The 72,089-nt window shown below is 37.7% G+C and overlaps 2 protein-coding genes and 2 long non-coding RNA genes across 9 annotated transcripts; 2 read left to right on the top strand and 2 right to left on the bottom strand.

Annotated features, from left to right (window-relative positions):
* Window positions 1-17,270: 17,270 nt before the first annotated feature.
* LOC124185543 lies at window positions 17,271-17,867 on the bottom strand. The gene has a single exon (XM_046576418.1). The coding sequence runs from the start codon at window positions 17,865-17,867 to the stop codon at window positions 17,271-17,273; it is 597 nt and encodes a 198-aa protein (XP_046432374.1).
* An 11,320-nt stretch (window positions 17,868-29,187) lies between these two features.
* On the bottom strand, window positions 29,188-37,241 carry LOC124184529. Its single transcript, XR_006871211.1, has 3 exons — window positions 37,231-37,241; window positions 36,039-36,045; window positions 29,188-29,438 (listed from the first exon to the last, which is right to left on the bottom strand). It is a non-coding gene; the product is annotated as an uncharacterized LOC124184529 (long non-coding RNA).
* On the top strand, window positions 33,165-64,945 carry LOC124184526 (mitochondrial genome maintenance exonuclease 1-like). Of its 6 annotated transcripts, none has more exons than XM_046574322.1 (5): window positions 33,165-33,256; window positions 33,526-34,261; window positions 38,132-38,339; window positions 64,196-64,328; window positions 64,418-64,945. In XM_046574322.1, the coding sequence occupies exons 2-5, from the start codon at window positions 33,547-33,549 to the stop codon at window positions 64,592-64,594; spliced, it is 1,233 nt and encodes a 410-aa protein (XP_046430278.1). In that variant the 5' UTR covers window positions 33,165-33,256; window positions 33,526-33,546; the 3' UTR covers window positions 64,595-64,945. The 6 variants fall into 6 exon arrangements, with proteins under 6 accessions (XP_046430278.1, XP_046430277.1, XP_046430276.1 ...); XM_046574321.1 differs by having other exon boundaries at window positions 33,228-33,360; XM_046574320.1 differs by lacking the exon at window positions 33,165-33,256 and adding an exon at window positions 33,263-33,450.
* LOC124184527 lies at window positions 45,937-50,413 on the top strand. Its single transcript, XR_006871210.1, has 2 exons — window positions 45,937-45,994; window positions 46,224-50,413. It is a non-coding gene; the product is annotated as an uncharacterized LOC124184527 (long non-coding RNA).
* Window positions 64,946-72,089: the final 7,144 nt, after the last annotated feature.

The raw sequence follows: 72,089 nt of genomic DNA, 5'->3' as shown, positions 1-72,089 counted from the left end.
ACAACCACGTCTGATCTGATCGTTTGGAAATTTGAGAACACGTTAATCGAGACAGATTTCGAATCCATGCAAAATGATGTGTTACATTCTTTTCAATATTTTCCATACTATCATCGTCATCGTCAGTGATTTCAGTTTCGATCGCCAAAAGATGAATCATAGGTTTGTCAGACTCATTCTGACTCAAGTGAATCGGTACTATTTCACTTTTTTTCCGATCACCTTGGTCTATACCGTAAACGTTAATTGAAAGACCGTTAAGCTTCTCAAATTTTGAAATGGTGTTTTTGTCTAGAGACATAGGAAACGTTATACCATCATACCGTAGCACTGAGCTGAAATGTGGATACGAAGTAATTTTGCTGGGATTGTTGTTGTCGGCTGGGAACAGAGCTGCGGTGACCGACCAGAGGAAGCAATACGAGTCGCTGTTACGGATGTTGACGACAGCCTTCTTATCACTGATATGCTTAGGTAACGGGGTGTATGTGAAGACACCGCCTCGTAGTGGCACGTACTGGTTGATATTCACAGTCAAATTGATTATTTCGGTCAGCGACCAGCCTGAATCCTTTTCCTGGAAATCTTCCACCTTTTTCAACAAACGCTTCGTCGCGTTTTCGATGAACCATTCGCTGATATCCGTTGTCTGGAGGATGATTTCATTTCTCGTATTAAAAAATTTGATCTCTTCCGCCGTGCGATCAACTTTTCTAAGTTCAAATTTACAAGCCAGGATATCGTTGGCTTTCAAGCTCCTGTCTTTCTTCAGAGCGTTTTTCAGCCTCGTCGCAGCTAGTACCTTTGCGTCTTCTAGAAATCTCTCCACATCTTTATGCTTCAAATTGACGATGGATCCAGTTCGAATTCTACTCTCGAAAGCTGATCCCAAATCTTCATACCGTACTCGATTGCTTCTTCGTCGGCTTCGTAATCCGTCACCCACTTTCTGCAATTGTTGAAATTTGACTGTCAACGATTTCAGAATTCCAATTGTAGTCAAAATTCTTGTCTTCTCCCCGATCGTTGAGGCGTTGTTGCGTAAGATTTTATTCAAAAGCCTGATATTTTGGGTTCCGAGTCGAATCCATTTTGCAATCTCTGCCGGTGACGATTTTTCCGATTCCATAACATCGATCAATCTCAAACACTTCGCGGATTTCATCTTGAGCTTTTTCCTCACGTATACTTGACAGCTTGTGACGTAATGATCGTTTGCTGTGATAAGCGTCCTTTATATAGGGCAGCTGTACGGATGCGCGCGCACCTTTTGGCATTCCAAGAGCGATAGTAACCCGACACCGCAGATCCATGGCTTTGAATTACCGCGACTATCGGTCGACCTTGGATATCAAACCGACATCCGAGTAAGTGAAAAACAATTCTCGAAACCATTAATTTTGGAATGTCACGTGGTTGATAACGTGGGAAAGGAATGTGAGGTGGTTGATGTTACACGTCAGCAGTCCTACCGTGGGAAAGGAATTCGGAGTGGTTCATGTTACACATCAGCAGTCCTATCGTGGGAGAAGAATGCGGGACGGTAAAAAAGTTCTCGCCCCCGCTGCGCCCTCTACCGTTGGCAGGCGAGCACTACAGACCTTTGGTCGGTAAGATTGTCGGTAAGACAGCACGATTTTGACCCTCGATCGATACAACTGTCGGTAAGGTTGCACGGTTTTGACCTTCGATACGGCAGACTGTGACGTCATCGCGAAAAAGGGTTTGAGTCTGGGCTGCGCGGAGCGGAAAAGGGTTTGAGTCTGGGGAGAATGTATAGGCGGACTGGTCGGCTTGGTCGGTAAGTGTCGGTAACAGGAATCTGCGTGTAGAACCCCCCTTGTATTGCTACTTTCATTTTGTGTATTCATTTTCTACTCCTTCACCCTTGGTCGTAGCTGCATTAGTTGCAACACCTTAAGACGGGAAAAGAGTCGCTGCAGGAAACAGTGAAGGATGTCTTTAACCTTTATGTGCGCACCCGGGTACTCACCTCGTCACATCCTTGCTTGTAGATTTGAAAATTTTTTTTTCGATCTGAGCCTCCGGATCTATGAAATTTAACTCTTTACGAAGAGATTCCCATAGCTATATTTCAAGAAAAAAATTTTTTGCAATAAAAAAATTAACTTGAAGTATGGTTAGTCCTAGGGGGCACCCAGGGTACCCGAGTACCCACTAGAGAAAAATTTTATATGTGATTTGATATATTCATCTGTAAATCAATGTTAATGTTAATAAATGTTCCTAACTGAGCAAATGCGTCACTGCTGGGCCCTTGTATACTTGAAAAGGGATCTAACTATCTAACTGCTACTTCCACAAATATTTGGAATATCTGCTGCTCGATAAAGCCAATAGTTGACTGTGGAGCACTCGAGATTCTGAAGTAAACATTTTCAAGAGGACTGGCTCAGCCAGATAACCATGCGGGATCGGTTATCGGATGTTTACGCTACGGAATAACTCGACTCGAGAGCCCCGAGGACTGCTCTCGGAGGAAGGCGGTCCTGGAGACATTCGACTGTTAGCCAGGACAGAAAGCGCATCAGGCCGAAACCGAATTATTCTCTATTATTTCAAATCTGTCAAAGTTCCTGTTCCTGTTGAAAATAAAATACCTTCTACAATTCCCCCCTCCAATCTCTCTTTGTGGCAACTGCACGCTACTTTTAAATGTAAATATAGCTTAATTACTTTTTGATTATGTTTACTCAATTAAGTAAATCGATTTATAATGATTCTGCTCACATCTGAACTTAAACAGTAATTGAAACTGGAGGTGGGTACCCGGGTACCCCGGGTGCGCACATAAGGGTTAAACCTGTGGTAATCCCGCTGCAGGAATTAGTCAATGTTTCTCGAGGCTCGAAACCTATCAAGGAAGAGACAAAGGAAGAAATCAAAACTGAAACGAAGGATGAGCCGATGAATGAAATGGAATCCGAGCGCGAGAGGATTCTTTTGCAACTGCAGAGGAAGAGGATCAAACTATTAGAGTCGTCGGTGAGATGAGAAAATGAATATCTTGAGATGCTCAACGATAAACAAAGACAGCACGAGTTGGATACCGTGTACAGGGTACGGAGCCTTTCTACTGCCGGGCTGATGGTTGGTGACTCACAGATAAGCTTCGAGCGCGGTTTTATTCGCATCTAGGCCGTACGTTCTATCTGAAAACTCAGGGACTACTGGAGTTGCTGTTTAAAAAAATCCCAACAGCGCTCACGTTACCCGCAACGACAAGGAGAATTATAGAAATATCCTTCTGGCAACAAATGCTCACAGAAAATACTATAGCCAGCGAGCCTATCCGAAACGCTCAGAACGCCAAATTCAAGCATCTAATTGCAGAGCTGCTCAATATTCCTACATCAGGCAAAGGCGTCAGGTTTCAAATAACAGCGGACGGGCATTACGATATACAGAACAAAAGACTGTGCAATGTCGCAGATCCCGTAGAGCAAAACAATGTAACTTTAAAAATCTTAAGACGAAATTCAACTTGCTGCAGAAACAAATCGACAACCTCTGTACCGATTAAGAGCAAGTCCGGGGATGATGTCACAAAAGCGATGGAATCTGAGCTAGGTCAAGGACGTGTATCGAAAAAATTATACGTGGGCAGAGGAGCGGTATTTTACATCTCAAAATCTGAATCTCTTATGACACGCTACGCTCAAGCTTTACTCCACGTACAGTAATTTGAGGGCTTCGATCTGTGAACGCTTTAATCGTACGCTGAAAAGTAAAATGTGGAAACGATTCAGTACGCTAGGAAGCTTCAAGTGGCTCGATATTTTATCTGATTTGGCATCGGCTTATAACAACACCAAAATCCGAACCATACGAATGAAACCGTTGTATGTCACCGTTGCAGACGAAAATGCAAATATTATATTACGTCAAGCGTACGGAGAACTTCGAGCGATACTTACCAAACCGGTGAAGTTCAAAACTGGTGACAAAGTTCGAATCAGCAAATTCGAGAACGTCTTCGAGAAAGTTTACACTCTATTCACGATAAGCTAAGTAGATAATACCCATCCTATGATGTATAAGCTCAGACTATCGAAATCAACCCGTCGCTGGCGGTTTCTACGAACAGGAGCTCCTTAACCCTTTCGGCCCGATCGGTGACTATGATCACCCATCGCCCGACGCTCGCTCTGTCCGATTGGTGACTATAGTCACCCAACGCCCGACGCTCGCTCTGTCCGATTGGTGACTATAGTCACCCAACGCCCGACGCTCGCTCTGTCCGAGCGGTGACTATAGTCACCCAACGCCCGACGCTCGCTCTGTCCGATTGGTGACTATAGTCACCCAACGCCCGACGCTCGCTCTGTCCGAGCGGTGACTATAGTCACCCAACGCCTGACGCTCGCTCTGTACGAGCGGTCACCATGGTAACCCAACATTTGACGCTCGTTATGTACGAACGGTGACCATGGTAACCCAACATTATGTTATAATTTTTTAAGCATTTTTTTTACGAGCGACTGCACTCGCTCTGCGTAAGATAGCGTGGTATTGTGCGTCTGACAAGCGCTTGCAGTTGTTCCGCAAGTACGGACGCCTGCCGCGACTGCTCGGTCAGCGGGGACGGCGCGACGTAGAATGCATCCGTAGCGAAAGGGTTAATGTTGAACATCCGGACATCTATCTTGTGAAGAAGGTTATCAAAAAGCGTTGCAAAGAATTATACGTAAAATGGTTAGGTTTTGACATTACACACAACAGTTGGATAAATGAATCTGACGTGTAACATTATAAATTGAATAAATGATATTATTTTTTTGTAATAAGTATATTTTTATTTTACACCCTATATATATTAAATACGCGTCCTTGTTACCGCTCTATATACATACATATTATATACATCACTGTACAATTTCAAATCATACCCTATACGCTACGATGCAGTAATTACAACGCTAAAGCATATCTCATAACTTGAGGTCCAGTTTAATTACATGGCCTATAGCGGCCTATAGCCCCACGGAAGCGTGTCGGTCGTGTCGTCGAATACGATCCGCTTGTCGTCATTCCAGCTCAGTGTTAGCTTCTACTGTTCCACAGTATAAACTTTATGCTTTTGACTCAATAGTAAATATAGATTTATTATTACATTTTTATGATATGAAGCACATTTCATATAATCGTTAAAAGTTATTGTTTTCGTGCTGATCCTTTTACATCCTTGGCCCGTTTTTGATCTTTCTTATCTCCGAACACTCGAGATGAATATAATTTAGCTCTTAATCCAGCAAATTCAAACATTATCTTTCCATTATTGTCGTCTTTCATTAAGCCGAGGACTTTTTTATTTGCTGAAGGCGTTCTATAGACGTTATCGTGTGGGTAATCAGACGTGTCGAATTTGTGCAGGTCCTCTTTTATACACTCGTACGTGTCAGGGACAGTAAATTGATAAATTAAACTATCTGTATCAGTGTACATTAATTTTGAATGGTTTCCAAATTTCGTTTTAACATAATTATAGTGGAAATCCTAAATGTAGGTTTTCGAAAGATCTAGAATGGAGAAACCTGCATACAATTGCTTATTTAATTTGACTGTCGTTTTACTTGATTCAACTATTATCATATCTTTATCAAAAATCGTGCAGCTATGGAAATTTGGTTTTGCAATAGCAGCTCTAGCCCCGTATCTTCCATCTCATTTCGTAATCAAGCTAACATCTCTGAATTTCCTAATATTTTCCATTGTTTTACCGAAACCTGCGTTATTCATTAGATTATAGAAGTTTTTTCCGAATTCGTTGTTCGATTTTTTCCGTAAATTGGCATTTAAATCTATGTAATTTTTTAGCCACGGTGTTTGCCGGAATTTAAGAACCATGTGAATTTTAACTAACTTTAAACCTAATCCCAAATACTGTTTTAAACGCAGTAACGATTAACGTAGTTTTGTTTGGAAAGTAGCGTGGTCGTCAATTTCGGTTGCTTACGCTTTGAGATCGGAGGTACGTAATCCTCCGGACTCAGTGGTAAATCCGTATGCAATTCGTGCAATTCCTCAGAATATTCTAAATCTACTTCTAATATGTAACCGAACTCTGCTTCGTCCGAGATGGTAAGAACGTCGCATTGTCTGAAATCTGATATCCATTCAAAGGAACTGCATGGCACAGCAAAGCTCATAACAGCACCGTATAAATTGTTCACATCGAAGTACATGAGGTAAGTTTCTTAAATTTCTGGATCGAATACCTCTCCCATGTGTCTGTTGTTAGCCTTTACATATCGGTTAGAGCATTGGGACACACCACCACGAATACCGTTTTCGATTAACATGAACATGTCTATATCGGTGAAAAGCTCGCATTCGATGCCGGTACATTTTAACATTGCGTCAAACGAGAGACTAAGCGCTGTGTAATAATGTGACGGGTCCAGTGTATACGTCGTTTAACAATTCTGTCGAAATTTAGAAAAACGTCAGCTAGTAAAAAAACGTGTCCAGCCAAATTACGGCTGAAAATGGGTTGAATAAACATAAAATACCCTAGTTTGGGGATTATGAAGGATCGATAGGGGGGTGTATTCTGAGCATAAATTCCAATGTGAGGGGTTCTCCGAAGGTCAGCTCAAGGTCATTTCGATGAAAACGCGTTTAATTCGATATCTCGAGAACGGTTAGTGTTAGGCAAAAAATTGTAGAAACCTTTTCTCTTCTAAATTAAATTTACTAACTTTCATGAATAAATGTGTGAAACAGTTTCAATTATTTATTTACTTCTTTTTCTAATCCTTATTCACATTATTATCCCATTGAATGGAATAAAATATACCCAAATTGAAGAAGTACAATATTTAAATGATATTTGAATGATTACAATATTTAATATTTAAATGAAGTACAATTTTTAAATAGTTTACCTTTTGATACAGGTAAGTTGGCTAATAAATGATCATGAAATACTTTAATATTTTTTTCAAGTACTGAATACCCACTGATGTCGATGATATTGCGACATTGGCGCGGATTTCGCTCGGTAAAGTAAGGTATAACTCCGAAGATATTGGTATTGAAAAAAAACGTTATACGAAAAAGTTGTTCATAATTAAAAGATCTACAACTTTGATAATTAGTAAAATTTTATAAAATGCAACGGTTGGGGAGAAAATGGCGAAAAATGAAGAATAGGGAGAAAAAAAAGTAAAATTTTTGCCTTTCGGAAGTAATAAATTGAAAAGTATTGATGATAAAAAAAAAGTTTCAGATAAAAAAGTTTGTAAATTTAATTTAGAAGAGAAAAGGTCTCTACAATTTTTCGCCTAACACTAACCGTTCTCGAGATATCGAATTAAACGCGTTTTCATCGAAATGACCTTGAGCTGACCTTCGGAGAACCCCTCAAATTGGAATTTATGTTCAGAATACACTCCCCTATCGAGCCTTCATAATCCCCGAACTAGGGTATTTTATGTTTATTTATTTCGTAATTTGACTGGACTGTTCTTTGGTTGGTAGTCGTCTGTCCTCGAGCTTCTCCCAGGTATCCATGTACTCGTAAGGGAAAACTACTTTTATGGTTAATAATTGCAATTCATTCAAAGTACTGCAAAATTCGCGTATAATTGTTTTTGGATTATCACCCAAATACGATGTTAATTTCTCAAGGCTGCTGGGCATACAACGGAACTAATTAACGAATCTAAATTTTACATCCGGTCCCTCAACATATTTGGTAAACAAAGTGTATTTCTCTTTAGTAACCGATAAAAGCTGAATCGTACCCTCGAAAGATGTCGACAATGCTTTAATGCTTTAAGGCAATGCTTTAAGAAAATGCAAATCGTAACCTGATAGATTGTTGAATATCACTGGGATAACTTGTAAATTTTGTTAATTTAGATTACAGCCTGGATGAGCAGCACCACGATACTTTCCTGTGAAATGACAGTGATCACGATGTTTCACGTTTACGAGCGTGAAAGATTTTTCACAACCGTGACATATTTTAAAAGATTGAAATTTATAAATTTGATCACGCGTCAGAGGTTCCATAGGTACAGCAGATTTTAAATATAATTCTAACGAATGTTCCAATTCTACTAACTCACTCATAAACCATTGAATGCAAGTCTCTCCACGATTAATTTTGAATTTCGAAATTGAGCCGTTAAACGCACAATGCAGTTAATAAGTTACAGTATACGAAACATGCTTTTGATCAATAGTTCGTTTTTCCCCGATACTTTTCAGAGTAGGTTGCAGAAAACATTTGAGATCCACATAAATGCAGAACGGAACGGTTTCTTTATATTTAAAATTTTTGAATCTCAGAATCTTGTCCTCTTCTATTGGTAAAATAACTTTTGTTTCGTTCAAACTAATGCAATCAACTCTGTGCTCTGACAAACATCTTTCATATTTAAAGTGAGTTAGACATCTATTGTCAAATAACCAAGTACAATGTGCATATTTTGAAACTTGAGAACTTATTAATCGCGATAAATTTCAAATCCATGCAAAATGATGTGTTACATACTTTTCGTAATTTTCCATATCATCGTCATCATCATCATCAAGAATTTCACTCTTTAATGCTAAAAGATGAATTACAGGTTCCACAGAATTGTTTGGGCTTAAAGAAACGGGTACAATTTCACTGCGCTTTTGTATTTCGGTACTATCTATACCGTAAACGTTAATGAAAGTTCATTAAGTTTTTCAAATTTTGGAATTTGGTCTAAAGACATTGGAAAATTCAGACCATCATACCGTAGCACTGAGCTGAAATGCAGATACGAAATGATTACGCTGGGATTGTTGTTGGCTGGAAAGAGGGCTCCGGTGATCGACCAAACAAAGCAATAGAAGTCGCTGTTATGGATGTTGAGAACAGCCTTCTTATCTTGAATATCCTTGGGTAGTGGTGTATACGTGAACATATTGCTTCGTAGTGCCACGTACTTGTTAATAGTTAGTTAGTTAGTTTATTGTATTATTCTTTTGGAAATTTTACGATATATTTATACAACAGAGTTTCAATTTATTTTTTATACTAAAATTCGCTTATTGGCTATAGTACACTGAATAATGAGCAAGCGCAAAACATATAAGAGCATAAAACTTTCTCAATATTTTACCATCTATTGGGAGAGAGAAAATCATATGTATATCAAGCGGTCCGTTTTCTAAGAGAGGTAGTTTTAGTCCAATTCTTTTATAGTATAGCTCTCTACATAAAACAGTCAGGTGACCTAAATCTATAATTTCGCTACAATAGTTACAGTATCTTCCTTTAGATATTTTGTAATGCCTAGAGCCGACTATTAATCTTGTGTAGAAGGAGTTCGCTAGCCTGTATTGACAGATGACTTTTAATATTTTCAAAGGTATTGACATATTCTTGAGCCTTATTCTCAGCCTGTAACCAATTTTACACGATAAGCGACGAGGATTGTGCTACTTTTTCACCATCCATATCGCTCAAGTATTCCTTATATTTCTTTAATAGTTCAGGTTCTTGCAGCGTTATTTCGCCTGGCGACGTTTCATTCCACAGGTCTAGCCTGTCAATTGGTTCAAAGAACATTTTCTTCACTAATACCACCCAATTATATTTCACATTATCCTGGGCACCTTTGTACTGACTTAATTGTAGTTGTCTAAGAAAACAAATTTTCGGGTATGGATCATCTTCCATTCTCAAAAATTTATTAATCCATCTTATGACTTGCTTAAAGACTAAGAACGAAAACTGACTAAGTCCCAATTCTCTTCTTACCGCATAACTTGGTGTGCACTGAGATAAATTCATGAGTTTTTTGAAAAAACCTAATTGTATCTTTTCCACACTATCTAGATGCCTCAATGAATACACTCTGTACCGTATAATAATATTGATTGTACAAGCGCCCCAAATAAATCGTCGTAAACTTTCCAAGTATTCGCATGTAATCTGTGTATTAACGCTGATGTAGAAGAGCATGCTGCTCTGGCTTTGGAAACTATTTTTTTTGTGTAAGATTCATATGACCCCGTTTGAGAAAAGGTCACCCCCAGATAAACGTATTCTTTGACCAATTCAACAGAGCTATCCTCGAACATGAATTTTTTTTCTTCATGTTTATGTCTGAGACCGCCTTTTCGAAAAATAATTACTTTCGTTTTTTTGGTATTTACAGATAACTTATTTAATACACAGTACTCATATAAGGCTTCAATTATTCTCTTCGTATGAATATAGCTTTCGGCCAAAATGACAATGTCGTCGGCATATGATAGTAACAAAATTTCTACTAAATGAGTTATTGATACTCCTCTAATATACTGTTTTTTTAACAGAAAATCTTCTAAATCAGCAATAAAAATTGAAAAGAGGATTGGGGAAAGTATCTCACCCTGCAATACACCTTTTGTAATATAAACAGGGTCTGAAATCCCGTCTGAATTTCCAATTCTCATATTTGCCGACGAGTACAAGCTTTGAAGAATTTTTATAACTTTTGAGCTGAGCCCATTTCTTTACAGTTTACCCCAGAGCATGGAGTGATCTACAGACGGGAATGCGCTTTTAAGGTCAACAAAAACCGCATATAATTTGCCTCTTGTCTTCTGTACATGCAATTGAATTATTGAATTGAGTGAGAATATATTATCTAAGCAACTTCTTTTTTCCGGAAGCCCGCCTGCCATTCAGGGAGAATATTATTGATGTCGCACCAGGCATCAACCCTTTTATTCAGAATAAACGTGAAGCATTTGACAATTGTATTTACAAGCGCAATTAGCCTGTAATTATGTGGATCCCTAATTGCTCATTTTTTTTTTACAGCATTTTAGTTAGTATACAGGACCAGTTGTTTGGAGTCTTTTCTGTATCCATAATCCTATTGAACATTACATTCATATATAAAACCCAATTCGGAGTAAGATTTTTCAGGAATTCGTTTGTAATCAAGTTGATACCAGGGGCCTTGTTTAATTTACAATGAGCAATACTTCTGTAAATTTCATCTAAACTTAGTGGAGAGTAGTATAGGAAGGCCGGTTCTGAGTACAAACACCTTCTTTACCGACCGAGCCGCTCCGTGCAGCCCACCGAGCCGCTCCGCGCAGCCCAGACTCAAACCCTTTTCCGCTCCACGTAGCCCAGACTCAAACCCTTTTTCGCGATGACGTCACAGTCTGCCGTACCGAAGGTCAAAACCGTGCAACCAACGACAGTTGTATCGATCGAGGGTCAAAATCGTGCTGTTTTACCGACAATCTTACCGACCGAAGGTCTGTAGTGCTCGCTTGCCAACGGTAGAGGGCGCAGCGGGGGGGGGGGGGGGGCCAGAACTTTTTTACCGTCCCGCATTCTTCTCCCACGATAAAACTGCTGATGTGTAACATGAACCACTCCGAATTCCTTTCCCGGGGTAGGACTGCTGATGTGTGACGTCAACCACCTCACATTTCTTCCCACGTTATCAACCACGTGACATTCCAAAATTAATAGTTCCGAGAATCGTGTTTCACTTATTCGGATGTCGGTTTGATATCAACCACGTGACATTTTTTGTCTTGTAACTGCCGTGTGAACTCAACGATGAATTTTGAACGGGTTCAGACAAGACCAGCGTGCAAGGTCGACCGATAGCCGCGGTACATTCAGAGCCAAGGATCTGCGGTGTTAGGTTACTATCGCTCAGGGAATGCTAAAAGATGCGCGCGCATCCGTACAGCTGCCCTATAAAAAGGACGCTCATCACAGCAAACGATCATTACGTCACAACTTGTCAAGTATACGTGAGGAAAAAGCTCAAGATGGAATCCGCGAAGTGTTTGAGATTGATCGATATTATGGAATCGGCGTTCAAGATTTTGGACAAATCATCATCAACAGCAGAGATTCGGAAATGGTTAAAATTTGGAAGTCAAAATATTCGGCTTCTGAACAAAATTTTGCAAAAGGCTTCATCGATTGGAGTAAAGATGAGAATTATCACAACGATCGGACTCTTGAAAGCGCTCACGGAAAAATTCAAACGTCTTCAGAAAACGGGTGGAGGTACGCGGAAAGTAAGAAGAAGCGATCGAGTTCACTGGGAAGATTTGGAATCAGCTTTCGAGGAGAGAATTCGAACTGGATCCATCATCAATTTAAAGCATAAAGATATGGAGAGATTTCTAGAAGACGCAAAGGTACCAGCTGTGACGAGACTAAAAAACGCTCTGAAGAAAGACAGGAGCTTGAAAGCCAACGTTATCCTGGCTTGTAAATTTGAAGTTAGAAAAGATGATCGCACGGTGGAAAAGATCAAATTTTTTAATACGAGAAATGAAATCATCCTCCAGACAACGGATATCAACGAATGGTTCATCGAAAACGCGACGAAGCGTTTGTTGAAAAAGGTGGAAGATTTCCAGGAAAAGGATTCAGGCTGGTCGCTGACTGAAATAATCAATTTGACTGTAAATATCAACAAGTACGTGCCACTGCGAGGCGGTGTCTTCACATACACACCACTACCCAAAGATATTCAAGATAAGAAGGCTGTCGTCAACATCCGTAACAGCGACTTGTATTGCTTCCTCTGGTCGGTCACCGCAGCTCTGTTCCCAACCGACAACAACAATCCCAGTAAAATTACTTCGTATCCACATTTCAGCTCAGTGCTACAATACGACGGTTTGCATTTTCCAATGTCTTTAGACCAGATTCCAAAATTTGAGAAACTTAACAAACTTTCAATTAACGTTTATGGTATAGATAGTGCGGAAAAACAAAGGCGCAGTGAAATCGTACCCATTTATTTGAGTCGAAACAAGTCTGACAAACCTGTGATTCATCTTTTGGTGATAGAAACTGAAATCACTGACGATGACGATGATAGTATGGAAAATATTGAAAAGAATGTAACACATCATTTTGCATGGATTCGAAATCTGTCTCGATTAACGAGTTCTCAAATTTCCAAACGCTCACATCAGACGTGGTTGTGCGATAGGTGTCTGTCTCATTTTAATTTCGAAAGATGTTTGTTGAAGCACCGAGCTGATGGCATGAATTTAAACAAAACCAAAGTTATTCTACCTACAGATGAGGAAAAAATACTCAAATTCAAAAATTTCAAGCACAAAGAAACCGTTCCATTCTGCATTTACGCGGATCTCGAATGTTTACTACAACCCACACATGAAAGTTTTGGGGAAAATAGAACAATTTATCAGAAGCATCTTCCGTATAGTATAGCTTACTATCTGCATTGCGCGTTTGACGATTCGCTTTCAAAATTCAAAATTAATCGCGGAGACTTGCGTTCAATGGTTTGTGAACGAGTTAGCGGAATTGGCACATTCGTTGGAAGTTTATTTCAAAACTGTTGTACCGATGGAACCGCTCAATTTCAATCAAATCAACGAATTTCACTCAACAACAGTGTGTCACATTTGTGAAAAACCGTTTACACTCACAGACGTGAAACATCGTGATCACTGCCATTTCACGGGAAAGTACCGTGGTGCTGCTCACCGAGGTTGCAATCTGAATTACCACAATTCGCACACTGTCCCAGTGATATTCCACAATCTGTCGGGTTACGATTCACATTTTCTGATCAAAGCACTGGCTGCATCGTTCGAGGGCAGAATTAAGCTTCTCCCAACTGTCTATATATTCGTACGGGAACACTCTTTTTCTGGTCAATAACTGAAATTTATCTGAGCTACGATAAAATTTTCGTGTGATTGATTTCTGCTCATCACCGAGATACGTTGCTAATTTTTCTCAAGACTACTGGGCATGAAACGATACGAATCTACGAATCTAAACTTTATATCCGTTCCCTTAACGAATTTTGTAAATGAAATGTACTTTTCTTTGTTTACGGGTAGAAGCGCAATTCTGCCCTCGAACGATGCAGCCGGTGCTTTGATCAGAAAATGTGAATCGCAACCCGACAGATTGTGGAATATCACTGGGATAGTGTTGTTGATAGTGTGTTGAGTTGACTCAAATAAATGGGTACGATTTCACTGCGCTTTTGTTTTTCCGCACTATCTATACCATAAACGTTAATTGAAAGTTTGTTAAGTTTCTCAAATTTTGGAATCTGGTCTAAAGACATTGGAAAATGCAAACCGTCGTATTGTAGCACTGAGCTGAAATGTGGATACGAAGTAATTTTACTGGGATTGTTGTTGTCGGTTGGGAACAGAGCTGCGGTGACCGACCAGAGGAAGCAATACAAGTCGCTGTTACGGATGTTGACGACAGCCTTCTTATCTTGAATATCTTTGGGTAGTGGTGTGTATGTGAAGACACCGCCTCGCAGTGGCACGTACTTGTTGATATTTACAGTCAAATTGATTATTTCAGTCAGCGACCAGCCTGAATCCTTTTCCTGGAAATCTTCCACCTTTTTCAACAAACGCTTCGTCGCGTTTTCGATGAACCATTCGTTGATATCCGTTGTCTGGAGGATGATTTCATTTCTCGTATTAAAAAATTTGATCTTTTCCACCGTGTGATCATCTTTTCTAACTTCAAATTTACAAGCCAGGATAACGTTGGCTTTCAAGCTCCTGTCTTTCTTCAGAGCGTTTTTTAGTCTCGTCACAGCTGGTACCTTTGCGTCTTCTAGAAATCTCTCCATATCTTTATGCTTTAAATTGATGATGGATCCAGTTCGAATTCTCTCCTCGAAAGCTGATTCCAAATCTTCCCAGTGAACTCGATCGCTTCTTCTTACTTTCCGCGTACCTCCACCCGTTTTCTGAAGACGTTTGAATTTTTCCGTGAGCGCTTTCAAGAGTCCGATCGTTGTGATAATTCTCATCTTTTCTCCAATCGATGAAGCCTTTCGCAAAATTTTGTTCAGAAGCCGAATATTTTGACTTCCAAATTTTAACCATTTTCGAATCTCTGCTGTTGATGATGATTTGTCCAAAATCTTGAACGCCGATTCCATAATATCGATCAATCTCAAACACTTCGCGGATTCCATCTTGAGCTTTTTCCTCACGTATACTTGACAAGTTGTGACGTAATGATCGTTTGCTGTTATGAGCGTCCTTTTTATAGGGCAGCTGTACGGATGCGCGAGCATCTTTTAGCATTCCCTGAGCGATAGTAACCCAACACCGCAGATCCTTGGCTCTGAATGTACCGCGGCTATCGGTCGACCTTGCACGCTGGTCTTGTCTGAACCCGTTCAAAATTCATCGTTGAGTTCACACGGCAGTTACAAGACAAAAAATGTCACGTGGTTGATATCAAACCGACATCCGAATAAGTGAAACACGATTCTCGGAACTATTAATTTTGGAATGTCACGTGGTTGATAACGTGGGAAGAAATGTGAGGTGGTTGACGTCACACATCAGCAGTCCTACCCCGGGAAAGGAATTCGGAGTGGTTCATGTTACACATCAGCAGTTTTATCGTGGGAGAAGAATGCGGGACGGTAAAAAAGTTCTGGCCCCCCCCCCGCTGCGCCCTCTACCGTTGGCAAGCGAGCACTACAGACCTTCAGTCGGTAAGATTGTCGGTAAAACAGCACGATTTTGACCCTCGATCGATACAACTGTCGTTGGTTGCACGGTTTTGACCTTCGGTACGGCAGACTGTGACGTCATCGCGAGAAAGGGTTTGAGTCTGGGCTACGCGGAGCGGAAAAGGGTTTGAGTCTGGGCTGCGCGGAGCGGCTTGGTCGGTAAAGAAGGTGTTTGTACTCAGAACCGGCCTTCCTATACTACTGTGGAGAATCCAACATCTCATCCCCATCGGTGAGCTCAGTAGCCGGAGCTGTTACCGGGTTGTTAACCTCGTAGAAGTCTCGAAAAACTACACCATTCATTCAAACTAATACTCTCAGGCTCCTTTATCGGCTTTTTTCTGTACCTGTTCACCGAGTTCCAGAATTCTCGTGGATTTTTTGCGTCCACTACTCCGTTAATAATTTTTTCCTAATATTCTTTTTCACCGCGCTTGCATACCTCCTTGTATTGCTTTTTAAGAACTAGATAGTCGTCAACCTGTGGCTTTGCAAATTTTGATTTTTTACAAATCTTTAGAGATTTTCTGAGCAGGCTCTTTATCGTAGTGCATTCTTTATTTTTTCGGCACTTTTCTAACGAGATTCCCCCCTGCTGTGAGATCATTTCCAGTTCCCTGGCCGCTGTGATTATATTTCTAGAAAGAAGGCTGTCCACATCGGCCAAGTATATGTTAAGGTTGCGAGGAACTTCGAATTCGTGCATTTTAGACTGAAACTCTTTACAGAACTGCGGCTTCCATCTAATTAACTCCTCTTTTATTTGCTCCGGGTATAGCTGACTTAGCGTTAAAACTAAAGGAAAATGATCTGATAAATATGGTAAAAGCAAGACTTCAAGGTCAAGAATGTACTCTAGAGCAATAAAATTTCTCCAGATCAAATCATTTACCGACCGACCGACTTCACTGGCAAATGTGAATCTGCCCGGGTTATCACTTGCTGTTCTACCGTTTATTACGAAAAAAATAAATTCCTCCATGAAATCCAGTAAAAGCCTCCCTCTTTTATTTAATTCCTTATCTAGAGAGAGTCTTGTCCTTGATAGTGTTGAATTGACCAAGACTTCGTCAAACATGGGGTTCTCTGATCCAATTCTGGCATTGAAATTCCCTGCAATTATAAGCGCCTCTGTAGGAAATTCGCGGAGTAAATAATTAATCTTATCATACAAATCACTCAGAACTACACCAATATCTACATTGAGGCTAATATATACATTTGTAAAAATAAAACTAAAGTTGTTTTTCATTATCCTTAATATTATATAATACTTAGATTTGAATAGGACTAATTTCTTCGTAGCTGTTGAATCTGTAAACACGGCCAGTCCTCCTGCTGCTCTTCCCCTCTCCGCTGTACGTACTGCTGGGCTATAGGTGAGCTCTTGTTTATAATGGGTTGTTTTGAAAATTTTTACTTGCGGCTCTTCGGTACGCCAGGTTTCACAAACAGCTAATACGTCGCCCGATTTAACAACACTGAAGTTCGTTTACGTTCGATATACCCGTGCTATTCCAAAAGATTATTTTCGAGAGTTTATAACTATCTGATTTTAGCCATAGGTCTTCATTACTGATTCTTTTCGGTCCCGTTAGCGCTGCTAATCTTTCGGAGCTCCTGTTTTTTTCATTTTTTGGCGTAAAGGGCACAATTTCAGCTTTCTGTTGTTGAATCTTCTTTTCAAAAGAGTTTAATTTTTTTTCCGCATCTTGATAAGTCAGAAATTGCTGATCGACTAACAATTTAAAACCCTTTACTTTTACGGTTTTGCCATGTTTTTCCAGGTTCATCTTCAGCGAACGCAATTTTTCTTTTTTTTTCCCTGTCTATTTCTGATGAATCTTTTTCTAGGATAACTCCGGTACTTTTCAATTTCATATTCTGCTTGAGAACCGAGTACTTTGCTCTTTTATTAACCATCGAGATTTTGACTGGTCTGTTCTCGACGTGTTTTCCAACTCTAAAAATTGGTTCTACATCCCTCTCGGCAATGCCTATGCCCGCTGTCCTGAAGATTTCCATCACCGATTTATTTAAATCACCATTCACTTCCAAAGTGTCAGGCACCTTGAACATCATCAAGTTTTTCTTTCTTTCCTGCTTCAGCAAAAAATCTAGTTTCATCTCAATATTATCAATCCTCTCTTTATGATCTTCATACTTTTGTTCCAGAGCTATGCATCTCCCTGTCCATTCTTTTAGTTCGTTTCTGACTTCATTCACTGAAGTTGAGAGATCTTCAGTTGTTTTTCCAATTTTATTCATTTCACTTTTAGTTTCGTTAACCGTCTCGCTGACTTTCTTCAGCAGCTCTGCCAACGAATCAATCGTATTACTCATTATACAGTGTTTACTAAACCGAGTTTCCGAAGAATCAATCACGACACGTCCGATCAGCTCGGCGTTTCAGACGGAACTCCGTACTTGTTAATATTCACAGCTAAATTAATTATTTCAATCAACTACTCATCAGAGTCTTTTTCTTGGAAATCCTCCGCTTTGGCCAACACTTTTTGCTTTACGTTCTCTTCGAACCACCTGTGTATCCGTTGGTTGGAGGATGACTTGAATTTTAGTATTGAAAAATTTCGCTTCCATAATTTTAGCGTTTTTGGTTACACTGAAATTACAGGACAGGACGCAATTTGCTTTTAAACTTTCCATCTTTCGTAGCGTATTCTTCAGTCTTGCAACGACGAGATGTTTTTGCATCTTCCAAAAACCTGCTCAAATCCTTATGCCGCAGATTGATAATGTTCTAATTCGGCTCTCAAAAGCTCTCCCAAATTTTCCGACCATATTCGATCGTTTCTTCGCTGGTTTTGTAATTCATGACCCACTTTTCGAAACTGTTGATATAATTAAGTTTCTGAAATATATATAATTTACGATTTTGACATCTGGGAGTGATTAAATTGATTTGATTCGATTCACTACGCTATCTATGAAAATTCATATAACACGGATTGACGATATTACTTTCATATTAATACCCTTTCTTATGTAGAATATTTAAAACTGCCCAAATACATATGTATTTGACTTCCTGCTGTGTACAGACCATGATATTTTGATAGCCTTTCATCGGGTTTCAACATAGCATTGTTAAAATCAGCAGAATTACATTTTTAATGATGTCGTACCTAATATTTTTCAAAATTTCTTTTCTGACAAATCACAAATACAATCTGAACAAACGAATTTCTGTGAATTATAAGAATGCGTTTCGAAAACCCGATGAACTTATCCACATGCCGTGGACTGAAATCAAGAGCATTAAAATATAAATAAAAATGAAGCTGGAGCTCGGACACCATTCCGGCAGATATCTGGCACTGTTTAAGAGTTAGGCCTGCTAGCTTTAGTGACATAATAATTAAATGAAGTTCGATAAGCCTACATGATTTGATTTTACATGCATAATGTAATTCCTAATCTTGAATCAAGATTTCAGTGTAGGTGAATCACCAACGTGAATGATTGAATGTACAGGGTGTTTCATTTTAATCTCCCCAGGTGAATATCCTGAAAACGGAAACAGATACAAAAACAATCTCTCAACATAACTTATAGGATATTAAGGGGGAAAGAAGATAGTCAAAGCGGTTTTGTCCCAAGTGGCACGGCGGAGGTCCGCCGAAGGTCAATTCGTATTTTTTATCGAATCATGTATTTATTTTTACATAATCTTAAGGGGTATGGCCACTGTAAATTTTTTGAAAAATCGTTTTTTTTTTATTGGCTTCAAAAATAGTTTAAACCCTCTAGAATAAGGAAAAAAAGGTCCCGTGCGAGAAAAATTTTTTTTTGGCCCCCAAATCATCTTCAAGCGGAAAAACTGTCCTAGATATCGCGATGGATATCGCTGTTTGCACATTCAATGGCGGCCTTACCAACGTCTTGCAAATATTCAAGATATTCATACAAGATATTCACATACAACAGCACAAGAAAACAAATTTGAACTAACTGGTGATAAGAGGAATTAACGACATCAGAGTCAGGGCGGCTAGGTGGTCTAGTGGAGTAAGGCTCCGGTAAAGCATCGCTAGATACCAGGTTCGATTCCTGGCTCCGTCGTTAATTTTTCGAATTTACCAGTTTTTCAAATTTATATCTTGAAATATTCAAGATGTTGGAGGTGGAAATTGGTGTACAGTTATATAATTTCTGCATCGAAGCCGACGCCAAACGCATTACGCACGCGGAGACATATCTGAGCGACGCGGAAAAAAGTGCGCGTGCGCTCCAAAAATCTACCAGGAAAGACGAAGAAGACGAAAATTTGGCCATCGAAGGACAAATGTATGGTGCTGGGATTGCAGACTAACGGTGAAATTTTTTTTTACCTCCTTTTTTTTATTTTTTCTAATAAAAAACTATTCGCAAAACTTTAAACGCGTTTTTCTCGAAACACGGTTTTTTAAAATGGCACGCAGCATCACTCGAACAATTTTCATTTTTTTTACTTGAAATTTTGACCAGATGTGAACATTAACATTATCTTGAGAATGTCGATCGGGATTTTCAATAACTTTATTTATTGATTTTTTATTAACAAAAAACTAGCCATTTTTTCGTCAAAAATCAATTTTTTTTTTCAAACGCACGCCAAATCCACAAAAATTGATAATTTTCAAAATCCGATCGACATTCTCTAGCTATAACCCTCTAGATTGATGGTTTTTTTTTTTTTTGTTCTAGATTCAAAAGTGCACCAGTGGTGCTGCGTGCCGCGGAGCCCTGCAAGCAAAACATGCCCCGGGAAGATAGCTGTGGAACCGCCATTTTGTTTTTTTTTTGCTGTAAAAAAATTTGATAATAAAGTTTAATGTATGCCCGATAACACCCTTAAAAGTTTTTTTTCAATTACTTTCAATTTTGGAAGCAAAAAATTCGTGAAAAAACCTTTTTTTTTGGACCGTTACAGTGGCGTTACCCCTTAAAGAACGTTGAATTATGTATAAAAAACACTCAGACATTTAAAGCCGAAGACTGTACGATCACGAGATACGAGGCGTTTTCTGGTACATCTCAAAGGTACCCCCGTTCATTGCGATACAAGGTTGTAGTCTTCGCTGAAACACTTCTGTTGTTTTTCGAAGCACTCAAGAGTGATGTTTTGCCTTTGATGTATTTCTTATCTTGTTCATCTTATTGTTAATCTTGAATTACTTCCCCCTCGAATTCTATACGACGTAAGTTATCATAATAACGCCTCGTATCTCGTGATCGTACAGTCTTGACCTTAAGGTGCCGCTGACCTGGCATGTCCTATATATATTTCGTGACGTCAGAAGCGGGGAAAACGCCCGCACAAATCCCGATAAAACGGGGGTATGAATCTGACTGGAAAAATTTTTAAAAGATAGCTTGAATAAAATTGTACGTCTGTATCTCAGTCACTACTATCGCAGATCATTGATAACGTCTAGTAAAAATAATGATGAACTCAATAAAATCACGTCCCGTCAAACATGGCCGATCGGGCTAGTGACTTGTTGAATATTCACCGTTTGTACGATATCAGAATTTCTTTCACTTTTGCCAGGGAGATACCGACGTACAAAAACACACACGTAATCCGGGAAAACCTATAGCACCAGTCAGTTTTCTGTAAATATGGCACGATTTGTGCGGGTGATTTTCAGGTGACAGGCGCCCGTTCTGATGCACGAGAAGTCTGTAATTTAGTTCAACGTTGAACCTCCAGAAGCGCTGTAGTCGACCGAAGCGGTACCAGATGGTAAGACGACATGGTAATACGCACATGTCTTATGTTTCTGCTAAAGCAACAATCTGCAGTGCCGACGAGAGCATAGGCTTTTAGGTGGATACGAAAAAATGTACAACTCACTCAGAATAACCGCTAGATTTTGAAATTCGTGCATATCGTAAGGCATCGTTTGGAAATTGTAACATCAGTTCACAATCGCGGAAACTATTCGTAATCGCACGTAGCCCGACTATATGTGAACGGGGCATTCCATGCGAAACCGACCAACCCGTGACCCCGACCAATTTCGATTTTATTGAAAATTTTACACTTTCTTGTACCTGCCAAAAGCAGTCTTTCTGAAATATTCTAGATGTTTGTCTCAACCCATCCAAACACCATAAATTTATCAAAATATCGCACGATTTTTTTTTAAATGCTCATGGCTTTTCCAAAACCCGATATTAAAATAACATACTGTTTCTTTTCTCGTTTCGAGTCGTAGTTCGGCAAAGAAAATTATTCTTTTTTATTTTATTGAAGGGTTTTGGGGCATTCTACATCGAGTACGCACCACTTAAATCTGCCTATCCATTAATTCCTGTCCGTCGAAAAGGCAGATATACATGGCGAATAATTGACATAGAATGCCCCATATACGCTTCGGATATCCTCATCTAATATTAGCATCGATGTCCGCAAAATTGTCATACTTACAGATTATTGACCGAAAGATTAGATGCGGCAGTAAAATAAATACCGGAATTGCAGAAAACACGCAAGTATAGGCGTGAGGGTTTAGGGTTGAGATAAAAAATTGTGCTCTTGAACAGACCATTATTTATTTATTTACAGAAAATTTGGGGGGGGGGGGGGGAGGGGGTGGGCCGGTTGATAATCGTTCGAGCCTGTTTTAAAGATTACTCTAATACATACGCGAAATTGTTTCTGAACCGGATGTGTTTAGCAATACTAGAAATACATCCCGCAAAAAATCTATGTTATTGTACATACATACAATTACTGCATACAACGGTTCAAGATTCGTGGCAAATATTTTACAGGGCCGATCCTTGTAAAAATTCTGATGAAGATTTGCTTGCCAATTTTTTCTGTTTTTAATTCTCAACAAATAAGGATTTCATACTTTATTTGCTTCGTTTCATTTGTCAATTACGCCTAGTTCTGAATGATGCTACCAAAATTTTTTTTTACATCAGACAAACTACCTGAAAGCTACTCATTAGGGGGAAATCGTTATAAAACTACATACCGTGACTTCTCGTAGATGGTATACGCTACAGACAAGCTAGCGAGTTTTGGGTTGGTTTCTGCACTGTATACGACCTACGAAAAGTCAGGGTATGTGTTACTGCTGTACATCAAAGTCCGGCACAATCCTATAATATTTCACAGAAATTTGGAACTCTCAAAGGAATCAACTTCTTCGGATTCCGAGTACTATCTCTCACACCCCACTGTCCCCACTATCCCCGGGGCCGTCACTTCTGCGTTTCCTCGCGTACCGTCCACATCCAATTTTCGCGGCGAACGAAGCAAACGCGAGTGTTTTGGTATTTTGCCATGTCACAAGTTCTAATCACGTGCAAATTTTCACGCGGCCAGTGTGTATACATATATTTGTTACAAACAACAATAATCTTGTGAGTGCAACAATGGATAAGTTACGTCGCACGGCTGAACCGAAAAAAAGTTAAATTTGACGCGCCGACGAACGAATCGTTTGTTGCAATGGTAAGTGTTTTATACTGCAAATTTCTGTTATGCAATTATAGATATCATTTACAAGAATCCTGTCAAATCTGCACTTGCTATGCAGGGTGATTCGTAATTCACAGCAAATACTTGACAGGGCGAATCCTTGTCAAAATTGGAGTCGAAAGTTCCTAAGAAATTTTTCGGGAAAACGCCTGTTTTCATTCAAAGAAATGGAAATTCAATTTTTTCGGATTTCTGTTTCGATCAACCTTTTAATTTCTTGGGTCATCGTCAGAATTGATATCGAAATTCCCCGGTTAATTTGTAAATAATTTTGTACGAAAATTTTTTTTTTTCACACTGGGAGTGTAAATTCAAAATGACGACCAAATCATGCTTATGCGTATATTCGAAAAATGGTTTTTTAGGTTAAAATGGTTTTTCTTGAATAACTCGGCCGGTTTTGATTTTACAGAAAAACCGTAAAAACAAAAGTTGTATAAATTTCGATTCTCTACAAGTTTAGTTCTTACAGTTTTTCTTCTAGGATCAAGATTTTTGAAATTAAACCTGAAAAAAGCTACAAATTCGAAATATTTCCATTATCTCGTTTATTTTCAACTGAATGGCATAAATTAATAGCAGCAAACTTGTTGAGAATTAAATTCTGAACAACTTCGGATCCCACCTTTTTTTCCAAAAATCGATATTTTCGGAATTTAACCCGAAAAGGAAGGATTCTCCGTCAGTCGGCCACTTTTTTTTCGACCATCTCAGATCTGCCCCATAATTGGTTACATCAAAGTAGTACTAAAAGGTACTCTGCGTGAATTTTTTCAGATTTTTCAATTCATTATTTGAGAAATTGCCGTTTTTTTTTCAAATGAATATACACTACCGTTCATAAGTATGGAAAAACTCGCCCCAGAGTGTTCTCACTGTACCCATGATGCTCATTCTATTTCTACGAAAATGTATACCGTTGAGGAGTGGGGAGGGACTTCCAGCATTTTCATAGTATAGAAAAAAAATGTTGGAAACAAATCGTCTTTTTACGTTTGCTTCGAAAGAGTGGCGTTCGAAAGGTCGTCGTTTTGTTGACATTTGTTTCGATCGTCGTTCTGTTATACATTTTTCAAAATATTGAGTAACCAAATTGTATACGTGTTTCAAATTTTCTTTTCTCTGTTCTCTTCATATATAATCATTTTGATTTTTCGTTAGGAGTGTGCAGAACATAAGAATTGCTGAATGCTTCGTTGCGAATACCACAATTTTATCGGAGCCTAGATTCGAATGCTCGGAGAGTTCAATTATTATAATCGTACGGTAATTTTCTTTTCCGATAATTGGAGAAATTTCCACGTGTTAACGTATACCCTAAGTACGATGCAAATATGCGAGAAATTTCAAATCTTAAGGAAAATGAATATTACGACTGTTATTATTTCATCATATAAACCGTAAAAAGTCAGTTGGGACGAAATTTAGGTTCTTGAGTCAAAAATATCATTCTGACAAAATGTGACCGCGTATTTTCCAAAACAATGAAAGCTTTTTCGAAGTGATATGTGAGCATAAAAAGTCAAAACCTATTTCTACGATTTTTTTTTTTTCGGAAGCGCCGAGTCATTCAATTTTGTTGCAAAATGAGCGCGCAGCAAACTTGAAGAATCAATATCTCCAATCATCTCCGGTTCTACTTGACGTAGAAAAATTATTCACAGCACATTCGCGAGCAGAGAGGATAAGCTTTCGTAGAAAAATTTGGTTTATCCGGAAAAATTGAACATTGTAATTGTTATTAACGAACGAATTGTTCAATGGTACCATTTTTGGGCGAGGCTTCGACCATTTTATACATTCTGTAAAAAATCTTTCCGATTACAAATAATCCGTCGGGTTTGACGAGGAATTTCCCATTCATATTCATTCCGAATGACCATACATTAGATATCTGCTATCGGTAGTAAAATATTGAACACGGTGAAATTTAGAGTGATTCGTAAAAAATGAATATCTTTATTTCAAAAGAATTATCTCAACTTTTCGGATTATTCAGGATGATCAAAATTTTTAATCACACTATTCTGTTTCATCAGATTCGACCATTCACTTTTAACATTTTTGGGTATAGTGAGATGTCGCCGACACATGGTTGTATGAGAACAGAAGAGGACCCATGTATTTCTATGTGTCTTTATATGATAAGGAGGGGAGGGCACGAATTCTCTGCCAAAGTATATTTTTATCGCCAAGTACTAATCATGTTATGGATTCTGCATTGGAAAAGCGAAACAACCAAACCGTTGGACGGACGCAATGTCACATGCCGCGAGGATATCTTCATGGAGTGGTGAACTATGTTCAAATTACATTACTTCGCAAAGGATGTTAGAAACTCCCATCAACCGGGAGAAGGAACTGTTTCGCACAACCCGCAGCTTCATTGTTACCTCGAATCTCAGATACTATTTCCTTGCATTTAATATTTCAGAGGGTATAAAAATAATCCTCAACGTCGATGTCAACAATTGTTTCATATATCCATAGTAACATGAACAAAGTGTTCCAATATTATATACCTATAATCATTTTTTGAAACCCTTTTCACTAGTAAAATAGCTTCGAACATAAAATTATTTCATTATTGTCAGTAGAGTTGTGTGTAACAAGCGATGTACAATTTCAGAATGATTCCGATACAGTAATACCCCGAAGTTACGCTATGGGTCGTTCCGGCATTGACGGCGTAAGTCGAAAAAAACGCAAGTCGGGGTGCACGTTTTATACAACTGTATAATGTATATATATATACATATAAATACTCACCAGAGATAATCATGTATATACCTCATAGAAAACATCTGAAGAAGAATGAGAAATACTCTTTATTTTCGAACTACAAAATGTTCGAGCACAGTCGTCTGACGACACAAAGATTTTTTTTTCTCACGCACAGTCACTATCCGTAGACTGAGCGAATAATCGAATACAATGTTATGCACGGTCGGAAAATAAACATGACCATTCAAGTTTGCGACAAGGAGAAGCGGAGTTGGGGGGGGGGGGGGTGGCGACCGATGGCGTAACTTCATAACACGAGACCACACGTTCGTACCCGTTTTGTTTCAATCATATTTTTCGAACATATTTCCAAATATCTACAAATGGTGAATGGTGATATTTATGAAATCATTTTGAAAATACTTCGTGCTGCGTAAAACTAATATTGTGCGATATGTTTTAATGTATATGGGACATTCTTTTACAACCGAACACCTTTGTGACCGACATATTTTTGATTCAGCTGAAATTTTTTTTGACGGGTTCTATACCGAAAAAATAGGGATACGTATTCGAGGATTTTTTATTTCACATATTTCGTAAAATAGAGGGGATCGAAAATTTGATAATTTGGTGTTTTTTGGCTTCGAAGACTCACTTTAAAAAATTCATAACGCCGGTTCTATTTGAGCTGGAAAGTTCGTTTTTTTCATCTCAAAGCTAATAAAATGAATTTTATTACAACAATTCTTTCATTAACGATTATTCCGAAATTTATACTGTTATAAACAATTAATATGTTTTAATCGATCTTTAACAGTTGCCCCAACCTCGTAGCGAGTTCTTAGCACAACCATCGTATTCTACGTCAAATTTTTTATTCATAACGTATTTTGAATTGATGGAGAAATTATTATTACTGGAGGAGAAGAATTAATTTATCTAGCGCGGCACGTCACATCGGCGCGCGAGTTCCATTTCACGCCTCATCATCTTGCCTCGTATCGTTTTCCTCTGTAATATAAATGATTACTCTATATTTTTAATTGAATAATATTATTTATTAGCACATAAGACTTTATAAAAAATTTAACAAAAAATTAGTAAAATAAAAAATATTATTGTGGCAAATAAAAAATTAATTTACCAAGATTTTAATACATTATTATTATTTAATAAACACCTCGTTCTACATTACATCTCACAATATTTACATTCACTTTTAATATGCGTAGTATTTTTCGTTTAAAAATTTGTACAACCATTTTTTTGTTGACACAATGAGAATTGCTTTGTTTCCAATTCTTCAAGAGAGGTTGGAATCACACAAATTTTCAAGAATAGATGTAAATATTGTACGACGTACTGCAGGACGAGGTACTTATTAACTAAAAATAATGTATCGAAATCTTAATAAATTGATTTTTTCTTTGACACAAAAATATTTTGTATTTGATTATTTTTTTGTTACATTTTTTATAAAGTCTTACTTGCTATTGAATATTATTATTCAATTGAGAATATACGGTAATCATTTATATTACAGAAGAAAACGATACGAGGCAAGATGATGAGGCGTGCAATGGAACCTCATCTCAGTAATGCAGATCTCCAATGTGGAGCCATGCAGAACCCCATCTGGAGAACACATTAGGAAACTTAACGACGAAGCGATTGAAGGTAAATCAACTCATGGAATGATTCTGTAAGGCGACACAACCAAACAGAATTACAATAAATGTATCAATACACTATCAATCAACCCTTTTAAGTGAACAAAGCTTATACCAGTTTTGAGGTAAAACGTAAGAAAACACGTTCCTAGCTCCTTACAGGTATTGTACAACACCAAGGAATAAACTCAAAGATGGGTACGTGGCAACGCCCAGTAACAGGCAACCAAAACACATAAGAACAACTCTCCAATACCTTCCAAGCCGATCATATCATTATAAGAATTAACAATTACAAAAGAGAATTATACGAAGGCACATATGTAAACCTGCCCCAAAAATACGAATTATCAAATTGTTAAATACCCTTAATCCCTTAAGATTGTTATAACACAAACACCTAAGAATATTCGCAGCAGCGCAATCCTGATAATATTAAGTAAATAGCAACTATGTCTCATAAAGAATCACTACTGTACTCCAGGTGAATAACAATAGTAATCAATTATAATATATATGTAATTCTACATATTTGAACGCTATAAGACTAACCAAACAACAAGTAACCGATATGGTAATCTTAATATACATATACTCTGTAACAAACAGGATAGTAAGAACATTTAAGAAGTAAATTACGACTAGAACTCAGCGCATCGTGACCCCGAAAATGTACACGGCACTAACGTCCACGATATATGACACTACAAAACATGGGTCACCTCTAGCGCACGTGCACCATGATCACCATAATAGGAAACAGCAGCTAAAATCGGCCCAGCTCCTAACGCCTACGAAAAGGGGGAAAGAAGCACCGTAGCCAAGGGGGCTTGCTAACCCAACACCAAAGCCCACGCAGATAGGAAGCTGACGGCGCAACGACCGTACGCCCACACCACCGCACCAATACAGCGTTATACCATGTAAAAAAAGTTTGCAATATAGTAATCGCTAAAGTGCTAAGAGCACGGGTGAACATGCGGCGAAGATGTAGTGCCCTAATTTTAATTCCTAGAAAAGGGGGGAAGGTGCGCAGAAGTTGACAAAGAGCTAAAGAAGGGGATCGTTCTGCGCAGCGATCGATACCCATAAAAACGGCGACCGTTCATTGGATCATCCTCTTGGTTTCTACCACTAGATTCGTCATCTTGTCCCGGTAGAGTCTTGCGGTATCGTATACTATTTTTCCTATCAAGTTGCGCAAAGTTCGACCACTACAATTATTTTGAATAATTGAAACGTATAGAACGGTGGCGTTGGGGCGCAGGGACGGGGAGGTTTAGGGGGTCAAGCCCCCCCGCCCAAAAAACAACAAACTATAGAACTATTATAAATTTATTAAATTAAGAAAAATCTGATTTATTTATTATTTTCAACTATTATTAATATTTATCGTAACGTGACAATTTACAAAATGAAACGGTATATTTTTTCCTTCGCTGCATCGAGCATTTCAGCTGGCACATTAATTAGACACATCCTCACCCTCGCTATCCGTATCACTTTGTACATTATTCATAGTTATTCACTCTCACTTTACTTGTTCTTTCTAAAGAGCGGATGTGAAGCGACTGATACTTTGACGTTCGTTGACCGTATTAAGAAAACGGCAGAATACAAAACACAGAACGCACGTTTTGACAGGTCCATTCCAGACGACAAAGATGTAAATAAAACCGGCGCGCTGAGCGGTCTGTTTACATCTTTAAAACGTGCGTTCTGTGTTTTGTATTCTGCCGTTTTCTCAATTAATACGGGCAACGAACGTCAAAGTATCGCTCGCACGTGTTAATGCGAAGAGAGTGCCGTAGAGATGGCGCGCGCGTATATACCTTGGAATCGCTCGTATACTCTTATACATTCCCGCACGCTCACCACATTCCCGCACGCTCAGCTACATCCCCGTTCGCTCAGTTGCATTCCCGCACGCTCTTGTCAACGTGTGGGAAAGTGGTACTTTGCGAACGCAAATGCATGCGCAAAATCGAACTTTGCGCACGATAATAGGAAAAAATCCTTTTGCCTTTTGCAATCAAATTTTTTGTACGAAGTTACTCTGTCTAAAACTCCAGCGAGCTTCCAGTTCCATTTTGGCATATAATTCCGAAATCTAACAACTAAGTAACCCCGTTGTTTGTATATACTGAACTTACAAAATAAATCCAATTTAATCAAAGTATCCAAATATATTAAAATCAGTCATTTTGCTAAATCCTCTCACCAATCTACGCTGTAATTCATCATATCCAGATTATTCTCGAAAGGTAAGCCAATTAATTGAATCTTTCATGCAACAATTACTCCTTCCTCGGTTCGTTCAATTAGAGCGATAGAATGACCGTTGTCGGGTGTATTTCAATGCTTTATCGGTAACTGGTGACCCAAACTACTGATGTGAGTCTAGCTGTAGCTGTGTGAATGTTTCCGGTGTCTAACATCTGGAAATTTCCACCAGGTATCGTACCGACGTCACACTACTGTGACGTCGGAACGGTACCTGGTGGAAATTTCCAGATATTAGACTCTGGAATCGTTCACAGAGCTACAGTTAGACTCACATCAGTAGTTTGGGTCACCAATTACCGATTAAGTATTAAAATACACCGGACAACGGGTATTCTGTCGCTCTAATCGAACGAATCGAAGAAGGAGTGATTGTTGGATAAGAGATTTAATTAATTGGCTTACCTCTTGAGAATACTCTGGATGTGATGACTTGCAGCGTAGATTGGTGAGAGGATTTAACGGAATAACTGATTCTAATATATTTGAATACTTTGATTAACTTCGATTTATTTTATAAGTTCAATATTTCAAGTCATAAAACGGAGTTACACAGTGTAAGATCTTAGATTAATATGACACAATGGAGCTGAAAGCTCGCTGGACTTTTGGGCAGAGTAACGTTGTATGAAAAGTTTAAATGCAAAAGGCAAAAGGATTTTACCGCGAGACTGTACCGGAACAAGATGACGAATCTGGTGGTAGAAACCAAGACGACGATCGGGTGATCGGTCGCCGTTTTTATAGGGGTCTATCGTTGCGCAGAATGATCCCCCTCTTTAGATTTTTGTTACCTTTTGCGCACCTCCCCTTTTTTCCAGGAATTCTAATTAGGACACGACATCTTCGCCGCATGCACGCCTGTGATCTTAATTAATTAGCTATTACTATATTGTAAGTTTTTACATATGGTATAACGCTGCACTGGTGCGGTGGTGTAGGTGCGGGGTCTTTGTTCTGTAATTTTCCATTCTGCGTGAGCTTTGTTGTCGAGGCGCAAGCCCCCCTTGGCCCTCAGCTACTGAGCTTCTTCCCCCGTCTTGTGCTTTCGGCAGCTATTTCCTAATATGTGGTAATCGCAGTGCGTATGCGCTAGTGGTGACTCATGTTTTATGTTAGTGCCGTGTGCATTTTCAGGGTCACGATGCGCTTAATTCTAGTTCCTGTTTACTTCTTAATATTTTTACTATCTTGCTCGTTACAAAGTCCGTATGTCATATTGGTTACCCGTCGTTTGTTAGTTTTATAGCGTGTATCTATATAAAATTACATATGTATTATAATCGATTACTGTCGTTATTCACCTGGAGTACAATAGCGATTGCTTATGAAACATAGTTGCTATTTGCTTAACATTATTAGAATCGCGCTGCTGCGAATATTCTTAGGTGTTTGTGTTATAACTATCTTAACAGATTTAGGGTATTTACTAATTTGATAATTCATAGCTCTAGAGCAGGTTTACATGTGTGCTTTTGTATATAATTCTCTTCTGTAATTGTTAATTCTAATATTGATATAAATCGGCTTGGAAGCTTCTAGAACGTTTTTTCTTTATACTTGTTGGTTGCCTGTCATTGGGCGTTGCCACGTATGCATCTTTGAGTTTAGTGCGAGTTAATTTACCTTTGATCGTTTCGTCGGTAAGTTTCCTAATGTATTCTCTAGGTGAAGCTCTGTATGGCTCCACATTGGAGATCTGCATTGCCTTCAAAACGTTGCGCGTGTTGCCTACAATACGGCGTTACGGTGGAAGGTATAGTTCATGCTGGATAATTAGTATTCACGGTTTTGACGGTTTTGCAGTCTCTGGTTTTATGGGTTATTGCAGCAGTGCTATCTTTACATTATATTGGTTATACATTTATCTATGGTTTTACAGTCTTCGATACTCCACGCTATATGGTAATGCGTAAGTTGCTTATAGTATAGCTCTCAGCTCCGAATGCACAAATGGCATTGTCGAGTGCTATATAATAATTGAATATAATCATGTTAGTTAATTATGGTGTTAATATGATAGTGATATATAGTAACGTATAATAATATTATAGCTCTCTGTAGTGCGAAGATCTCGTAACATGGTTTTTAAGCCTTGGTTGGTGAATTTCATAGTTATTTCCATCTAGGGATATTCCAAATAGTTAGACAGTTAAATTGTTTTAATTGCTTATGGGTATGTTCCGATATACACTGCGAGCACTGTGAGGTGTGTCGTCAATTTAGTATACTGCGAAGCCGTTCCTTTATAGTTAGCTATACTGGTTACTGCTTAAAACGGAACGCAGTACAGTATACTGTGATCGACATTTTTTGGCGTTACTTTCATTTCATACATAATATTTGTTTCACATTGCAATAAACACAATTTATTCAAATTTTCCATGTTTGTTTTTAACGGCCGGTATTTTTAAATGACAATATTCAATAATAATAATTATCAATAGTGGAAGCTGTTAAATTTCTGAACGCTGTTGATCACGTGATCAAAGCACTGAGAGCACCTTACCTCGAAAGCACCAGTGTTCACAGTAGAAAAATGGCGACGATTTATGACGTCATATATTTCCCTAGGATACTGCGACTGTATACTGTCCGTCTATAACGGAACGAATTTCTCCCCAGTAAGAACACTGAACAGTGCTCGCAGTGTATATCGGAACATACCCAGTGTATATCGGAACATACCCTATGGTTACAAGATTCTCGTACTCCGAGTTTGGTTAGTTGATAAAGTAACGTGCAGTAATAATAGTCGATAAAACATACGGACGTTCCGGTCGGATGTTACAACAGTGTGACGTAATGTAAAAATTTCTACTGTAAGCGGCCAATCCTGGCAAAGGAATAGACCAAAAACGTTTACACCGTGCCATATTGTGCTCTAAACGGAAAGCATCCATTGTCATACGAAACTTTTGGCGCATTCTCACTCATTTTTTGCCCACGCGTGTTTCGACCTCCCTAATCTAGGGACCTTGAGTTATCTCTCTCTCAGGAGTCCCCACCACTACAATGATCGTTCTAGGGATGGAAACATGAGCTGAAGAATCGATTCTCGATTCCGATTCTTTTTTCCGAGATTTCGATTCTCAGAATCGATTAATCAATTTCAAGAATCGATTCTTCTAAAGAATCGATTCTGAGTAAGATTTTTCTTTTTTTCAATTAAAATTTTATAAATTTTTTTTTTTTTTAAATAAAACTTGTAAAATAAGGTTAAAGGTACAATAAAATGTAAATTTATAAAATATTATATTTTATTAAAAAAGTAACATTTGAAAACATTAATAAGACTAGTATTTTTTCATTCGATATTGATGCTATAGTGTCATTACTCCGGTTTTAAAATAAATTATAGAATCGATCGCTAAGAATCGATTCTAGATCGATTCTGATAACTGGGAATCGAATCTAAAGAATCGAGTTTTTTGACCACAGAATCGATTCTCGGGTAGAATCGGAATCGATTTTACCATCCCTAGATCGTTCCAGTGGTTCCAGTATTATTATTTTTCAGGAGTCCGACCTCTTGCTCACCACTTTACATAGTAAATTGAATAGAATCGCCACTCAGTGACGTAATCAACAATTGTAAACAGTCACACATCATTTCAAAATATAAGAAGACACGAGAACACGTCAACCAATTCAGGTTGATGATTATTTTTTGTTACAATACCATTATTCATCCCGTATTCAATATATTTCGCAGCAATAACAGTTCAGTCATAATTAATGAAACGTACGCACTGATTGTCTTGCTTTTTAAGCATTTTCTTCGACGCGTATTACCTAACCATTAACTCATGTATTGCAGAAAGTTACGAAACCTGCGAAAATGAAGGTTATGGTTGTGTTTGCCGTCCCATGCCTGACTTGTTTACGTAAGGTATTCCAATCGGTACTTCGTTCGAAGACAACACGAGCTCAATCAATGATGCGGTTTCAATCCGAGAATAAGCAGCTATACGGGAAGGTTCTTGAAACCAAGAAGCAAAAAATTGCTAGAGCAAAACACATAGATGAAGAAGTCCTGAACGAAGCGGAGTCCCAAATAGACTCCGAGGCTTTCTGGCTTTCGAAAGTGGATAACGAAGTGGTACGAAGAGTAAAAATTAATCGTAAATCATTACCAAGCCGAAGGATAAAGATTGAAGAAACATCAAAAAATGCACGAAAGAAACAGGAAGCCATATATCGTACTTCGCTAGTGGATGCAGAAGTTGAACAATCTAGGATGGAAAATGTGCCTGGAAAAGTTGAACATCTTACTCATATTGTCCATAAAAACAAACGACTTGGCTTTCCTTCAGAGATATTAATAAAAAATATCACTAACTTTTCTTATTTAGATAAAAGTAAGGATGCCGGAGTGTGTACACGCGAAGTAGTTTCTATACCGGTGTATCATGATTCTACAACAGCATTTATTCCAAGTGTTTCAAAAATTTTAAATCAAACTATGTCAGAGGAGTCAAAATTGAATTTAGAATTATGGAAGAAAAGAATGATAGCTTTGATGGGTGAAAAAGGCTTCGAAGAACATCAACAAGGTAGTATGACACTTTCAGGATTATTAGAGTCATTTTTCTACGCGATAATCGAGTCATTTCTTGCATTGCAACCATACAGCGGTGTCTTAAATTTTTCTCAACCTTTAGATCGCCGGGATTTTAAGAGCATTATTGCTCTTAGACAGTCTCAAAATGTTGTGTCTGTACCTTATATATAATTAATGTGACAGCCAGAAACTATATTTAGACTTTCCAGCAGTCTACAGGTTAATTTGCGCATGCTGCAATATTTTTCATTTCAGGGAAAGCTAAAGTGCTGATGAAGTGAGCAAATCATATTATATATTTTTCTCTATTCCAGAGCAATGTAATCATGTCAATCTGTGAGAAATGATAGTATTAACAATTGTGGTGTGTTGGCTTAAGGGGTCTGGCCGCCCAGAAATTTTCAACTTTTTCATTTTTTTTTTTTTAATTTCAACTAACCTTCGAGTGTTGCTAACAATTTGAGCCGTACCTTGTATTGAAATTCGAAAAATTGCTGAAGTTAAATATATTTTTCAGTAGGAAAATCGAGCCACTGTGAGCAGTCAATCGGTTATTTCGAATTTTGAAAGCGTCAGTCAGTATCTGGCAAGCAACATACAAGCATGTATCATTATTTATAAACTAATTTTGCGTACAAAATAGAAATAAAGGAACAAACAACCCAAGCTCACCTGGGTGAAAAAGGGAGCAAGTTTTGAATGAGTTGATCAACAAGTATAAAAAGAACAAAATTGCCCTGCTGCATCGATTCGAAATGGAGCAGGATAAGGTGAGTATTAGTCTTTCAGCAGAGAAATTGAAGGCTGGCCACAACATCGATATACTGGCTGCTGTGAATTTTGGGTATTGGATTAGAATCTTTAGAAAGTTCATAACTGTTTTTTCAGCAATTAGTAGTGTTGTGAAGTGCAAAAAATGGATGAGTGTTGTAAACTTCGTGAAATCGTACATTCGTCGACTCAGTTTCAAATTTAGTGAGTTCGTGTAACTCTTGTGAAACAACCAGTGCCTATTTTAATCCTGTCATCAATAACAAAGTATACAAGATAAACAGACAAATTATATTCACATTCCGAATCTTGGGAATTAGTCTGAGAGGAATAGAGAAATTTTACGGCATCATGGATTTACCAAAAGTGACGTACCACCCTTTCAACGATACTTCATCAATCAAAATGAGACAAGGTCTAGATCTAACTGTTTCTTATAACAAAACTTGGTGCAAATCAGGATATCCTGCATTACGGCATATCGACAATTATTGGATATTACTCAGGCAAAGTTATAAGTTTAGTAATCAAATCTTACTGCAAAACTTGTGATTATTGTAGTAAGAATCTTGTGAAGTTGATTACAAGTCATGGAAAAAACATCACGAAGAAAAATGTTATGCCAATCACGAAGGATCTGCTCGAAAAATCGAAGTCAATAGTATAGTAGATATATTTTGAAGAAAAATAGAAAAGTATAATTTCCATTAAACATAAGCATAAACCACATTGAAGATGGTGATTCTAACACTTATAAAGGAATTTCTGATGTGAATCCACACAAAGAAAAATTGATAAAAAAAAAGAAAGTATAGGTAACATGTGGAAAAGAAAGGACATACGACTTCGTAACATTAAAAAGGAGCTAACTGTATATGATGGCCCCACTCTTCGAAAATTTTCTCATGCCAAAGACAAAATGAGGAAAAATATTTGAGCAATATTTAACCACAAGAGCTCGGCCGGCGAAAAGCCACAACATCGGAATTGTCCCCCACGAGAAGACTTGTTGTGCTTTTGCCTAATATCAAAATTAATCGCCAGTTTAGATGTGTGTATACACAAGAATGCTCTACCTCAAACTGTTCAAGATGCCATTAACCTATTCATGAGGACCTGAGTTTAGATAAATTGTTAGGGCAGTGTGAAGGAGGCTTCACGCAAAACAGTAACAAAAGCAGTATGGATATCATTAAAATTATTACTTATATTGCTGCCAGCACTTTTAGCGATGGCTATAACAGCATCTTGTTGATGAATACCTATGAATCGGAGATCGCTGCTACAGTTTGTGCATGGAACTCGAACAGGAGCGTTGCGCTACCGCAGACGTCTGACCTCAAAAAAACTACAAAAGAGGCTCGCCAAGCACGTAGAGTTTTTCACAAAAAAGCCTAGGATGCTGAATTTCTTACGGAAAGGGTCATGTATGGGCCAGGAATTGCTGATTAAAAGTAAGACACAAAGACCATACCATCACTCTGATAATGGTGCACATTTACTTTTTGCGATTATCTTGAATCTACATTTATACAATGCAATCCTGTCTTATGCGTTTCTTAGTGCAGGTTCTCGGTACGCTAAGTACCCATTTCTGTGACGGTAGAGTGAGTCTTTGAATGCGCATGCCCAGTCACAAACATAGCTGACATTACGGGATCCTAACCTTAATTTCGTGCTTGGTGCAAAGTGCAAACCACACTTGTTGTATAATGAATCATGTGCAGCAAAGAGGCAACGGTCCTTTCGCCTTGTCTGTTTGCAATATTCGTCTTGCTCGTAACTAAAATCGAGTATGCATGCTACAACTCATATTGAAAACTTTCGTTTGGCCCCAAAAAACTTAGATTGCCTCCTTGTTATACAATATACTATTTTCGACCTGGTTGCAAGTAGATCTCGAAAACTCTCAATCTGACTGACTTGAAATTTGTATATTTTTAGATATATTATCTACATTGCAGCGTACGATTTTTGCGATTACTTGATTAGTGGTTTTTTTGTTAAATTCATGTCATTTTTCGTTAAATTTTGGTGTAAAATATGGATTTTTTGTCATGAGCTCACCATACTTTTCCTGATGGTGAAAAAAAAAAAACTGCACACCAGATTTAAGCAAAACTTCACGAGTAAGCTAATTTTTTTTCCAGATGCAACATAACGGTGATACATCTGCAGCCAGCTACGTACGTGTCGTGTAGAAGGTCTCTACAAAAATTGATGCAACACCGCTATTTTTAAATATTTTTATGTATTTGTTTCAGGCATTCCTAGAGCCGTATTGTACTACATGTATAAAGACAAAAATATTTCATTTCATACTTTCGAGTTAATGAATTTTTTTAAGATACACCTATTCTCTGAGCAGACTAGGTGTCCGGACCTCTTGAAGAAGTTGTAAAAATTGACCAAAACATTGAATATAATGACAACACATTTTCACTCACTTATGTGAAACCTACGTTTTTCGTACTTCTATACGATTTCCTGAACTTTTATGTACCAACACACAAACACTAAAATTTCCCAAAATTTAAAACTATTTTATCGATGACAGAATGTTACAAAACGTTAAAAGAAAAATTATAATCTTGTAATGTTCAGAATATTTTTGAAGGAGTTGAATTTGTTAAATATGAGCATGGTTTGTTTTACTATGGTTCACTGAAATTCAGATAATCCTGATGTTGCAAAATAACCTAGGGTTTGTTCTGATAATGCACTGTCATAATAACATTGTGAACTTCAACTTTGTTTTCATTTCCCTAGAAATAAAAGAAAAGTGTAAAATACGATTTGCTCACTTCATCAGCACACCAAGATCTCTTTATCAATGAGTTTATCATCTTACTGTTGCATATGACTTACAAGATTTCATTTACTTCCAGATTTTAATACTCGATATTTGCAGGAACTTCATTCCGCTATTGCATGCATTTCGAATTCCTAATGAGATTAATAGGATTGTTGTCCAGCCCAGAAATTTGATTACCTGTTACTGTAAAGTTTATTCAATTAATTGTAATAAACTTACAGAACACTGTACCTTGCCAATCAGTTTGTAACCTCAGAATGTTTTATTTTATTTCAGAGACACTTTGTTATGGGAGGCAATTTCATTCTATCATTCACAATTTTCTCACCCAAAAGCCAATTAATGTTCCTGACGCATTGGAGAAATCTTGGCAGAGTGTGCAGCAGGTTTTGAAAGAAGTGCATGGAGTCGCAGCACTGGAAAGCCACACCATACATTCTAAATTGCATTACAGAGGAGTCGTTGATTGTGTTGCTCTGTATAGGTGAGGATTATTAATAAATATTGGTAAGAAATGATTAGTATGACACTATACAATCAAAACTGAAATTATGTACCGGGACCATCTCTTGAAACTTAGAAATCAACTGTGCATGTGCCAAATAATTCAATTTCATTAGTCTGCGAGATCGTCCCACAATGATATTTTCGACTGTGAAGTAAGGGGCTAACTCGCACGATATGGGAAAAGAGCTGTGAAATTCTCCGGAAAGAATAGCGCATTGAGGTTAGGACGTTACCACGGTCTTACATACAGGTCTTGCAAGCGACTGAAAGGGTTTAGCCGAATAAGCATGTCAAAAATACCCCCGAAGATTTTCAGCTGGGAATAGGGGCAAAAGATATGTCATACAAAGGAACACATTTCGGCCAAATTTGAACCTTCTAATTTTCCTATTTATTGCAGACTGTCAAGTATTGCATTTTGGCGTTTTTCCTTTTTTTCTGCGACCACATTGGAGCTATCGTACTACAAAAAATCACAAACGCGGAACTGGTCAGAATACGTAAAAAAACGTATTTTTTAACCCATTTTGGCGTCAACTTCGAGAAGAAAAAAAATTAAGAAGTTTTCTTTTCCTGTTTTCACTATGATAAAATAAACTTGCACCTATCATTATTTTTTAGAAAGAGTATGTGTTCAAAGTACAAAACTTCTAATTTTTTCAGATTTTTCGCATTGGTGCGTCACTGTCAAAAAAAAAAAATAAAAACCGCATTTTTTACTAGTTTTCCGGGGTTCTTCAGTACCTGGGTATTCTATGGTTGATTTATTTCACTTCCAGGCACGCTCCTACAAATACACAACAGACAAAAAAAAAAAAGAATTGCTTCAAAAATATATCGATTGGCCGATACTACTCATGGAGATTCCCGATGTAAATTTAGAATCTCAATTCTGTCATCATTTTTTGTAATCATGCGAATGCGCCAATGGATTACGCACTGTTGGAAGCTGCTCACACGTGGCCGCCATCATATATTATCTCTCCCACGCTAGGTATCTTTCGAAAATTATAAGACCCCCACGCGATTTTATCGCGTCTTTTTAATATCGAAAAAGTTAATCTGGTAATTAATGATGACAGTGACGAAGATTGAAACTATTTGGTATGCATTTTATAAATAAGTGAAATTTTCAAATACATATAGGACTATTTATTTCCAACCTACCACGTAAAATTAACACTAAAACGTGAATTTGAGTGACCTCCAGTGTAAATGTGAAATATAAATATAAATACTAAAAAAAATCATTTACCGTTCCTGCTGATTTGATATTGGGTCATATTAGCTAGCTAGCTCAGGGTGAAATCTCGAGTTTCGTTTTGGAACAATGTGTCTGTACGTGTATTTGTAGAAGCGAGCTCGGAAGTGAAATAAATCGACCATCGAATATCCAGATACTGAACAACCACGGAAAACTGGTAAAAAATGCTGTTTTTATTTTTTTTGACAATGGTGCAACAATGCGAAAAATCTGAAAAAATTAGAAGTCTTGTACTTTGAACACATACTTTTTCTAAAAAATAATGATGGATGCAAGTCTATTTTATCATAGTGAAAACAGGAAAAGAAAACTTCTCAATTTTTTTTCTCCTCGAAATTGACGCCAAGATGGGTAAAAAAATACGTGTTTTTACGTATTCTGACCAGTTTCGTATTCGTGATTTTTTTTAGTACGATAGCTTCAATGAGGTCGAAGAAAAAAAGAAAAAACGTCAAAACGCTATATTTGACAGTCCGCAATAAATAGGAACATTAGAGGGTTCAATTTTGGTCGAAATGTGTTCCTTTGGATGACAAATTTTTTTCCCCTATTCCGCGCTGAAAATCTTCGGGAGCATTTTTGACATGTTTCTGCGGCTAGATCCTTTGAGTGGTGGGGGTAGCCGCATTATTGTCCAAATTTTTTTTGCCACTACTGGCCACTACGCGGCGCTGTAAGTTATTCATAGACATACCGGGACAATCTCTTGAAACTATACATACTGTTGGAAAATGAGATCCCCCTCCTAGTTGGAGCGACATGGCCCAAAGAGGCGCTGGGGAGAGTCTCCCGAACTCGCGTCTGCGTACGCTCTCTTGTTTTGGAGGCTCTCTCGCCCAGGCCGCTATACTGTAAACACACGCCTCTCTCGCCCCCCTTTTTCTAAAGTTTCTCCTTTCCACTTTAAATAAAGATATTCTTTCCGTTATATTGTAATCCGCTCGCATCGCTTTATTTAACCCTGCGAAACCTGCCACGAACTTAAATAACAACAGGTTATGGGCCCAGGGAAGTGAAGTGAACAATATTTTGTGAGATATAAGAAAAGTAACTTCCGCGATCGCGTGTTCGAAATCGCGAGTAGTCCTTATAGGTAAGCCAGCCTCGTGCAAAGTGCAAAACAGCCATGCCGGACGACGAACTCACAAAAATTGAAAAACTCTCAGGAATCGATAACTGGAATTTATGGAAATTCGAAATTCGAGTTCTCATTCTCGCGAGCGGAGCGATCGAAATAATAAATGGAAATCTGACAAAGCCGGTACATTCGGCAACCGAGACGACAGCTGAGGCCGTCGCTGCCTTCGAGAAAAGGTTAGAAAGATGGACAAAGCTCGACAGTGCGGCTCAAAAAATAATTGTGCAGACGGTAAGTCGACAGTGCATGCTTCACATAATAAATTGCGAATCAGCAAAAGATATGTGGGACAAGTTGCATGCGATATTTGAAAACAAAAGCGAGGCATCGAAGCACCTCCTGCAACAAAATTGGTACTCGCTGGGGAAAGATCCGTCGGATGACATATCCATGCACATTGCAAAGATAAACGACTTAGCGTGCAGGTTGAAAATCCTTGGAGAGCCAGTATCGGATAGCATGATCATTACCAAAATATTAATGACCTTGCCGCCTTCCTACCAGCATTTTGCAACAGCGTGGGACTCGACAAGTCAACAAGAACAAACGCTATCAAATCTTACTGCACGTCTCACCATGCAGGAACTTCGACTCGGCACAGCGGAGGGCCAAGGAAACACAGCGTTTTCAGCGAAGGCAAGCGACAAACGCCAAGCAAAAGGAAAGAGACCGGGCCGCTGCAACCACTGCGGAAAAGCTGGGCACTGGAGAAATCAATGTCGCAGCCTAAAAGCCACAACGAGCAAAAATCAGCAGAGCAGTGGATCAGAAAGCAGAGGCAGCGCCTTCGTAACAGGTACGCTTAGTGCAAATGTCTTATCGTCCGAAAAAGCTTCTACGGACTGGTATTTAGACTCCGCTGCGAGCAAACACATGTCTCCGTATCGACAATGGTTTGTCAAACTTGAAAAACTTATCGAGCGAATTCCAATCAGAGTTGGAAATGGAAATATTATATGGGGAGAAGGCGTGGGAGAAATAGACATCCTCTCGTTCAACGGGTCAAAGTGGGAGAAACACCACTTGGCGCCAGTACTTTGGGTTCCGCAACTCAAGTATAATTTACTCTCTATGTCCTCAGCCCTCGATAAAGGATTGGAAATGACCTCAGATAAGCAATTTTGTAACCTAAAAAAGGATAAGGTTACAGTCGCAGTGGGAGAACGCTTCGAAGACCTGTACAAAATGAAATTCAGGGTGTGCGCTCCGGACACTGAGGACAGCGAGTTGATTCCGCAGCGAGCCAACATCAGTGAAGACGCTTCGCTAAAAACGTGGCACGAAAGATTGGCGCATCAAAACATTCAGCACGTCCGCAGCGTCCTACAAAAATGGAACATAAAAACGAAACCGGTCAGCGATTGGTCTTGCGACGGCTGCGCGCAAGGAAAAATGAACAGGAAACCCTTCCCGAAGAGTCAATCCCAGTCGAACGAACCGGGTGAGCTGCTTCATGCAGATTTGTGTGGACCAATGGAAAATCCGTCCATCGGAAGATCCAGGTATTTTTTACTGTTCAAAGACGATTTTTCGCATTATAAATTCGTGTATTTTCTGAGCCAAAAGGACGAAGTCAAAACATTTTCCGAAAACCTTCTAAAAAACGTTGAAACTCAACTTGGGAGAAAAATAAAGGTTTTAAGAACTGACAATGGCCTCGAATTCACAAATAAAGAGATGAGATCCCTCATGCTCAGGAACGGAATAAAACACGAAACCAGTGTTGCCTACACGCCGGAACAAAACGGGGCAATTGAGCGCGAAAACCGGACAATCGTGGAGGCAGCGCGAAGCATGATCCATGCAAGAGGTTTGGAGTCGAGACTCTGGGCAGAAGCGGTCAACACGGCAACTTTCATCCTCAATCGTACTGGAACGAGCAGCGTCCCGGGAAAAACGCCGTATGAATTGTGGTTTGGGAAACCACCCAAAGACATCAACTTCAAAATTTTCGGAACTAAAGTGTGGACGCACATTCCGAAGCAAAAAAGAAAGAAATGGGACCCAAAGGCCAAAAAGGGCTACTTCGTAGGCTACGACGATTGCACCAAGGGCTTCCGGGTGTGGTATCCGGCTGAGGCCAAGGTGAACACGCTTCGCGACGTCAAATTCATGTCTGAAACAAAGGGCACATTCGAGCGAAGAGAGGAGGAGAGCAAACACGCGACAATCAACGTGCCGATCCTCTCCAGCGAAGACGAAGAAACGGAACAACAAGAAACGACCTCGAGTGAATCGGGTGACGAAGATTTCCAAGACGCAGGAGCAACATTGGATAACGCAGGTCCACAGCCTGAGGAAGAGGCACGACGGTTGCGGAGCAGAGAGACTCTGCGTCAGCCCCAGAGATACGGAGACTACGAATTGGACATCGAAAACCTCTTCCTCACCGAAACCGCAGAGCCAACGACCTTCGAGGAAGCCACGCAGAGCCCGCAAAGCGAAGCCTGGCGTGATGCGATGATGGACGAAATGGAATCGTTGCGACAAAACAAAACTTGGGAACTCGTAGTGCCGCCGCCAGGAGCAAAGGTACTCCCAAATCGTTGGATATACAAACGAAAAACAGGGATAGACAAAAACCACGAACGATTCAAGGCGAGATTAGTCGTCAAAGGTTTTTCGCAACGTCCGGGAATCGACTACGAAGAAACTTTTAGTCCCGTGGTGAGGTTTCCGTCGATTCGGTCCATACTGGCCATCGCAGCATCAACAGACATGCATCTTGCGCAGTTCGACGTTAAAACGGCATTCCTCCACGGAGAGCTCGAAGAGGATATCTATATGAAACAGCCGCAAGGTTTCAAAGACGACTCCGGAAAAATCTGCAAACTCAAAAAGGCACTCTACGGTCTCAAGCAAGCAGCGAGATGCTGGAACATGAAATTTGTAGATTTCTTGAAAAAACACAATCTCAAGGCGACTTCGGCCGATCCGTGCGTTTTCGTCTCGTACCATGACGACAACACCTTGATTCTTGCAATTTACATCGATGATGGATTAATCGCTTCAACGTGTAAAGCAAAAATTGAGAATCTGTTACAGCACTTGGCATCGGCTCTGGAGATCACAGTCGTCCCATTGGGAATGTTTCTGGGGATGGAAATACAACGCCTCCCGGACGGATCGATCTTCGCAAATCAACAAAAATACGCGCAAAAGGTACTCGATTGTTTTCGCATGGAGAATGCGAACAGCGTGTCTATTCCAGCGGATCAACACACCGACCTAAGCTTACGAGACCCGAGCTACGGAGACGAGGTCATCAACGTGCCATATCAGGAAGCAGTTGGCAGTCTGCTGTTCCTGGCCACCGTGACAAGGCCCGACATAGCTTATTCCGTGAGCGTGGTGAGTCAGTATTCCCAATCGCCAAGAAAAGTGCATTGGAACGCGGTAAAAAGAATATTAAAATATATTAAAGGTAGTGTCGCCCACGGAATTTTGTTTCCGAACGAACCTAACAATTTTAAGATAAACGCCTATAGCGACGCAGATTTTGGCGGAGACAAGGGCGACAGAAAATCCACAACCGGGTTTTTTGTGCAAATTGAAAAAACACCTGTGATATGGGGCTCGCAAAAACAAAAGTCGACATCGTTGTCAACGATGGAGTCGGAATATTACGCGACGAGTCAAACGGCCAAAGAAATAGTCTGGCTAGACAGACTACTCAACGAGCTAGTCATTAAACACAAAAGAGAAGCTCCCACGATGTACGTGGACAATCAGAGCGCCATAAAATTCATTAAAAATCCGCAAATTACAAAGTTTTCAAAGCACATCGACGTGCGTTTTCATTTTGTGCGCGAAAATTACGCAAACAAGGTTTTTGACTTGGAGTACATCCATACAGACGAGCAATTAGCTGATTTATTTACCAAACCGCTCGCGAAACCAAAATTCTTGTATCTACGAGATAAACTCAATGTAATTGAGAGACCAAAAATTGTAAACATGTCGATCCAAAGTGGGAGTGTTGGAAAATGAGATCCCTCTCCTAGTTGGAGCGACATGGCCCAAAGAGGCGCTGGGGAGAGTCTCCCGAACTCGCGTCTGCGTACGCTCTCTTGTTTTGGAGGCTCTCTCGCCCAGGCCACTATACTGTAAACACACGCCTCTCTCGCCCCCCTTTTTCTAAAGTTTCTCCTTTCCACTTTAAATAAAGATATTCTTTCCGTTATATTGTAATCCGCTCGCATCGCTTTATTTAACCCTGCGAAACCTGCCACGAACTTAAATAACAACACATACAATGCGCATGCGCCAAATAATTCAATCTCATTGGTCGGTGAAATCGCCCCGCGGCGATGTTTTCGTCTGCTGAGCAGGGGGCCAACGTACACAAAATGAGACAAGACTCAAGAGCTGTAAATCTCTCGTGCATAATATCGTGGATTGAGGTTATGTTGTTGTTTATTTTTACGTAGCGTGAATTGTCTAAGAATACAGCAATACCGTGGTCGATATCGGAAAATATTCAACCGACGCAAATATCAAATGATACAGAAATTGGATGTTATTTATTGAAAGAAAAAATCTGAAATTCAATGTGAAATGTCATTAACAAGTGGGAGTTTGGACAAACAGAGGTAGGTGAGTAAAAACAATGTTTATTGTGAACAGATTCTTTATTTACATAAAATTAAAAATGCGTCATTAATGATTTACGTTTTGTGCATTTTATTGGATATTAGTTGTATCCAAAAATACCAAAAGATCCAGTCTGATAATAATAGCTTCTAATATTTTCAGGTACGAAATAATTCATTGTCAAAGCGGGACTAAGTTTGTCAGGCATGGAAGCATGCAGGTAAATTTCTAATTACGTGATCTTTGACAATTACAATATTTCAACATGGATTCAATGATAAAATTCGTTTTTTTTTCAGCAGGCTCGAAGTTTAAACTTTGATTAACGCGAGGAAAATTATGCCTTACCTGATGGTCAAAACGTTTAGGTGGCAAGGATCCTGGTTTCTCAAGCGGTGCAATCATTATAACCATCGAACCTGGTTGTTCCGTCAGACATCAGGTGCCAGAGTGAATTTCATCAGGCCATAGCCACCTTCTTAACATCAGTTGAGGCAAAATTGAAGAGCGGGATATACTACAGATGATAATGGCTGAATATCCCATCATTTTACATTGATCGAGCCAATAGCGATAAGTTTGTTACTTAACCGTTGCCGCCAATTCGTTCTACCGAGGAATCATTCTGTGCACCATTGTAATTCAAGTATTATTATTGACCAGCATTGTTTTTCAAACTTTATGACATTTAATTTGGTATCTTATTTTGAAGCTTACTTTTACTCTCTTTGGCATTAAATTCAGATAAATAGTTTTTCAAGTCCTCAATTAGATTGTGAGGTTGAATTTTGCTAGGCAAACTGAATCAATCTAAATCTAGAATTGTTAAATAACTTTAGTTAAAAATGTTTCAAATTTAATTTTAGTTGACGGTGTCATCAGGCTAGCTAGTTGCATTAAACTAAATCAAATGATTCGAGTGATTATATCAGGAATCAAAACGAAAAAAAAGGAGAAAGTAAAGGAGAAGCACAGAATGAAACGTTGGAAGAACTGAAAGGTCAGTTACAAACAACTGAATGCAATAACTGATGATGCAGATGTTGAACTTGAGATTACGAAAAGAGAAAATACATTACTGAAGCAATTGAACCAACAACTTAGAGAGTAAAATGAAATATAAAGGAACCAGAAAAAAGCAACAATGGGAACAAGTGAATTAGAAAACCTTTGCTGAAATAACTAATATTAATAAATATCAGCTGAAAAGATTATAGTAGAGAGATAGAAGAAATTATAGTAAAGAAGATCAATGATGATAAACCAACGGGCATGAACGAGAAAGTCGATCATTACTTGATAAAATAGATCTATACAAGCTAAAGAAATTTATACGAAGATTGAGAATGAAATTATTATAAGCTGTATGAATGAAAATAATGTCAATGCTACTGAAAAGTTATTAGAATCCAGTCGGTCAGCTAGTGCATGTAAAATACAAATTGATCAATTGATGGGAATGGATATTACTTTTATAACACAACACAGGTCAACTTTTATGTCTGCGTATAGCAAGCGCCACTAGAGAGCGAAGAATGAAACGCTGCCGTTTATTGCCAACCTCAAAATGATGAATTTACTTACAACAATCATTGCCAACATCTTACATACGATTAGTTTTATTCTCACTTCAATTAATGAAGCTACAGATTAAACTCATTGAATTTCAGTAATTTGAATAACACGTATCATGTACGCCACATGTACAGAAACCAAATAAATGGATTAGGCAGTTCAATCTTAGAGGTGACAATTGAAATATGTAAACATATAAAATAAAAGAAAAACAAAGATTTTGTGGTATATCAAAACTGCAAGGTGTATGACGTGATTAATGACAGATCATGCAATAATTGTGGTAAATTTGGTCATAATGATCATAGGTGCAAAAATAATAGTGTTTGCCTCAAATGTTCAAGTCAGTCGAACAAATTTATGTCATAGTGTGGAGTTCAAATGCTTGCATTTATAGTGACACCAAGTACAAAACCAGTCAGGATGTAAACCATCCAGCTACTGCTATGAGTGTGTGTCAAATTATAAAATCCAAGGTTAAAAAGCTGATTGATACGATTGTTTATGTAATAAAACCTATATTATCGACATGGAGTAAGAAAGGGAAACAAGATCGTGCTAATGTAATTTAAAGAAGAACGGCAACTTCAATGAAGCTATCAACATCGATGGAATAAGAAAAGGAATGATACATGACGAAATATTGCTCTCTGATCTTGGAATCCTTAATAAAAATATAGATGATAAACACATTTTGACACTATGTATCAATATTAGAAGCCTACATGCTAATCATAATAACCTTGAAAATCTTGTTGAGACACTGCAGATCAAACCTTATACTGTTACGTGTGCGGTTTTTTTGAGGCATGTACCTATGAGAAAACCCCGTTATTGTGTAGTTCTTTTGCCTTAACCCCTGAAATAAAGGTAAATATGGATAATATAAAGGACTTCCTCTGATGGGCAAAAAGAAGGATCGGTCTTTCCGACCCAAAAACACCTTGAATCAATTAGTTGTATGGACTTAGGTGATTCCAAAGCCGTCTTGGTTCATGAACAAGCACCTCCCTCTTACGCTCACTCACGTAAGACAAGAGCTCACTGATATATATACTAACCAAGAGCTGTTTCGCTCTTGCAACCGATTTCCTCGCAGGCTGGTCACACCATCTTTAATTTTAAACTGCGAAAGGCTATAAAATGATTGCATCGGCGACGACGGCGAATATGTTTTGACAGGAAATGCCCCATAAATAAAATGAAAACATCATTGTTGTCGTCATCGATGCAATCATTTTATGGCCTTTCGCAGTTTCAAATTAAAGATAGTATGGCCAGCCTGCGAGAAATAGACGAAGAACTTGCGTGGTATCGAGTCAGCAGTGACCGAATGCGAACTTTGAAGATATTTTCTCATGTGTGTGAAGTTGGCCCAGCACTTTTCGAAAATAATGATTATAAAAATTGTGCTGAATTGTGCTAAGGGTGTGCTAACTTGTGCCGTCAATCCGCCTTTCCTAACTTCAAAGGATTCCCCAAAAATCGAAAATCTGATAAGCCCAGCACTTTTGGGATAAAAAAAAAAAAAATTGTGCCGGGTTGTGCTACATTTGTGCTAACTTGTGCCGTAGTTCATTTTTTCGAAAAGTCCATTATTCACACGGAAAGAAAAAAAAAAATTAGGTTGAGAGAAATGGTGCTGGGTTGTACCGCATTTGTGCCAACTTGTGCCGTGCTCTAGTTGCCAAACATTGGAGAAAAGTTGAGAAAGTCCAGAAAAATCATCGAGAAAATTGAAAAATTTACACACGGCTCGGATCTGTCGAGATTTTTGAATTTTTTCGATCGTGCTAGATTGTGCCATGTTTGTGCCAACTAGTGCCGTGCTCTATTTTCCCAAACATTCGAGAAAAGTTGAAAAAATCCAGAAAAATCATCGAGCAAATTGAAAAATTGACACACGGCTCGGATCTTTCGAGATTTTTGAATGTTTTTGACCGTGCTGGATTGTGCCATGCTTGTGCCAACTTGTGCCGTACTCTATTTTCCCAAACATTCGAGAAGAGTTGAGAAAATCCAGAAAAATCATCGAGCAAATTGCAAAATTTACACACGGCTCGGATCTTTCGAGATTTTTGAATTTTTTCGATTGTGTTAGATTGTGCCGTGTTTGTACCAACTTGTGCCGCCCTTTTTTAATGAGATTTAGTTTGATTCAATCAAAGATCAATTAATATGATCTGTTCCATTTGTATTTCATGAAAGGAAAGAATTTTGTTTAACGTGTTTTTCCAAACTCAGTTCTTTTAAAACTCTCATGTCATATACACGTAGTTGTCGAATAATTAAATTCATTTACAAACGTTATAGAGATATCGAATGGAGTTTTTTATTGCTGTAATTGACTCAAATCTACAGTGAGCACATTAAAAATTCAGAAACCATTATAGAATTGATTCCAATTTCAAACAAATTATTCAAAAGTATTTATCGCATCAGAACTCAGAAACAATTCGAAATTGATTGGGCGCCAGATAATTCAAAATTAAAATAAATCCTCAATTCACCTATCATCCAGAAGAAACTAACCATGAGTCGAATGAAATTCTTTCCGGATAAAACCACGAAAAAGACCTGTGGCAACGTCTTTCAACAATTTCACAATAATTAGTGAACGCTACCCAGGAAATTTTCATTAATAGTCACGAAACTACCAAATATTTTCAACGGAATTCAAAATAAAGTAAAAGGAGGAAGCATGTTGAGAGTGAATATAAAAGGGATTTATTAGAAAAATAGTATCACTTGAAATTAAACGGGAGACGGAAGATTTGTATCTCGTTCAAAATTTACAACACATGTTACAACAATAACAAGTTTTGAACGATTCTGAGATTCAGGCCTGTAGAAGTTTGTATCCCTTTTGAAGAAAATGTATACGGAATAAACTCCATTGGGGTCAGCATAAAGAACGTCACAATATCTGAAAATCTACCTTCGCACGTATGCAAAATATCGAACGCGCTCAACGACTAAATGAGAGAAGAAAACAAACAGTTAAATTTGGATTTTCGATACAGGGCACATTCGTAGAAGAATCACCTCTGAATAACTTATATCTACATTTGGCTTAATGAAAACGAATAAAAAATTAAGTTCATCAAGCTTTATTTCCAACCTTGTTTCATAACTTGAGCCCTCTGTAAACGTTATGCTTTTCGGAGTGTTGGTAATATTATAATTCATGATTGAGAGTTGGCAACATTGGTGTATGCGCAGGCGCAAAATATATATTACTGGAACATTCCGGAACGTGCGTCACTTCCTTTAGAGAGGTTAAAAATGTCTGTGTAACACCACATGCTGCTGAGAGCAAAAAGAAATCAAAAATAATAGAAAGCTTAAAACTAAAAATATATCCAAAGATATCTTGCGCATCCTTGCTCAGTGCGAAGCGTTATTTCATTAATCTATATTGTTATCCACTACTTATATCAGTGTACATGTATAAATACACTATTCTCAGTTGTTTTCTATATATTTCGTGTCCACTTATTCTCCACACAGCCCTCTCCGAATCCAACACGGAGGTTAGATTTTTAATGCATCAAAATTTTCAGGATCGTTAAAAATTATTTTACTCCATTCGTCATACTGATTCATAGTTATCGTGTCTTAATATCACATATCTTGCCTGGATAACGCGGCAAGGCTTGTCGATGAATATAGATTTCAATTCGTATTAGACTTAGCGAGAATGGCTCCTGTAAAGGAATTGTTCAAACAGCTCCTGAGTCCTGAATATAGACACGTCCTCAATGATGACGGAAGACCCGTTCCCCCTAAAGCTTATGTGTATACGGAAATCCGTAAATTATTAGGAGAAGCAATGACACCGAAGTACATATACACTGTGATACTTCTAAACAGATACGGCATTCATGACGCACTACTTCAGTATCATAATTTACAACGGCCAATAAATATAACATCATCATCTATCGAAGATGATGAATCTTTCAATCGAACGACAAAAGAGACAGACATTAATTTTGTCATTGAAATACCGCTCAAAGTGTGGCACGATCTAGACTCTGAAAGAATCATATACAAGTCGATCGCTAAGGTCCAACGTAAGTATTCCATTTTGCGTCGTGGTAGATGGACAAACGCGGTATTTGAACTGGTGTTTAAAGAAACTAAACTACCTCTTCCCTTCATGTTTAAGCGGTGCACGGTTTCCGAAACGGGAATCTACGTTATGGTGTACGCTTACTGCCTACATTGTAAATGTACTTTGATAGGCATTATTGCTAATAAGCCTCCAAAAAATGCTGATGTTCAGATGGATTGCTGTGTATCAGGGTTCAATCCATCGATCGAACATGTTAAAAAACGCCCTCTGAACGGTGAAAAAGGAATCGAAGTGACAGAATCATTGGCGACTGGGTCGGCTACGATTTGGCGCAGAAATTATGCTAGGGATAATATGGATATATGTATGACGGCAAACCTCCGAACTTCTATCGGCCAGCGACGTTGCGAAAAGGAAGGCAGGAGATACGGGATAAATTTTTAAAAGTAAAAGGCGCGTGGGCAATCACATGTTTGACTAACATGAAATACATTGACTATGTGGGGTCTATACATGCTATAGGTTACGATCCATTCTTTGTCCACTATTGGACCCCCACACAAATGGCGGTGTATATAGATAACCATGATGTTGTGTACATCGATGCCACCGGTTCATTGGTGAAGAAATTACTATTACCAAGTGGAGAACAAAGTCCACACATTTATCTTTACCAGGCACTGGTCGATACTAGGACGTATAAGGTGCCAGCCTTTCAAATGTTGAGCGCCGCCCAAAATGTAAATGTCATTCAGTATTGGCTTTTTGAATTTTTGAGAATTGGTGAAAAATAGAAATCCGGATTCCCTCTTCCATCAACAGTAGTATGCGACTTCGATACAGCTTTGCTCAATGCCATTGCAAAGGCATTTGGTCAAAGCTCAAGTCTCAAGGCTTACTTGTCGACGTGCTATGCTTTACTTTCAAATAAATCTGGAATGAAGGTCCCTAAATGTTTCATACGGTTGGATATATGCCATTACATACATTTCTTGTCGCGGTGGAAATTTTTTTCAACACTGAAAAACCCGAAAGTTAAAAAGTTTTATCTTTTTGCCCTAGCATTGCTCACCAAACAAACAATCTTCGCTCGATTCGTGGAATTGGCGACAAGTATTGTCATTCTGTACCTTAGCGAAGACGTAGGAAAAGATAGCCTACGACAGGAGGTGCCAGCTGAATGTGCCCGCTGCATGATTACCGGGAAGATCAAAGGTCTCGATGATTCAGAAATCCCCAAAGAACTTCCCGACAACGACGATTGTATTGACGAGTGTGAAACAACAATAGACGATTGTAACGTTGTGACCTGGGCTCATGGTTTAATATATGAATGTCGCAATACGGTAGCATTGTCAAGCACAGGAGATCAGCTAAACCCATATTACGTCCCAGAAATATGCAAAAAATTAAAGACTCTACTATACTACTTCCCATTGTATACAGGCGTAATGATAGGAGTTTTTGGATACGGTAAAATAAATCTGAGCTCAGCACCTGTGGAATCCGAAATGAACGATGTGAAGCACATTATGTTGCGTAACGAATCTCGACCGATGAGGGTGGACAAGTATGTCGCTACGCATTTGTTGTTGTTCGACGGTCGAGCAAAGCTAGCTGTTGCATTTTAGGATTGGGCAATTCAAGATGACTGCCCGAAGAAGGATGCATCTAGCTCCATCCAGAGTATAAGAGAATCTGCGACGAGTTCAACTCCAATTCGGTCTTCTCATAAATTTTAGAAATGGTTAAATGTTTTTTTTTCCATAGTATATCATTAGTAAAAGCCATTGATAATATTTTTACGTTAAAATAATTATTATTATATTAAATAATAATACATTAAAAATCACTCAAGTTTAAATTTTATCACGTGATGTCAAAACGCCACGCCACTGGTTTGAGGTCACGATGTTGTTGCCGACTTCGCGGGCTCATATTCACCAAGTCTTTACACGTTCCAGGTGTCAATCAGAACACAATTTATTATTTTCTTGGCTCATAATCGTAGAAAATGGCAAATCGTCTCGAATCTGGTTTCGTGAAAGCCGATTCTTAGAATTTACCGAAAGTTGATATGTTTATGGTGTGTGAATATATCAGGAACGGTGATCAATTCAATGCTGCCGAAATTCGCCACGCAAAGGCTGCAATGTAAGTAACCATTATTTATGCAAAGCTTCATAATTTTAGTTGTATCTCATAGGAAAAAACTCTGTTGAACGAAAAAACTTAATATTCAACGATTCTATTCCTTAGGTCAAGCCGAGAAAAGTATGGCGATCAAGCTATAGGTTATGTCTGTCCCCAAAGGGATCGACATATTTGTAAAGTAAAATGCAGAGTGTGTACTGAGCACCGAGTGAGAAACCAAGGGTATTCTGTTACGCTAACTGTGAACGAAGAGGAAGAAAAAATTATGAATGTGGAATGTCACGATTGCGCAGCAGCCAGTGGTAAGTAAGATAATGTATCTAAATACAAATAATCAGAAGTTCCTGATATATGTGCAAAAATCCATTAATGGAAAAAAATAACCCACAAGTGCGCAGCGAATGAAATGTTATCAATATTAAGATTTATGATTATTTTGTTGCTTCAAAGCACTGTAACAATCAACTTCTTGATGAAAAGTGCTATCGCTGCGTCAATATCATAAACCTCAATATTGATAGTTAATTGTGCAGTAAACCAAATGGTACGATCATATTCAGATTCACGATTTATTTATATATATTTGTTGATAATATGTATATTAATTGTATCGTATTTTTTTACAGGTGGTTGCAAACATGCTACTGCATTTTTGATGTGGATTTATCGTCGTTCAGAACACCCATCAGTCACAGAAATTGAATGCTACTGGCGTCGATCCGCTTTAGCATCCGTAGGCACGGCGAAAAAATTCATCGCGTGTTCCGAAATGACAGAAACTTCATCTGTTTTTAGACCAATGCCAGAGAATACGACGTTTTTCCAAGCTCTCGTTAAAGAGGCGGAAGAGAAACAGGTGGACAGTCAGCTTACAAGGCATAACTTCGAACTAAAAAATTGCAAAATTGTGTCACTGTCGATTCATCAACTTCTTATGAAATTTATCTAGAACGATGGAGAGTTGGTTGATGATTTTATTGCATTCCCAACAACAGAGATGTCACATGATTTGTGTGACGTCGCCGAAAAATTTACTCGTGCTCAGAGTGATACACTTCTTTGGCATGAACTTCGGTACGGGAGAGTTACAGCATCAAAGATATACGAAGCGACTGGTTGCAGAATAGAAGATGGTTCATTTATCCAACAAGTGACTGGAGCAGCAAAAGTATTCGATACAGAACAAATGCAGCGAGGAAGACTATTAGAATCAGCGGTGTTACAAGAACCTTCCGAAAAAACAGGATTATTTTTCAAAATTGCTGTCTGCAGTTGGTGCCATCATTCCCAATGTTAGGCGCTTCACCTGATGCCATATGTGACGACTTCATTGTGGAAGTGAAATGCCCATCAACAGTAAAAACGTTTGACAAGTTTTTACCCCAAGGCAAAATGAATGACAAATGCAAAGCCCAAATGCATTTACAAATGTTTGCGACCGGTAAACATAAAGGCATTTTTTGTGTGGCAGATCCAAGTTTTGAAAATACGAAGAACATTACTCTTCTTTGGGAAACGTTCGATGAAGAATATATTAATGAGATAATCGATAAGGCAACAAAATTTTGGAAAGATTATATTTTCTCAAAAATGTTCAAAAACTTATGTAATTAAGAAAGTTATTATATTTCACTTTTCTTATAATATTCCGTCTACATCGATTTGTTCACAATATGTTCCGATTAAACAATAAATATTATCAACTACATGAAAGACTTTTTTACGCATTTGAATTCTATTCACGTTTTTATTATTGGCGGCTGTATATTTATGAGTGCTGCAGCGATTATTATGACATAATCGATTACAGACGTATAACTGTGCGGAAGACAAGCATGGGGTATGAGCATTTTATATTCCCTCAATCGCCGAATAACTCGTTCAATATGTATACGCAAGCTTGCAATACGTTTCGTTTCCAATACTTCTGTTTTTGTCAGCTTCACATTAGACGATACACTTGGGGGACGAATAAGTGTACACTTTTTTTTGTTCAGAAGAACTTGAATCTGTTTGAATCCACGATCAGCCATTACCCCACATTTTTCTGGTAATATTTCTAAAAAACCACATATTTCTGTGATAAGTGTATCGCTTATTCTTCCGCCATATCCTGCGGATATATAGTTGATAAATCCATCAGGTGTGGATGATATTAAATATTTCAATGTGTCGCATTTCTTATATTCCGACCAGGTTAATGCTTGATGAACGCTATTTGATGGTTATCCGATTTGTATTTCGAAACAGTCGATTATGTTTTTTTAATACTATTTTTCGAAAGAAAATATATCAAAGGTTTCAGCATGTGAGCTAATTTTGGGACACAACTATTAAATACTTTACTTGCTTGACTTGTTGACATCCCAAATTGTTCGCCCAATCTTTTAAACGTGTCGTCCAACTTAATCTTCATTAAAATTAATTTTATATCATCAGCGCTAATTTTTGTGTGAATATGCAGAAGATCTATAATCCAATTCCATTCTCTTGAAACACCAATGTAATTTTTTGGATCAGTACTTATGAAATAATTTGTGAGTAATGAAGCTGTAGCTTTCAATTCTTGTCGTTGATTTGTTTCGATCTCTTTCTCTTCTGCGGAAAGTGGCTCCCAATCGCTTGATGTCCCTCGAGCGAATGAAGATACCATAGTCGAAACGGTATCTCCGTAGATATTTTGATTTGACCAGAAGCTTTTATCGGTGAATTCTTAGCATCTCGTGTGTTAATCTTCTGTGGTGAACATATTGCATCCGTAGTACTGGCTTTTATATTGCATGACATGTATTTACTGCGAAAATTGTATGAACGTGGCATATTAACTTGCACCCCTTTATTTTGAAAGGTTTTCTCAGCAGGTTTGCTCTTAATTTTAGCCTCTGATACCAGAAGTTGTATAAGAAGTTCCGGAGCGATACGAGCATCATCGATATCTAAGTGGAAAGGTTCCTGAATGTATGAAAAAAGTATACATTTCAATAGTATAGTTACTGCAATGCCAACATTGAAAGTATTAGTTACGGATTTACCTCCGTTGCTGTCTTGATATTGAGGGAAACATTTTCTTTGCTGGCAGCTTCAGTGAACGACGAAGAACTTGGCGTGGCAAGAAGATCGGTTACATCTGCTTTACGTCTCCTTTTGTCAGATGTCGGGCGAGGATGAAAACATCTTTTACGACCTGACTGGCAATCGAAAATATGTGGCACAGCATTTTTTTTCATTTTTATAGGGCCACCCATTGAAGCAAAGCAAACATAATTTTCCATGTCCTCTTTTAACTGAAAAACAATTTATAGGTTAGGTGTATCGAAACTGCTCGCGAGAATGAGATTTGAAAAATTAAATTGAAATTTGAAAAATTACATTGAAATGATCTTGACAGCAAAAATAATTTGAATTTGTTGGTTTATCAGGACGACGTGCCATCGCGAACCATACCTCTCGCCTTTTTTCGTCTCATGGAACTACGACGAATATTTTACTTGGTGCACTTTTTGTAGTATTTTTACACAAGGGCACATAACACCATCGGTAACTCGTAGTACACGCCACATCAGTTTATTTGCGTTAGAATATTACGACAAACAGTTTTCACGTATAATTTCCGTGCTTTATGGCTATTCAGCACGTTCGGGAACAACATCGTGACGTCACTATTAGGCTCGGGAAAGATCGGCCTTTTCCGGCGCATTTGAATAATAGTTCATGCGTGCGCATTTTACAATAGCTATAATTTTGCAAAAAATCAATATTTCTTTTTGCAAAAAAAATTCAACTGAGAATCTTATATGTTCTCTATCCACTGGTCACACTCACAAAAAATGTGAGAAGACCGAATTTCCCTTGATGACTACAAAGAGCTGGTGAATAAGGTGTCGGCGGAGACTACAGCAGATACGAATGACAACTGCACATCATACACCAGCACAACTCTTGACATGAACGCGGCCACAATCGGACAAAAAATAAGCCATGACTCTTCTCTCCTCGTTGATGAAAACCATGAATTGAATATCGAACACAACTGGAAGGATAAAAATCAATCACGTGGGGTGAAGTGAAAAACGTACCTAGATGCATGTCCAGAATTCGAACTAACCAGCTTTTCAAAGAAAAGTCGTCTTGGCCTGGCTAATCTGGAAAACGGCAATATCTGCTCGTCGATAAAGCAGAAAGAAAATAGACTTATTGTCAAAAATACTTGCGGCTTTGACAGCATAAAATCTATACTGGCTGGAGCATGCGGAAACGAAACGTTTCACACAGAAATATCAAAATCCAAATCCGAGTTCATGCGTTTTTTACGAAATTTTCTGAAAGATGGTTCCAGTGCCAAAATTTACCAAGAAAGAGCTCTGCAACTGAGTAAAGTGCAACAATTTGAAGATACGCTTAAAGAAAACGTGTTAACTGTTGATTGTTGTTCAAGCATTGGTAGCGTAGCGCAGTACATGTTAGTAGATGATCCCAGCTACACGGAAATAAAAATATGCCACATTTGTTCTAACAACACAATAAGAAAATCTATTATTGTGCCTTTAAATGTGGATATAATCTGAATCATGGTTTGTGCAGGCTGGGCGATGCGATGGTAAACGGTATGCCGAATTACAAATCAGTGTGCTGTAACGAGGAGAAAGAAATAATTTTGACGTACGGATCGCAAATTGTAGTGGAATGTGATCCCACCGAGCTTGCTCTAAAAAAGAAATGCAACCTTGCTGACTTTCAAACATGTATACAACTGAAGGGGAAGTCATTTCTGCTAGCCGGAGTGGTTGTACGTTATGGAGGACAGGGTAGAAGATCCGGGCATTACGTAGGATATTCATTTCAGGAAACGAAATGGCTTGAATTTGACGATACAAAACGTAAAATTGCGTCAAAATCTGAGTCATTTCCAGTTGACCCATTCCTAATTGTTTACACTTCAGCCTAATGCAACTCGTGCTCATACATTTCTTTGGCGGCCTTTAAAGATTTTACAGACAGTACTTCAGCGTAGTTGCGTAGCATCGTAGATGGTCATGTTCGAAAATAAGAACGATAACTGATCGGTCAGTTGAGCATTGTAAAGAGTTGAGGAGTGCACATGAAATGTGATCTCTGACCGATGGAAGAAATGAGTAGGAAGTGTCAATAAATTTTCATGCAAGTGGAAATTAAATCTAAAACTTTTCATATTTCCTTTTATATGGCTATGGTTGTAGTATACGGCAGGCGATACGTGACCAATATTTTTCTATTCATATTTCGATTTTTAGTTTTTATATCTCATTCTGTTGACAAGTAATCTCCGCTACGAATAATTACCGGTATTACACTTGGATTTTTTTTCAATAATAAATACGTAAAATGAAGCAACCAAAATTCCGAATAAATAATTATTATTATTACTGGTAGATACTATTTTACTACTTACATTAGGTTATTCGTATCAAAGCGATATAGTGATATTTAAAATATTTTTAACAAACAAGTTGTGCAATCCTAAATAAGCAACAAGTATTAAATATTCGTGTACACTAATGGTTGTATAAAAAAGCCTCGGGATTTTATAATGTGGCAGATTGTCTCATGTGTATAATATCATGTATCGGCATATCATTAGACAGCATCTCCAGAGATAACATGAGACAAATTGAAATACAACGGGTCAGTAAAAACTTTGTCGAAATGAAAACAAAAAAAATACAAAAAAAAAAATTCCCAAAAATCCCCAAAAATAATTAACAAAAAAAAAAAAAAAAAAACGAAAAAAAAATAAAAAAAAAATATAAAAAAAAAAACAAGACGGAAAAGACAGCGCTTTTTTGTGGTACTTTTGAACACCGCATAGCCGTTTTGAATTATGCTATAAATTCGAAGTTAATACACAAAAAAAATGAACTGAATTTTTTTGCTATCCTATAACTGAGAAACCTACCTAATGTTACTGTTTTGGACTCGCCGGAAAAAAATCTTTTCTTTGGAAGAAGAAAAAAGTGTTAATTGTGTCAAAAAAATTGAAAGATGATTTTTTTCCGCTAGAAGAGAACGTTCAAATTAAAAGACAACGAATTGCGATGATAAATATAGCACCCATGGTTTCCAAGGTGAAGCAAGCCATGTAATGGAGATATTCTGCCACTTCAGCCAGCCATTCGCAAAATGCCTTCGTGCTCAAATTTTCGGAGAATCGGATCGCATACATACAGCAATCTACCCGAGTTTGACAAACCGAGTTGATTCAACATTTCCAGGAGAGGACAAATCACAATTTCTTTTTTCTTATACCTACTTTTCATCACGCAGGCGATAGAAAAGTATTGGTTTCATGTCGAAAACTACTTTCTTCAGTTCATGAATTTTCGATTTTTGGACCCTTTAGCTGACATCATACATGATTCTGAACATAGTTACATACGTTGGTCTGTCTGTCTGTCTATGTCTTTGTCTGTCGGTTTGTCATAAATACAATTAGGCTTAGTGTTTTGGAGAACAGCTGAACGGAAAAATTTTAAATTATAAAGGATTATAGCTTGTGTTTTGACAGCGAAAAATTATTTTCAATCAAAATCGACTAACTGGTTGGGCGGTAAAGAAAATGAATAGTAATGAAAAATCTAAGAAAACCTGGTTGACTAAATTTTCGTTTTAGAAATTAAATCAAAATTTTTTGTCAGGGGCATCAAGCGGATCCCCGCCATTCAAACGTTCTAGCAATTTCCAGTATATCATTGCAAAATCCATTCTGTACAACAACGAACATCTTCGAATTTTTTTAGAATTCTTTGAAAAATGGAGCACGGCACAAGTTAGCTCAAACATTAGCACAATCTAGCACAATCGAAAAAATTCAAAAATCTCGAAAGTTCCGAGCCGTGTGTCAATTTTTCAATTTTCTCGATGATTTTTCTGGATTTTCTCAACTTTTCTCGAATGTTTGGGAAAATAGAGCACGGCACGAGTTGACACAAACATGGCACAATCTAGCACAATGAAAAAAAATCAAAAATCTCAAAAAATCCGAGCCGTGTGTCAATTTTTTAATTTATTCGATGATTTTTGTGGATTCTTTCAACTCTTCTCGAATGTTTGGGAAAATAGAGTACGGCATAAGTTGACACAAATGCGGTACAACCCAGCACCATTTCTCTCATCCTGATTTTTTTTTTTCTTTCCGTGTGAATAATAGACTTTTCGAAAAAATGAAGTACGGCACAAGTTAGCACAAATGTAGCACAACCCGGCACAATTTTTTTTTTTATCTCAAAAGTGCTGGGCTTATCAGATTTTTGTGATTTTTTGGGAATCCTTTGAAGTTAGGAAAAGCGGATTGACGGCACAAGTTAGCACACCTTTAGCACAAGTCAGCACAATTTTATAATCATTATTTTCCAAAAGTGCTGGGCCAACTCCACACGCATTATTTTTTCGGTATATAACGCATTATACGGCACAGTGGTGTAGTGTAATTTACAAAAGAAATAACTATTCATACATACTTAAATAAAGCTCTAGAGGTTTCTTATAGTGCGAAAACTAGTGTTGTAAGGCTGAAACCAATTTTCATTCTCGTTGCATAATGATGATATAGTGTCAATTATAGAGTAACATTTGCTGTTCAAGTTATGTAGAAATAATAATTATTGTGCCGTACAGTTTTTCTTGGAGCAAAAAACAAAACCTAGATAGCAATTCGGGATAGTCAATTGTTACATTGTTAATAATTTTATAAGTAAAAATTAGAAATAAATTAATTCTATGCATTGCTAAATAAACTGAGGGTATCAAATGAATTGAAGAAATATTGAAGTAAATAGTCAATTGTTACATTGTTAATAATTTTTTAAGTCAAAATTAGAAATAGATCAATTCCATGCATTGCTAAACAAACTGAAGGTATTAGAAGAATTGAAGAAATATTGAAGCAATCGTGATCAGTAAAATGCCTTGGATTGCTGGTCTTAAAAGTTATAAAATGCAAAAAAAAGTGAGTTAAATTTTCTAGTTTGTAAATATTTGTATATGTATGAGGTTTCCAAACAGTAGAACAGTAAGTTAAAATTCTTTACATAAATGAATAACAATGTGTTATAAAAGTTTGTACATCACTAAAACCTTTGGAAAAACGTTTAATACAGTTCATTTGTTTTGTAATTTTTGAAACAATATAATCAATATGTTTGTCAAAATTTAAATTACAAGATTAAGGAAAGAATTACCCAATTTGTATCAACTAAACTCAGATTGTAGAATACGACTAACAAAAGTGATACCAAAACATTTGTTCATATTTTGCTTATTAAATCATTTTCATTAAACCAACTGTGGCATTTGAATTTTTTTGGAATAATATTTTATCATTGATATTCAATATTGTAAACATTTTCGCATCGGCAGTAAAAATTAAGTACCAAACAAAGGGCCTAGCCGGGGTTGCACATGAAATATTCCCCTGAACCGATGTGGATTTACTATACGCCACATTTTAGAGCCACCTCAAAAACCTGGTTCGCGCAAGTTTAAAACCTTTATCTATATTAGTACGCTGGAAACTCAGAATAACGTGGATTTCCGTTTTTTCGCGATTACTACGCCATTTTTACTGCAAAAAATATGAAAAAATTGGAGATCTGGCGGATATCGATGTACATACTTGAGAATTATTTCGAATATTTTCGGACCAAATTCGAGCTGTGAAAAATCTTTTGAGGTTTAAATTTTCGAGCTCTTATTAAGTTTGAAGAGTGATTAGCTTCTTTTTTTTACAGTATGTTCATTGCGTTATTTTTGATTTTATGTAATTTTTTCAGATTTTTCTGAAAGGTGCGCCATTGTTAAAAAAGTCAAAAACCAATTTTTCAATGGTTTTTTGGGAGAAAAGCAACTCAATGTCAACTCAATCATCTGGGGGACACATTTCCGTGATCTAATAATTCTCAAGTATGTACATCGATATCCGCCAGATCTCCAATTTTTTTCATATTTTTTACAGTAAAAATAGCATAGTAATCGTGAAAAAACGGAAATCCACGTTATTCTGAGTTTCCAGCGTAATAATAAGAGGTTTTAAACTTGCGCGAACCAGGTTTTTGAGGTAGCTCTAAAATGTGGCGTATAGTAAATCCACATCGGTTCAGGGGCATATTTCCTATGTAACCCTGGCTAGGCCCTTTAATCTAATTCATTTTTTTAGTACTTCCCGCTCGGTAATTACTGGTGCTGGTAACAATCGATTTTCGAAAGGCCGAATATTTAATCAATTTCCGAATATCGGTTTGAAAGTCAAAAATCGCTAAATCGAAATTGGTTTTTTTATCGAAAACCGAATAGTTCGATTTTCGGTTTTCGATACTGATTAATTTATGTGTTATGTACATTATTTTAAGCATGTCTGCTTATCCAGTTGCTCTGTCAGGCAACCTTCATCACCTTGGTAACAAAGAAAGTATCACCCACAAGGTAGATTTCCAGCAGAACATCGGTTTTTCAATATCGGTTTTCAACGAATCAGGTAATTTCGCCAACGGATAGACGGAATCATTCAAAATTTAGTAGTCTCTTTCTGTTGTTACATTAAATAAAAACTATCCTTATCCAGTTTAATTAGAATTTTTGCTATTGACAATTTCAACTATCGGCCTATATTTCGAAATATAATCAAAGCACGGCTTGATTTAAAAAAATACTTCTTCTTGTAACTTCTTGCACGTAGAGAAGTTCCTCTAATCTCGGATTTCACTCGGATCTCTTCACCACGCGTACACCCATTTTATAGAATACTCCATAAAACCAAATCAGTCACGATCCTCGAGTCCGACTCAGAAACGGAAGGTACTGATGATGAGTTGAGGCCTTCATGCCGAGTCTGATTGTTAGGAGTAGACTTGGAGGACGTTTCAAATTCATTTCAGGATGACTAAACAATTGAACGCTAAAATAGTAATTTATTAAAGAACTTCTCTTACGGCAGTAAAGCATCGAGGCATGTACACAAGGTACTATACAAGGTGTTTCAGAATTTACGACGAATTCTATACGGGGATGAATCGTAGTTGAAATTAGGATCAAAAGTTCCTTAGCCATTTTTTTTACTTATTTGTTTCAGATTTTGAATTTTCTTAAATTATTGGTCAATTTCACCAAGAAATATTCCTTTGTAAAGTTACTCGAAACTAGATAAATTGTTTGGTAAGAGGTTCTTATTAAGAAGAAATAAATTAAAACTAACACTAAAGAATATGGCTGAAGAACTTTTAAGCCCAATTTTGATAAGGATTGAGTGTGTAAAATATTTGTCACGAATTCTGAAACATCGTGTATTATAAGAAGAATGTGAAATTGAAGTAAGTTTAATCACCATTGCAGGAATAATGTGTGATTAAATGGCTAATTTAATTAAAAATAATTTGTCACTATACATATACTCTGCTCCTATTTACACTCCGCTTACCTTCGCTTCAATATAAGACCGTGAACGTTTTCAAAATGCAGTCATATGAAGATGTGGAACTTTTATATTTCATATGTTTATTACATAATAAACAGACTACTTCTATCCCATCATCAGTTTTTTCGAACTATTCCCACACGATACTCGGCATATTCGCTAATCGATACGTAGACTAAACGACTGACAGTGAACTCGGAGCGAAACTGATACTGGAAACTGAAATTTCCAAAAATGGAAAATTCGAAAATCCGGAAATCGAACTATTTGACTTTTCTGTCAAAATTGATTTTGACTCAGCGGTTTTCAACCTTTAAACCGATACTCGAAAATCGATTCTAGTCGAAATTTCGGTTGTGGAAAAACGTCGATTTAGTATGCCAGCCCTAATAATTAAGATTTTCTCATACCTGTACAAATTTTTTGATTCGACCTTTTAAACCAATCAAAATATAAAAAAGAAAATCTACGACAGTGTCACTGCCAAATATTAGAAACATATTACACCATCACGAACAATTTTCACATAACTGTATCGTCGAGTTATTGAAGATTATACATTTCTGAAAATTCTTAAATGTTGATTTCAGAGGTAATTTGTGCGTTATAGAGTGGAAAAAGTCGGACAGAATGAAGAATACGATACGTAGCACTTTCGATGCACCAATTCAAGCAGCTTCGTATATCGGAGCACTAAACTCTGACGAAAACTATAAATTTCAGGTGAATAGTTACGCAACCAATAGTAGGCTATTTAAATACGGACAAAACTTTTTGAATCCCGCTTGGGAAATAATTGTGAATTTTTACAGGTCCAGAATGGTCTAATTGTTATAGGGTACACAAGTGGTGAACCAGCTTCAGTATATGAGATGAATTCTCAGATATTGAATATGTATTGGAAACAGTGGCTAAGACGACTACAGCAGTACTACGTAGTAGAAGATTTAAAAGCCAAACAGCACTTACTTGTGCTTGAAGACCAGTGAAAACTATAAGATGACGGAAAACTCGTGTACAATTACACAATTTTCTTTCTTTAGCATGAAGTGTTACTATTTTTTTCTTGGATATTTTTTTTATTAGCAGAAATAATATGTCTGCATATAAATTCCATTTCTCTACTTTTCCAGTTATTTCCAAGAAGTCTCTCTCTTTTGTTTTAAACTACTGATATCAATTGTCACCGACTGTTTAACCTTTCAACATTAGTATCCGAAAATAATGACAACTTCCCGTCAGGTTCTTTGAAGTATTCTTGCAATAACACTGATGGAAATGTCATTGATGAAACTACAGGAAATGGTTGGGATTTCGGAAATAAATGTAAAGTTATCGAGTGAGAATGTTTTATTTGTTTCTGAATAGGTACCTGCCATCGTTTTCTATGTACTGTAACGTAGCATTTCGAATGTGCGTTACAAGTAGGTTGTTGAACCTTAGACAGAACCAAAAATTATTATTTTCATGAAATTGAGTACGATAAATTACGGTGTTACGTCCAGCATATCACTTCTCTCTATTTTTCCTACTCGCTAACTCTACCACAGTTCTTACATTAATCTCATGGTCTCTGTCCTGTCCTCTTATCTCTACGTAGTCTCACGCTATTCACTATCGCGCTTACTCATCAAATTCCATTCCCTACTCCTAGCATTGTCACACCTTTTCTGCACCCGTACGTTTCACGTCTCGAGGAACACTCCTATTCTAACTCTCAACAACGTCACATCTAGACTTCTTACACAGCTTCATGCAGCACACTTCGTTTTTACCGCCATCTGAGCTTCCTCGAAATAAATATATAAGTAATATCTCAAACAACCCTACGTTATTCAATCCTCATCCTGATTTCCGGTTGTTCTGGAACTTAAAAGCGAAGCCAACCAGTTTACTCTTACCGCTCAGGAGTAACTCTACTCACGGACGTAACAACGGAAAGAGAACCAAAACGGGAGTCACGCATCCGAAATTCCGTGAAGGGATAATTTACGCGATAACGAATAAGATTTATTTAAGGTTTTTTGTTTCTTAATGTTCTTCGAGTTTCGAGGGCATCAAAGGAGGAGTTGGTGATCATTTCGAAGAAATTACAGAGTAGCGAAATGGCGCTAATTTGGAAAAAACGATGCCGAGGCTGTGAAGGGGGAGCCAGCACAAATTCCCGCAGCGAGGGAGTCCAAGGCGGATAGTCTAGTCGATAAGCTTAAAATGGTCTAAAATAGAGATACTGCTCTTAAAATTATGTGCGATAGCTCATTGGATTCGGAATGACGCCTAGACAAATGTGCTAAAAAAGTTTATCAGCACATAAAAAATTGCAAAAGTTATAAACAATTAAAGATGAAAAAAAAGGCATTTCGTTTTTCGCCGTTATCTCATAGACCATTCATATTTCTGAAATTTAAAAAAAAGATTTTTCAAGAGAAGGAAAACAGCATAAATTCATTGAAAAATGACATTATTTATAAATAAACAACTGCAACGTTAATATATTTTATTATTCAACAGAATTGCCTTGAAGGTCTATAACCGTATCTGCATTATTTGAAAAGTGAGAAATCATAAAAGTTCCAAAAACATCCAAAAAAACATCAGTTTTTATAAACAAATGCGCATAACAACAGATTAACAAAAACTACAAATTTTTTTGATAACTTTTTTAAAAGATATTTAATTCTTTATATATATTATAATAAGATATATAATTCTTTATAAAATCGACTGAGATGTTCATTTTCGTATCTGTGATAGTTTAAAAGTTATATTAGATTTTCAGTAGACAAATGAAGCAGCCGCTGCAACTTTTAAAGTACTTGTTTTTCACAATTACAATAAAAAATTGAACAAAATGTATATGTGTTACGCCCCGACGTACCGCCTTGGCGTACCTTTTTCAAAATTCCATTTCATTTCATTTCTTTAATTTTTTCAATGCACAGATATTATTTCATCAAAATCTCATATTCTAATAACGGCGAGTTCCACCCCTCTTGGCAAAAGTCACGTAGAGACCAACAATGATCCCTAGTATAAGGTTCAAAATTGTTTCTTATATCTGGTACCAAGAGCTGAGATAGGAGACTGCTGAAATAGCATCAGTAGCGCTCAGCCTGGAAATATCCCTCTTTTTAAGTTAAAACTATAACCAATAACTAGGATAAACCACTACCTTTGGAACCACCAAATTAAAATAGATTACTTATTAGGATGTATGAATGAACGTGTGAACATTGTATGTAAATATCTCTTGTTCATATTTTCAATGTGTTACCGACGAGATTGAGAATCGTCGGAACACCGTCGAAGAGCGTGAAGTAACGGTGACCATGTGGATTTGGGCACCAGGAGGTCGCCCTCGAAACTCATTGGCTAATTACCGTTGTAACTTATTACAACTGCAGCTCCTTGGACCCTCAGGCCCAAGAAGCCGCGTCTTTCGTCTGTCAAGTCGCGATGTGCGTGGACGTCAACACGTATTAGCCCTTCTTGAGCTATAGTAGTGTGCGGAAAATCTTAGTTGTGACCGGCCTAAAGTCTCGCGCTAATTCGTCAAATTCGAGCATTCAGTTATTCTGTTAGCTGCAAAAGACTCACTTTCTTCTACGTTTTCATCTTTTCTGTGCTTTATTAAATCTCATCATTTCGAGAATAGACATTTTTATGCCATTCCATTTTCCGTAATTAAATTGAGTTCGGCCCTGATTCTACCAAATCAGGTAATTTTAAGTGCTTATAATAATAACTATATTATCATTTTTAATAAGTAATCTTTGGAATCATTTTTAACATATATCAAAATCAACAATTGACGCTTCGAACCATAGCTTTCGGTAGTAAAGTCTCATTCTAAAACCACAAAGACTAAGTGCCTGACGTTCAACATCGTTCGATTCATCAACTCTTCCGAACTTGAGGTGAGTCCCTGGTCCAGAATTCTACTGACGCGGACCGACACGATCCGACGGCTCTCAATCTCGTCGACTGATTCACCTAAAGATAAGTCAATTCGAGTGTTAATCTTCGACATTGAGCGAATTCTTGCTTCACCTTTATGATCAAAATTTACTTCTGTAATATTCATTTAAAAGCAAGTCTAGAATTGGTGGCTAGCTTCACTACCCCCAATTAAATCATACTTATTGTTTCCAAGATTTAACAAACAAGAACTAACAACAGGAAATATAATTTATTTAAGATTATCTAAAAAGAGAGATACAATACAATAATCACGACCAGCTAGTTATAACCATCGTTCAGAGTAGATGTTCCTGGTACCAAATAATAATATCCTTTAAAACAGAATAACACATAATTTGCCAAAACCCGCAAACGGTCAAATTTAGTGATTCTGCAGCTTCTCTGCATTTGAATATAAATTCGTCCGTCAGCGTGGATCATTATATAAACTTAAACACTTTATAAATAGTTACTTTCGCTTTTACGTCATTATCACAATTCAGTGTTATCAGACATTTCAATCACCAAATCGTACAGAATATACTTTATCTTATACCAGTCAAATCATATTAAACCATTTATTTTGAACGACCTTTTTCCCATTTTCATTATTATAAAATTGCCTCAACAATTTAAACAAACCTCACAGACCTGTACAGGACTATAGCAACACGATCCTAAAAATTACCGGCTTATCGAAAGGTAGGTCTTTTCTTAGTTTTAATTTTTCTTCATTGTCGTTACGTGGGAGCTTGATTATTCAATTAATCATTAACTACCACCGCTCAGTATACACTCTCACCCCCACGTAACATATGGTTGTTTTTTTTCATTTTTAGAAGTTTGAGAAAAAAAATATAACAAAGTTAAAAATTTGTTTGTATCAAATTTAAAAGTTAATAAACAATGGAATTGTTGATAAAAAAATTTTTTTTTTGTTACTTTATAGAAGACTGTCAATTATGATTTTTAGATGAAAAATAATTTCCCAACTAATTATTCAAACAATAGAAATATAAATAAAACGATTATAAACAAATAAAAATTGTTGTTAGGGGAAAATTTTTTTTTCAAAAATCATAACATTTATAATATAATAAAGTTGTGAAAAAAAATTTTGTAAAAATATTCAAATAATCAATCTGTTTGTAAAAAATTTATGAACAAATGGCGGAAAAAATTTTTTTGCAAATCAATTAATATCTTGTATTGATAAAAAAAATGATAATATTATGATTAGAAAAAAAAAAAATTTTTTCAACAGCATTACGTGGATTTTTCAGTTTTTGTTCGAGAACAAAAATTATTAAAAACAAAGTATGAATATTTCTTCAACTTTTATGGCGTGATATTGTTGAGTATGTATATAAAAAAGGTTCCACGAAGCGAAATATTTTTACGACAATTATTCAAACATTTTTCTTCATTTACGATGACGACGGAAGTTCGAGAAAATTTTGTTACTTAACAATCGTTTAACTTGTTGAAAAATGAACTTCAAGTAAAATTTCCAACGGGGATAAATTTTTTGAAGTGTTCAAAATACACCACAATTTTTTCAAATTTTTAAAAAATATTCAATAACTTAAAAAAACTAATCAATGTGTCGTACTCTCTTTTGACGCTGCGCGCGCGACCTAAAGACGAAGCGCGGAGACCCATTTTCAGCGTTAAATTAAAATTATAAATAATGGAGATAGAGTTCCGGGAGCCAGGAGTTTTTTATTGAAAATGTCCTCCTCTATAAGAACCTTTTTTTAAAATTTCAGAAATATGAATAGTTTATGAGGTATTGGCGAAAAACGAAATGCCTTTTTTTCAATTGTTTATAACTTTTGCAATTTCTTATGTGCTGATAAACTTTTTTAGCACATTTGTCTAGGTGTCATTCCGAATCCAATGAGCTATGGCACATAATTTTAAGAGCAGTATCTCTATTTTAGACCATTTTGAGCTTATCGACTAGACTAGGAAGAAAATCGGCGGGCCGCAGCCTCTTCCGCCTTCACCTTGCACGCTGCTCGTCGCAAAATTCCGTGGTTTAACTAACGAAGAGGAAGCACTTCATCCTGCTGAGCACCGGATCGCCAAGGACTTGCGAAAATGACGAAATTAAGATCTGTCAGTAGTATATATACGACAGTTCTGGACCACACAATGGCGGCGTTCCCCCCAGCTCCCCCCTAGCTCCCCCCTCGCTCGCCATTCGTCCTACGCCGCTCCCGCCCCCTCGCTCACCTCACGACCCGCGGCGCTCCCCCCTAGCTCTCCCCTAGCTCCCCCTCGCTCCCCCCTAAACCCATGGCGCTACGCCCTCGCTCCCCCCTCCCCCGTTGATCATTCCGCGGTTTTCCGCATGATTACTATTTTCATAGGATTCGACACACACACACGCGCACTCGCAAAATTAATGAATTCGAAAATAAATAAATTAATTAATTAATACAAAATAAAAATAAAACAATAACATCGATATATAATAATATAATGTAACGTACTTTGACGTTACGGAAAATAAATACGGATCCGCGAGTTTAATTATCAAGTCAAAAGAAATCAAGAGCGTGAATAAAATGTTGTGAAAATGCTTTAATGCAAGATATGTGTTTCTCGTTTAAAGTCTGAAACAAGACTGTTTTTGCAATAATGTTGGTTGACGCAGCAACCTTAATCTTTTGAAAGACATAAGAGGTTTATAAACGTCTTTTATCTGTGCTGACTACTAGATCATTAAAGAGGGGGCAAAACGGGTGATTTCACCCTTTGTAACACTACTCCCTCCCGAGGAAAAGAGTCGTCACGACTCGGGAAAGATAAAACAATTACAAAAGTGATCTAGCAGTCAGTGCTCAAAGGTGAGTTGGAGCTGTGGCTCTAAAAATTTAAGAACTCCCTTTTTTACTATCTGGCATTTGCCCACAGTCTCAAGGTAAACCACAGAAAACCTTGAGCAGATAGTTGAGCGTTAAATAATTTCAAAAATTTGTGTGCCTTGTTTTTACAAAGGTAAGTGTTATCTAGTGTTGTGTATCTTCATGAATTTGAAGACATCAAAATCATCCGGATCATCGTCGAAAAGAAAATTCATTCCTCTTCAGGGAAAATAGTCCGGTGAATCAAACACAGATGAGTTCGACGAGGCGGGAAACCATACATGGAAGAATTCTGGGTCCTACGCAACGTAAAGGCTGATTCCCTCTGAGAACCGGCACAGGAAACAGGAAAAAGGAATGGGTAACTGAATCCAAGGCTTCTTCAGAAACAGCACACCCTAGAGTTTGGAGGACAAATGTGAGTGGTGGTATAACAATTCAAATTCACTGAGTGAATTTGGGAGAATACATGAATACAATAAATTAAATATGTATTCAAAAGAAGAGAAACGATCTTATCTGAATCATTTCTACGTCCTTCTTCAAAATAAGACCACCAGTCATCTTCAGGAATCGGGAAAAGATTGGATGGGAAAAGGCTGTGTCAAGTAACCTGAAAAGTACTCACAAAAACTGACACTTAAGGTTAATATAATGTGAAAATCAAGCAATCGCTCATCGACCTCGAAAAATAATCGTGGCTTTTTTCACATTAATAAACCAAAGCCTATCCGATACATAACTCGATTCCGAAGAAGAAATTTCTAGAAGGAAACAAAACTTTTAGAAAAACAAAAGATCATTTGAAAACAAACAACTTCTTATATTGAAAACATCAGATCGTTGTTGTTCTCCGGCCGGCACGGACGCCGGCCGGGGCGTTTTCCCATATTTTCCTAAATAAATTCCGAAGACTCCCCCAAACTTCACCGTTGCTTGGCACTTTGTCGACAAAGTGCCAGACAATTCTTCCGACCAGCACGCCTCGTGCGAAGAGCGGCAGCCAACCGCGAGCCCGAAGAAGGGCTTGACCAGGACTCGACACTGATCGACACGGCAACGGTCCTTGGAGCCGCGCTGAAATCTGACTCCTTCTCAACGATAATAAATGTAAACTCTTTGAAAAATTTATTAATCAAAAGAAATAATTTAATTCTAATTTGAAAGATCCAAATGAAAAGAGCAAACCCATCTTAAAATCACTCTCTCTTATTTATAGAGCAACGCTTGAAGCAACATTAGGTTCGACGTAGTAAAATCGAGCCGACCAAAACCCAATTTCGTCTAAGCGTCATCACGCCTCGAACCTACAAAATGGAGACCAGCTACGCAAAATATCGATTGCAAGAAAATGAATTTTTTAAAACATAACCTTTCACAATCTTTATGTTTTCTCAATAAAGAAAATCTATTTCATCATTTTTTATGTCTTTTACTCAATTAAGTGTATCCCTTAATAAAGCAAGTATAAGTTAACTATATACTATCCGCATGTGAAGGAAGTACAAAAATCTTTAAAAACTTGATCGGCCATAGCTTCTGCATTGATAACTAAAACAGGAGCCGATAAAGAAGAAAAGGTTTGTTTTACTAGCCAATCTTCATGAACCTCACGAATAGTTCTGAGTAGCTCTAAAGAAATACTCGATTC

The sequence above is a fragment of the Neodiprion fabricii genome, chromosome 6 (genome assembly GCF_021155785.1).
Source record: "Neodiprion fabricii isolate iyNeoFabr1 chromosome 6, iyNeoFabr1.1, whole genome shotgun sequence".
NCBI lineage: Eukaryota > Metazoa > Arthropoda > Insecta > Hymenoptera > Diprionidae > Neodiprion > Neodiprion fabricii.
The sequence above is the reverse complement of the archived record's forward strand: the minus strand, read 5'-3'. Positions and strand labels throughout refer to the sequence as shown.

Excerpts from the sequence above, each read along its gene's own strand:
- LOC124185543 (XM_046576418.1), bottom strand. The coding sequence starts at position 17,867 with ATGAGTAATACGATTGATTCGTTGGCAGAGCTGCTGAAGAAAGTCAGC.
- LOC124184526 (XM_046574322.1), top strand. The coding sequence starts at position 33,547 with ATGAAGGTTATGGTTGTGTTTGCCGTCCCATGCCTGACTTGTTTACGT. Across the intron at positions 34,262-38,131 it reads CTTCGAAGAACATCAACAAG|AGACACTTTGTTATGGGAGG; the intron begins GTAGTATGACAC and ends ATTTTATTTCAG. Across the intron at positions 38,340-64,195 it reads GATTGTGTTGCTCTGTATAG|AGGTAATTTGTGCGTTATAG; the intron begins GTGAGGATTATT and ends TGTTGATTTCAG.